A 71,592-nucleotide genomic window follows, 5' to 3' on the forward strand; every position below is an offset into this window, starting at 1 on the left:
AGACAGCATATATTTGGATTATGTTTCCTAATCCACATTGCCAGTCTATGTCTTGTGATTGGTGAGTTAAGTCCTTTGACATTAAGAGATATTATTGAAATATGATTTTTGTTTTCTGCCGTTTTGTGTTTTGTCTACTCTTGGGTGGTTTGATCTTTCTTCTTTACTTAAATGGCCCACTTATTAACTTCCTCTCTTCTCTGATTCTGAAGTCTGCTTCTTTTTTCTTCCTTATGGTTTATTTCTTTAAGAATTTTCTCTAATGTTGGCTTTGAATTCATGAATTTTTTGAGATTCTGTTTATCCTGAAAGACTTTGGTTTCACCATTGATCTTGAATAGTAGTTTTGCTGGATAGATTTGTTTGGGTTGGAAGTTATTTTCTTCCAGGGTCTGAATCACGTCGTACCAGTCTCTTCTAGCATTCATGACCTGAGTTGTATAGTCTGGGGTGATTCTTATTGTTTTGCCTCTATATGTCACCCGTCCTTTTGTTCTCACTGCTTTTAAGATTCCTTCCTTGGCCTCTATATTGGTCATTTTGGCTATTATGTGGCATGGAGTGGTCTTTCTTTTGTCTTGTCTCAGTGGAGTTCTGTATGCCTCCTGGACATGACGGTCCAAGTCTCTTTCCATATTTGGAAAATTCTCTGAGATTATTTCCTTAATGATATTACAGATGCCCTTGGTCTGTACCTCTATCCCTTCCTCACTGCCTATTATCCGTAAATTAGGATCCGTAAATTAGGATCCCATATTTGCTGGATGTTTAAGTACTGTTGCTGTAAAGATTTCTGTATATCGCTGATTGTGTTTTTGATTTGGGATGTACTGTCTTCTAATATTGATATTCTGTTTTCCATTTCATCTAATCTTCCAGAATTTCTTTCTATTGCTGTCTTCATTTCACTTATTGCCTCTTTCATTTCATTCCAGACCTCTTTCTGATTCTTTTTTAGTGTTTCTAATTCACCTTTAACCTCCTCTATACTTGTTTTAAATCCTTTCATCATATTGAACATCAAGATTCTGAACTCCCCTTCTTGCATTTCTAGTAGGTCAGTATTCGTGATTTCTGCTGTCTCTTCATAATTCCTGGTTCTCATATTTATAGCGTTCTCTGTCCTGTTTTTCTGATTTCTACCCATCGTTCGTTACTATTATGCTTAGTCCAATCTTAATATTAGGAGTTTAGCGGTATCAGCAAGTCAGCAGAGCTTTTCCAGTGTTGAGGGTGGGTGATGTGGGAGGAGCTGGGGTGATGGGTAAAGGAATTGGATTAGGTAGAGCATATGTTTAGGTTGAGAAAGACTTTAAGTATGATAAGTTAATATCTTTCTGAGAATGAGAGATAGTTAACTAGTAGGACTCTTGTCGTTAGTAGAGTAAGTAAGGAGATATGAAATACTTTGAGTATTAAATAAGGAGGTATATTATGGGGAAAATTTTGGGGGGAGAAGAGTGTATAGGTTTGTGTGGGGAAGTTTGTAAGAGGGGTAATGGAAGGAGCAGACAAACATAAAAAAAATCCACACAAGATACCAAGACTATTATGTAATCCAAGAAAAAGAAAGGAAAAACCAATCAAAGGAGGAGAACAAAAAAAAGGAAGGAAAGAGGAAGAAAGAGGAAAAAAGGACAAGAATAAAATAAAAGGAACTAGCAGTTGTGTGAAATCAGAAAACAGGGCAAACTATCAAATATATATAAAAAACAAGTTAAAGTAAAAGAAGGATGGGGAAAAAATAAAACAGTAATAACCATAACAAAACAAAAGCACTATAAAAGCAAAACAAAACAAAACATCCACAGTAATAGTAAAAAAAAAAAATACAGTCCTACTTATTTACGAATATGGGGTCAGATCCATATAATATTTCTTTGGTAGTTTTATCTGATTTCTTTGGTAGTTTTCAGAATATAATCCAATGTCTCTTAGTTTTCTTTGTACTCTATTTTTATCTTCTTAGGTCACTCTGGGTGTTTGGACACCTTTCTTTCCTTTAACTGCTTTGGGTTTATGTGTCAGGATGTCTGGTGTCACTGTTAATAAATTCTGTACAATTCCCAGGTTCTGCATAATTCCAACCTGTAGTCAGCACCTCTGCACTCACCACCCTAGACTCCGGCCTGTGCTTCCCTACAGCAGGAGTGGAGGATGTCCAAAGTAGACTCAGAACCTCCCCCTGTGGTCCTGTACAGATATTGTGTCTCGATGGATTTTCCTGTGTCTCTGGAAATTCTAACTGGGCCAGCTGGTGTGGTCCCAAGATGTGCCCTGGGCAAAGGGTTGCTGGTTCCTGGATGCCCACACTTACTGCCAGATCTCTGCCAGTTCCAAGAGTGCAGGCTGGGTGCGCTGCTATTACTGGACCCAGGTGTGAATGGGTGCAGCTGCCTAGTGCCTGCTGCTATGCTCCTCCACGGTGCATTGGGCTGTGTTTTAGACTAGAACTGAATATCAGGCTCCCGGGTGGGCGGGAACTCCCAGTGGTGGGCCAGGAGCGCGGGATAGGTGCACAAGTCTCCGGGGGGCACAGGCACTCGAGGTGTCCAGCAATGATCTCTGCCTCCCACAGGCCGCAGAAGCTGGGGGCCCCAGGAGATCTCATGGGTGCACAGAGCTTTCGCAGCCTGGAAAGCAGGCCTCCGGCAAGGTGGGTATCTGGGCTCCAGTGGGGGGCAGGGGCTAGGCACACAAGGTAGGCTCCAATTTAGGGGTAGGGGTGGCGCAGGCACTGACTACTAGCGGGGGTCCGGGGCGCAGACAGGGTGCGCGAGGACAGTGCTGGGTTCTGAGGCGTGGGACAGATGCCTCGGGCCAGTGCTGGGCCTAGGGCGCACGCTAGTACCCGCACTTTCCCTGGACGCACTCAGGTACCTGGCTTCCTTGGTCAAGGCTTCCGTGCGAGTCTCTGTGCCATTGTGATCCAGTCGCTGGTGAGCACACAGAATTCTGAGGTGGGTGCTGCTCACTGCTTAAGATGAGGTTCTATGTCCGTTTTCAGTCTCGGATTATCTTCCAGTGCAGCTGACTTTGAACCAGCACAATCCTCCTGTCTCCACCTCCCAAGTGTGGGGATTATAATCGTGTGCCACCACGCCCAGCCCAAAATAATTCTTAAAAAAATTAGAAGCTTTTCTGTACATGAACCATAAATCCACTGAAAAAGAAATTCAGAAAACACTTTCACTCAGGATCTCCCACAAAAAAAATAAAATACTTAGGAATAAACTTAACCAAGGAGGTAAAAGATCTCTACAAAGAAAATTATAACACATTGAAAAAAGAAATTGAAGAAGATATTTGAAGATGGAAAGATCTTCAGTGTTCTGTATTGGCAGAATTTATTCTGTATTGGCAGAATAAATATCATTAAAATGGCCATCCTTCCAAAAGTGATCTACAGATTCAATGCAATGCCCCATTAAGCTACCAATATCATTCCTCACAGACATAGAAAAATCAGTCTTAAATTTATTTGGAATAACAAAAAGCCCAGAATAGTCAAATAGTTCTCAGCAACAAAAATCATGGAGGGGGATTCACAATACCTGACTTTAAACTATACTACAAAGTCATTGTAATAAATACAGCATGGTACTGGCACAAAAACAGATAAATAGACCAATGGAGCAGAATAGAAGACCCAGAAACAGGTCCACACACTTTCAGCCAATTGATTTTTGACAAAGAGGCCAAAAACATACACTGGAAAAAAGGTAGCCTGTTCAACAAATGGTGTTGGCAAAACTGGTTAACCACATATAGAAAATTGGAAATTAATCCCACTTTCTCACCCTGCACAAGAGTCAATTCAAGATGGATGAAGGACTTGGAAATTTAACCAGAGACCTTGAAGCTCCTTGAAGAAAGCATAGGTCCAACACTGCAACACATAGGCACAGATAAACACTTTCTCAACAAGACCCCAAAGGCACAACAAATCAAAAGGCAAATCAATACATGGGATTGCATGAAACCAAAGAGCTTCTGTTCAGCAAAGGAAACTGTCAAGAACCTCAACCAAGAGCCAACAGAATGGGAGAAGATTTTTTCCACCTACACCTCCATTAGAGGACTAATATCTAGAATATAAAGAGAACTCAAGAATCTCAACACTAAAAGAACAAATAATCCAATAACAAAATGGGCAAACGAATTAAATAGACATTTCACAAAAAAAGAAATTCAAATGGCCAACAAATGCATGAAAAAATGCTCAACATCATTGGCAGTCAGAAAGATGTCAGTCAAAACTACCTTGAGATTTCACCTAACTCCAACTAGAATGGCAATCATTCAAACCACAAACAACAATAAATGCTGGCGAGGATATGGAGAAGTGGGAGCTCTAAAACATTGTTGGTGGGATTGCAAATTAGTGCAGGCACTTTGGAAAACAGTATGGAGAATCCTCAGAAGAATGGGAACAAATCTACTATTTGATCCAGCTAGAATGACAATCATTGACAACACAAACAATGCCGGGCGTAGTGGCGCAAGCTTGTAATCCCTGAGCTTGGGAGGTGGAGACAGTGTGATCCCACAGATGGGATCTAAAAATGTTTATCTCAAAGAAGAGGAGAATAAGATGATGATTAACATTTGGTTAAATTAGTTTGGATAGAGAAAGTCAGGGAGATATTGGTCCAAATATGCATAGTTACAGTTACACAGGGGAAATGAGTTTTAAAGACACTATTTCTAAATAAAAACTAAAAAGAAAAAAAAAGGACTGGAAGACCCCTAGGTTCCATCCCCAGTACCACACAAACACAAAAAACAAAAAAAGAGGAAAGGTAACTTAATCTGAAGGTATGTCTTCCAATACTAAAGTCATTAGTCATCTCAGAAAATAAGCTTATCCAAGATTGACCAATATTTATCCCAACAGTCAATAATCATGTGCATATGAGCCTTCTAAACCATAAACATAAGAATTAAGTAAGCCTAATCCACCAAGGAAAGCCCATTTGCTGTTGGGCTTCAAATCAACAAGGATACTATTGTCTTCTGACTCCCAAGACAGAACAATGCATTTAATAATAAGCAAACCATGCCTCCAATGTGGATGGGAATTGCATTGTGTCCCAGGAGGAACCTAAAACTTGTTAAAGTTTCTGTCTGACTTCACTATTTCCAAGTTCCCACAAATGGTGCTTCATTACTGTCCAGAGTGCAAAGGGAGAGCAAAGTTAGAAACCCAAGGGTATTTCCACTTGCTCTTCCCCTGAGACCCAAGTGCAGATGCAAATGTCTGTAAATCCTTCTGCTCAATTATAACTTTTAATTGTTATACTGTAGCACTCTTAATGAGTCCCCTGGCATGCTTAACTGGCAGGATCCCTGCCCCTGAAAGCTGCAGAGCAAAGAAAACAAAGCCATCAAGTCCCCAACTCCTTTCCTCTTCCGTGAGAAGTCTTTTACTTTTCTCACAGTCCCTTGCCTTTAGTATGCTCCAATTTAATAAAAAGAACCTCTGGGAGGTCAAGTGATTATCAAGTTAGAGAAACTGCTACCTCCAGGGAACATCACTGTAAGGTGTGTCTGTTGCAAAGCAGAACAAAATCAGCAGGTGATACTAATGCTTTATCTTTGTTTCTCCCTCATGTGTTCTGTGTGGCTGTTCCACATGCACCATGCCTCACTTTTGTAAAACAGAAGGAAGATGAGGGGTCCTCCACGGATAGACAGACCTAGGAGGAAGGGATGCTAACATTAATCAACTGCTTCTAGAAAACCAAATTTGGGTTCATAATCTACTTCAAAGACTGAGACTTGTCATAATCACTTCTCACCCACTCCCTCAAGCAAAGTGTGGTTAGTAGACACAGACTAAGAGAGTTAACTGATGACTAGTCAGATCACAGCACAACTGGGATTGACAGCCAGCCACTCAGGGCACATGAGAAAATGAGCTCTATGTGCATCTGCGCTACAGCCACAGCACAGAGCATTCCTAGTAGCCTCATCCAGGTTTTCTAAGTTTTCATTTACTTTTAATAGCCCCCATCTACATTTGACATATTTTGAGAATTCTAAATGGTTTTAATGATTTGTTTTTCAAGATATGCACTATATATAATCAAAAGTGAAATGTGAAATATTGTATTATATTTTAATTTAGAATTATATAGGATTATATAGGATAGAAAGGAAAATATTCCATGCTACAATATATATTTATACATATGTAAATATATGTAAATTTACTGTCAGACCATCATCTCCAAGGCCTCAAGCAGAACTGCCTTTGTACTTCTTGATAAGCAAAAGAATTGGATTTGATTACAATCTCCAAAAAAGGTTATGCTCATAAAAAGGTTGATCTGGGCCATGGTGGCCTTTGCTTATAATCCCAGTACTTGGGAAGCTGAGACAGGAGGATCGCAGGTTTGTGGTCAGCCTCAGATACTTAGTGAGAACTTGTCTTAAAATATAGAATAAAAAATAGGACTGGTTTGTAGCTTGGAGGTAGAATTGGCCTGGGTTCAATCCCCAATCTTGCGAGAATAAATAAATAATGATACTATGTTCTTGAGTAGTTTAGCACAGATTCAAATGTTCCCCCACGAGGGACCTAAGTTAAGATGTGGAGTTTTTGGTCTTCATCTGAAAGCACAGCATCATTTTTTACTGGCATGTTCTTATAGATTTTCTTAAAGGGTAAAATAACATACATTTCCAGTTCCTTAGAAAGGACAAGTGTGATGCACTGAACCTGGTTTGTGTGGTCCAAGCATGCTTCCTTGAGCATAATGTGATTGGTGCAAACATTATGAAAAATAAAGTTATTTAAATTAATTCATCTTCTCTTGTATTTCCAGAGATACATATTCACAATACCCTAATTTATGAGATTATCCAGCTGTAACCAGTTGCTTTTTTATTTAAAAAAGAAGGCTGACATTTCAAATTTTAGTATTAACAAATGACCATGTTTAGAATGGTGTTTCTTTTCTGCCTTAGTATTTTATACATATTATAAATACTTTTTATTTCAATCTTTTCTTATGTTCTCTGTACTCTCTCTCTCTCTCTCTCTCTCTCTTTCTCTCTCTCTCTCTCTCTCTCTCTCTCTCTCTCTCTCTCTCTGTGTGTGTGTGTGTGTGTGTGTGTGTGTGTGTGTGTGTGTTACTGGGGATGGAACCCAGGGGGCATTCTACCTATGAGCTACACCCCTAGACCCCAGCCCTACTCTTTATTCTTTATTTTGAAAAAGGGTCTGACTGAGTTGCAAAGGGCAGCACTAAGTAACTGAGGCTGTCCGCAATCCGTGATCCTCTTGTCTCAGCCTCCCAAATACTGGGATTATAAGCGTGTGCCACCATGCCTAGCTTAATGTATATTTTATATAAATATAATCTATGTACAGTATATTAATGTAAACATAGAAGTTATATGTATTACATATAGTTTACCTATTTTAGTTTATATATACCTATATATAGTTTACCTATATATGAACTATATGTGTAGTTTGCTCTTCTTAAAAAATACTAGTATCATTCTAACTCATATACCCTATTTTATTTTAAATTAAAATGCATGTATGTGGGTAAAGTTTTTATGTTCTCATTTTTTCTCCATTATGTGGAGGCACAGTTGTTCTAAATGGTCTCCTATTGATGCTGCCTTGAGTGACCATGACATTAATTGAACTATGGAAGACATATTTGTATTAGAAAACTCAAAAGCAGGGGTGGATCATTTTGAGTATCCTATCTTGCATTGAATACTTTTTACATCTGGCTTAACAAATCTTTTCACAGCCAAAGTCATAGTCCTTTGCTGCTTTCTTCTGAAGCTTTTTATTACATAGCTTTTCATATTCAGATCTGCATTCACTCATAGTTTATTTTTATGTGTGGTATGTTGTAATTACATATCATTTGTGAGATTCAGTGTTATACATAAATACATACACGTCACTTAGTATACAGAGAAATTTAATTAATATATAAAGACAAATGAAAAAAGTAACACAGCATACTAAAATTTATATAACATAGGAAAGCAGTTCCAAAAAATTTATAGCAATAATGACTATATCAAAAAGAAAGATAGTAAATTATATTAATTTATGCTCAAGTAAACAAAGCAGAACAAAGTAAGCCAAATATAAAAAAGAAAAAAAAGAAAAATGATCAAAGCAGAAAAAAATAAAACAGAGCCTAGAAAAAGCAAGATAGGATATCAATAAAACAAAGAGTTTTTAAAAAGATAGATGGGATAGACTAGTCTTTAATCTAATCTTTAGCTACATTAACAAAAGAGGAGAAAGAAACCAAACCAATAAAAGTCAGAAATGAGAGCAGAAACATTAAACTGATACAACAGACATCCAAGGGATTATAAGAGACTATTAACAAATATATGCCAAAAACAAGTCACTTAGAAAACATAAATTTCTAGATACAATCTACCAAGACTGCATCATTACTAGAAAAATCCAAAGAAAGCAATGAGTGAGGAGATTGTAACAAAAAAAACTTTCCAAAACTGTCTGTCAATATGCAAAAAAACTGAGATTGGAATAATAACATTTACAAATATCAACCAAAAATGGGTTAAAGACTTTAACCACAAAAACTTTAGCCACAAAAACATAAAAACAGTAGAAAAAAATCATCAGGGAAAATCTGTGAACTACTGATCTGATCGATGGATCTTTAGATTTGATCCCCAAAGAAGGTGCAACAAAAGCAAAACTAGACAAATGGGATTACATCATAAACAAAAAGCTTGCCAGGCGTGGTGGTGCACACTTGGAATCCCAGCATTAGGGAGGCTGAGATAGGAGAATCATGATTCAAGGACAGCCTCAGCTACTTAGTGAGGCCCTTTGCAACTCAGTGAGACCCTGTTTCAAAATAAAGAATAAAAATTAGGGCTGGGGGTGTAGCTCAGAGGTAGAATGCCCCTGGGTTCAATCTCCAGTATCCACCAGAAAAAATAAAAGGTTTTGCACAAAAATGAAGCAATCAACAAGCCTCAAAGACAGCTTCAGATTGGAAGAAATGTTTGTACAGCATATACCTGAAAAGCACATAATATGGACATAAAATGTAAACAATGGTATAGAAAAATAATCCAATTAAAATATAGGCAAGGGGCCTAAATAAATGTATTTTTCCTCCAAAGAGCACATGCCCATGGCCAAGAGGTAAGTAAGTGAAAAAATGCTCAACACCACTAGTCCCTACGGAAGTACAAAATGACAAGGAGGTATCACCTCACACCTGTTTGAATGGCATCTATCAAAAAGAGATCTATACACAGAATTATTTTTCAGTTAAAAAAATAAAGGTAACAACTGTTGTTGAGAATTGCAGAAAGGAAAAATTTGTATATTGCCAGTGGAATTGCAAATTCAAATACACATAATTCTAAAGTGAATTGATGCTTTTTAAAATCTACAAATAGGATTATCACATGATCCAACAGGCTTGCTTTCAGATATTGGCTGAAAATATTTGAAATCAGTACGTCCAACAAATGCCTGCAGTTCTCATATTCATAAGTGCACTATTCACAAGGGTCAAGTGATGGATGGAATCATACTGTGTTCAAGTGGATGGATAAGACAATTTTGTATAAATATTCAATGGAGTATTTTCATCCTTAAAAAAGAGACATTGTCATTTGTGAAAAACTATAGATCATTCTGCTAAGTGAAATAAGCCAAAAACAAAAAGATAAATTAAGCATGTTGTAACTTACATAATGGATCTGAAAAAACTGAGTTCAAAGAAAAAAGAGTAGAACATTGGTAAACCATAGCCTGGGAGGAGGCAGGAAGTGGGAAAATAATGGTTAGAGGATACAAATCCTCTAGAAAGGTGTTTTCTTCTATGAAATACATTGTATAGCATGATAAATATAGTAAATAATAACATATTGTACACTTCAAACTTCAAAGCAAATTTCATGAGTTCTCACCACAAGAATTTGATAGATGTTTGAGGAGAGGGGTATATAAGCTAACTTGATTTAATTATTGCACACTTTATTTATAAACCATACCATCACTTTGTATACCATAAATATTGACAACTATGATTTTTCAACTTAAAATTAATAACAATAAGAAAGAGTATAAAAGAATCTACAGATAGATGGCTAGAAATTGATAAGAAAGAAATAAAACATATATATATATATATATATATGTAGATAGATAGATAGATAGATAGATAGATGTGTATATATATGTGAGTGTAAGTATAAGTACAGATATGCTTACAGGTGAGATGGCCATAAAGACAACATTTCTTAGGCAGGCTATTAAATTTGTTAAATGTCAAAGATGTTTCTTTTTGGATGATAAATTTTAACTTTTAGTGGATAAGATTAGAGATACATAGGTATAACATTAGAGAGACATAGGTATAAAAATAATATTCTGTCCATATATAGGACAGAATATTATTTTTCTATGAATTCATTCTAAGAAGAGTGCTAAGTCCCCCTGTTTAACTTTGTGCCTGCTGTAAATGTGTTCCACCATGCAACACCTTGGGTAGTGCTGTGTTTCTCAGGCTGTATATGAGGGGGTTTAACATCAGGGTGATAACCCCATAGCGCATAGAGGTGAACCTGTCCCTGGCAGGGGAATGTTGGCTGGAGATGGGGCTGATGTAAGTGAAGATGGCTGTGCCGTAGTACAGGCAGATCATGAGGAGGTAGGAGGCGCAGGTGTAGAAGGCTTTGCCCTTCCCTTCTGCCGACTGAATATTCGGGATGGTGGAGAGGGTAGAGACATAAAAGAGCAAGGTAGTCAGGAAGGCACCTCTCCCAAAGAGGCCTCCTACCACTAAAACAAGCATTTCTGCCACATATGTGGATCAGCAAGACAAGGTCTCACTGGTGGAATATCATAGTAGTACTGGTTAACTAGATTAGACTTGGAGAAGGACAGGTGAAAGGTGGGTACTGTGTGGAGGAGGGAATTGAGAATTGCAGCTGACCAGGTACCAGACACCAGCTGCACACAGCAAACCCTGGTCATGATGAGGGTGTAACAAAGTGGGGAGCAAATAGCCATGTACTGGTCATAAGGTTGACAGCGAGCAGAAAGACTTCCATGTCAACTAAGGCCACATGGAAATACAGCTGCAAAGCACACCCCACAGAACAAATGCTATGTTCCTTGGAGACAGTAGCTGAAGGACAGAATATGTCTACGAGGGACAAATTCACCAATAAGTAATACATGGGTTGTGCAGCTTTTTCTCATTCCCAATGGCTAAGAGAATGGCCCCATTTCCCACCAACGTCACCTAGTAGATGATGGCAAAAGCCACGAAGAGAGTGTAGTGCACCTTGGGGAGATCAGAGAGCCCTATGAGGATAAATTGAGTCACTGAGGTAATATTGTCTGCAGGCCATGGCTCACAAGGGTCTTTGTGGAGGAAACAAAACCAACACAGGTGAGAGGGACAAAGCAAGAATTCTAGCGATGAGAGTCAGGGCCAAGATGGTGGTGGCTGCAACCGCGGCCGCAGCAGCAATAGCTGGCAGTGGCCAAATAGGACAAGTCTTCCTCTGAGAAACCCCGGACATCAGATTTTGGTTTAATATCTGATTGGTACAATATATAGAGACATTCATAGCCATGACTTCCTAACTAAAATATAAGAAAGAAGAGATGGGCCAAGATGGCGGAGGCGGCAGCGACAGTGGGGGCCAGTATTCAGTATTCCAACCCACCTTAAACTGTTGGAGAAATCTCCCCCCAAAAAGACTGCTCCTGCCACACATGCTCAGGAATTCTGGACACCATACTATGTAAGAAAAATGCTTGGGAGGAGGACCAAGATGGTGGTGGCAGCAGCAGCCAGTATTGGAGAGAGGCAGGTTGATTTATTCTAATCCACCCTGATTTTTTGAGGAAATCCCCCCGAAAATTGACTGCACCTGCCCCACATGCTCAGGAACTCTGAACAACATACTATGTAAGAAAAATATTCAGGGCACGTCAGATGGAGTCCCACATCCACATAGTCAGGTTAGTCGACGCCATGGGTCCAGGGAGCCAAGGGCGCTCTTGGCCACCACACTCCTCTGCATAGCACTGGGGCTGGGTGCTCACAGAACAACAAAACCTGCTTTCTGTGGTGAAGCTGTGGGCCTCTGCTCTTGGAGGGGAGATAAAACAAATTGCTACTAAATACTTGGGCCCCCAACTCCTGCAAAAGACACATACTGTTTTCTTTTATTAAAAAATATTGAAGAGGGAGGAAGATGGCAGTGGCTGCAGTTGCATCACTGGCGACCACGGCTGCAGCAGTGACAGTTAGCAGTGGCCGAATAGAACATGCATCCCTCTGAGAAAACCTGGACAACAGATTTTGATTTAATAGCTGATTGGGACAGTACACAGAAACATTTCCAGTCATTACTTTCTATCTGAAATATAGGAGAGAGAGTGGAAAATGGCAGAATTAGAGGCAGGATGGCAGCACGGCTCCCACCACTGCAAGAAAAATGATTTTTGGAGGGATATCCCAGAAAAGATCAGAAAGTAGACTGATCCTAGGAGAGACCAAGAAGGTGGTGGCCAGTATTCAGGAGAGGCAGACAGATCCAACCAAATCCACCTTATATTTTTGAAGAAATCTCTCCAAAAGTAGACTGTTCCTACCCCACATGCTCAGAAATTCTGAACAACATACTATGTAAGAAAAAAATAAAAAATTTTGTGGAGACAGACCAAGATGGCAGTAACAGCAGCGGCCAGTATTCAGGAGAGGCAGACAGATCCAATCCAATCCACCTTGAATTTTTGAAAATATCTCCCCAAAAGTAGACTGCTCTTGCCACACATGTGCAGGAATTCTGGACAATGTACTATGTAAGAAAAATGTCCAGGGCAAGTTGGAGGGAGCCCCGTCTGTATTGCTGGGCAGATTCACTGTGTCAGGGATCCCAGAAGACCTCAGCTCCTAGCTGCTGTGCTCCTCTGCCCTGTGCTGGGGGCCAGGGTGTGGTTGGAGCAGCAGATCTCACTCTCCATAGTGAGGCTGTGAGACTCCGCTTTCAGTGGGGAGATAAAATCCATTTCTGCTAGGGAATTGGGCTCTCAGCTTCTGCAAATGACATGTGCTGTTTTCTCCTAATATATATATATATATATATATATATATATATATATATATATATATATATATATGTGTGTGTGTGTGTGTGTGTGTGTGTGTGTGTGTGTGTGTACATATATATATGTGTATATATATACATACATATATATATATATATATATATATATATATATAGAGAGAGAGAGAGAGAGAGAGAGAGAGGGAGAGAGAGAGTGACGGAGAGAAATAGGAACCTCTATAAATGTTCTGCCCACAGTGACAGGAACCAGAGCGAGGCTGGGTCAGAGCCAGCGAGGCCGGGCCCTGAGCCTGTTTCAAGTCAGGCTTGGAACTGGGGCCTGTCCCACAGCAAAGGGCCAGCGGGTTTCTATAGCTGTGTGGCCAGGAAGAACTAGAAGCTGCTGCTGCCACATCTAATCTCTCAGCAGATTTCCAGATCCAAGTGACCTCTATTTTTAAAAAATTGGTTGTGAGTGGATCATCCTGTCAAAGTTACTCACCTTCTAGCTTTCAGGTTTTCAGTAAGTGGGAATAAGTGTGGATAAATAGAAGCTCTAATACATTGTTGGTGGCATTGCAAGTTGGTGCAACCACTTTGGAGGACACTATAGAAGATCCTTAGAAGAAGAAAAATGAACTTACAATATGATTCAGCAGTACCACCTCTGGGTATCTACCACAAAGAATGAAAACCAAAATACCAAACTAATGCATGATCAACCATGTTCATAGCTTCACAGTTTCTCATTGCCAAACTGTGGAACCAGACAAGATGTCCTTCAACGAATGAGTGGATTTCAAAACTATGGGATATGTACACAATGCCCAGCCATAAAGGAGAACAAAATTATGACATTTACACTGAAATGTCACAAAAAAATAAGAAATCAGATGCTTTTCTTAATGTGCAAAATATTAGGGAGAAATGGGTAACAGGAGGGACTCTAGATGAAGAAGGGACCCTATAGAGGAGCAACTAAGGTGACATATCTGAGGGGATAAGAAGAAGGATAAGGGGCCGGACATGGTGGCACATGCTTGTAATCCCCGTGCTTGGGAGGCAAAGACAGGAGGATTGCGCATGTTTGAAGCCAGCCTTGCTGGCTTAAGAGACCCTGTTTCCAAATAAATATAAAATAGGTCTGGGAGTGTAGCACAGAGGTAGAAGGGTTCCATCCCCAGTACCACCACCACCACCACCCCCCAAAAAAGAGGGAGGATAAGGGAAACCCTTTAAAGCACATGATGTACTTAAATATATCAAAGTCAATCAGGAAGCCAAGCATGGGTAGGAGGGAGGGGGAGGGAAGGGGTCAGAGATTGGGTAGGGGCTGACTGGGTGATGTGTGCATGTACATCTCCACAAGTTTTTTATCCTATAGAGATGTATGACTACAATGCACCAATAAAAATTTATAAAAAATATACATATAAAGGAGAACCTGTTTTAGTACTTGGCTTTGTGTGATTGGAAAAGTAAAGAGAGATTTGATGGAAAACATAATATGGCTTAATTCAAGTATGTGCAGGTTAATATTTGATAAATGTATGTGTATGCACTGGTATAATGTATAATGATATATTGTCTGTATCACCACAAATCTTTTCTACTAAGTAGAATTACTTTTGTAAAGAATGGGATTTCTTAATAAAAGCTGTGGAACAAAAAAAAAATTCTAGTGATGAGAATTTTTGAAATACAACTCTACTTTAGAGAATCAGTTATTTGAACTCTTTTAATGTCTGCTGTACTATTATTTCTTGATATATTCATCCACAATTTCTTGTCAAATAGATATATATAACTGAAGAGGCACTTAGTAATTTATCTTTTAAATTAAGTCACAGTTGAGCCTTTACCATTGTGGGAGATTTAAAGATCAGTGAAATCTGAAGAATATTTCTCACTTTTGCTGGGGTGACTTTTATACACTATCTTAGTATTAACTCCTCTGAAGTCAGAGGCTGTTAAATATTTATGTATTTGTATGTTATAGATATTTATGTATTATACATATTACTATTATGGATTATTACATTTGTTTATTTGTTGATATACAAATTTCAGTTAATATTAGAACTGAGCAGACATGGGAAAACACAGGAGCATATTGAAAGAAATTAAATAATTAATGAGATGTGATCTGCTCAAGGTATTTCTACCAGGAGGAAGTAAATATGGGAATGTTTTTATAACTTCAAAATGTCATCATTAAAAAATGAGCATTAGCATTTACCTTAAGAGCCCACTTAATTACAATGTCCAAGACTTTTCACAAAAAGCTTTACAGAATTCTAAACCCCAATTATTCTGTGGGTTTTCCTGTAAATAACTTAGAAATAAATTTTAAATAACTTAGAAAAAATTTTCTCTAATATTACATTTGTGAGATAGAAAATTTAAAGACAGAAAAGCTGATTAGAAAACAAAATTCTGCCAGGCGTAGTGGCACACGCTTGTAACCCCCGTGCTTGGAAGGCGGAGACAGGAGGATCGTGCAGGTTTGAAGCCAGCCATGCTGGCTTAAGAGACCTTGTTTCCAAATAAAAAAGTATAAAATAGGTCTGGGAGTGTAACCTGGTGGTAGAAGGGCTTCCAGGAATCCCAGTACCTCCATAAAGAAAAAGAAAAAAAAAAAAGAAAAAAAATTCCAATGTTTCATTTTTTTGGTCCCAATCCAAATAATTTTGCATGTGGAAACTATGAATCCTTTCTTTTCTAAGTAAAAAAGTGTAAAATTGCTTTCTGCCTCCTTTTTTATTTTGCCTTAGATTTCAATAAGACTTGCTAAGAGTACTTAGAAGAGCTATTTTCTTTGCTCAAGTAACACCAGGTTGCCAATCTTTGGCAAAAACAAGCTTTTATTAGTAATCTGCTCAAATTGTAAAATATGGGAAATAAAAGTATTATAAATAAAAATGTTAATACATTAATATTAGAAATTATCCAGAAATCAAACTTTATTACTATTTCAACTTAACTTTTTCATGTGGTCAAAGCCAAATGCACCATACAGAAAGATTTATTCTTATCTTTTGTATATGTATATATTTATTTATTGATGCATTGTAATCATACATCTTAATGGGGTACAAGATGGTAGAGGCATAAATGCACACATCACTGATTTAGCCCTTTCCTAATTCCCACCCCATTCTCTCCCCCTCCTTCATCATGAATGACTTTGATAAGTTTGTGAATGTACATCATGTGCATTAGGGAGTTTCCCTCTTCCCCCTTGACATCCTCCTTAATTAGGTCACCTTATTTGCTCATCTAATGTTTCTCTTTCTTTGTCTGCATTCCTCCTATAATCCATTTTCTCCCTAGCTTCCACATATTGGGGAGAGCACCCAATTTTTTACTTTTTGTGACTGACTAATCTCATTTAGCATAATGTTCTCCAGTTCCATCTATTTCCCTGCAAATGACATAATTTTGTTCTTTATGGCTAAGTAAAATTCTATTGTGTATATATCCCATAGTTTTATAATCTAGTTATCTGTTGATGGACATTTTGGCTAGTTCCATAGTTTGGCAGCTGTGGATTGTGCAACTATAAACATAGATATGTATGCATTAATCTAGTAGTTTGGTTTCCATTCTTTTGGGTAGATACCCAGAAGTGCTATTTATGGATCATATGGTGGGTTCATTCTCATTTTTCTGATGTTCCTCCATACTATTTTCCAAAGTGCTTGCACTAATTTTCAACAGAAAGATTTACACTTCACAAAAATAGTTACTTCACTTTTCTACTACATAGAAGAAAAGTAAAATCAACTAGTGAAGCAAAAACATAAAATTTAAATTTTAGCATAATTAAAATTGTTCTATTGTATCTATCAGTATTGAGGCAATATCATAATTATATTTATATTTTTAAAATAGAAGGTTATATTACCAATAAAAATATTTAATCAGAAAGATATTCCAGCCAACAAATTGCACAGTTAAAAATAAAAAGGCAAACTCATCACTTACATTTAGGGCCAATACTAGTACTAGAGTTTAACTTGTAATTTATGTTGTGCCCACTTTTTCTCTGGGAAAAATGATAATCATTACTCAAAAAAAATATTTTTTCTTGTTCATAAATCCAAGTCACTACCAACCTAAAAATGTGAATACATAGCTAATCAATGCAATATAAGTTTTAAAATAAATCTAAATTCTATGAGTGAAACTTTTGTTTACTGAAATGGCTAGGGTATGGAAAAACAAAACATTTTCCAGAAATGAAGCTGACAGTCAAAAGTAAAGAATAGGTTGTTTTTAAGATAATTTTCCTGTATTCACTGCAATCATTCTTCCAAAGTATAATTGCACCACCAAAAATTTATTGATATACAATTTTTCGTGGTTTCCAGGGCAATTTTAACATGATTTTTGTTTATTGCAAACTTTATATTGCAAATGCTAAATGGCATGCACATGAAGAAATATGTTGTTAAAAAGTTTAAGCCAGATGTGGTGGTGCATACCTGTAATTCCATTATTTAAGAAGCTGAGACAGGAGGATCACAAGTTTAAGACCAACCTGAGAAACTTAGTGAAACTTATAAAATAAAAAATAAAATAGAGCTAGAGGTGTAACTCAGAGATAGAATGCCCCTAGAGTCAGTCCCCAGTAATACACACACACACACACACACACACACACACAGAGAGAGAGAGAGAGAGAGAGACAGAGAGAGAGAGAGAGAGAGAGAGAGAGAGAGAGAGAGAGAGAGAGAGAGAGAGAGAGTTTAGACCCAAAGTGCATGTAAGTTCAAACCCATTTGAACCGATAACTCCTAAACTTATATGTATATGAGAGGGAGAAAGAGACAGAGACAGAGATGGGGGAGGGGGTGGGGAGAGAGAAAGAGAATGAATGAATGTCTGCAGTGATTCAAACGGGTGAGAAAAAAATAAATGAATACTATTTCAATTTTTTTTAATTTATTTATTTTTATTGGTGCACTGTATTCATACATCATAGTAGGATACATACTTTTGTAGACATACATGCACACTTTTCCCAGTCAGCCCCCACCCAATCCCCACCCCATTCTCTCCCTATCCCTCCCTCCCATGCTTGGCTTAGTAGTTGACATCTAGTATTACGGCAATTTATCTAAAATTAAAAATGATAATCTCACATAACAGTTTCATTTGTCTGATACCAAGCTTTTGATGACTTAAAGATAACATTTCAATATTTCTTTTTGCTTTCTTTCTTACCAGAGAATATTTTTTTTCTATTTTTAGGTGAAACTATCATATATTTATATATTTATTTTTCAGAAAAAAATCTATCCTAATATGGAATATGGACTCTAGGTACCCAAAACGATCTTGAAAAAGAACAAAGCTAGAAGATATATATTTTCTGATTTCAAACCATATAAAGCTACAATAATTGAAACAGTGTAGTACTATTCTAAAGGCAGATATAGAAACCATTGGAGTTAAATAAAAGCCTAGAGCTAAATTCTTCCCTATATTGTCAAGTTATTTTTGACAAGGTTTCCACGAACATTTGGTGGTGGAAATATTAATCTTTTAACTAAATATTGTTAAAAAGTAATAATTACATGGAAAAGAATAAAATTGGACCCTTACCTAATCCCATATACAAATATTAACTCAAAATAGATAATAGACCTAAATATAAATCTTAAGACTATAAACTTTTAGGAGAAAATCTGGGTCATAAAACCTCACAACATTGAAATTGGCAGTGATTTCTTGGTTATGATTTCAAAGGCACAGGCAACAGAGGATTATACAAACTCCCTAAAAAAAAAAATTGTATATCCAAAGACAATGTAAACAGAGTTAACAGTTACTAATAGAATGGGATAAAATATTTCCAAATGCTATATCTGAAGGTGTATTAATATTCCAACTAGGAATCCTAGAAATTAACAACAATAAAGGCAAACAATACCCTTTACAGATAGGTAAAAGACTAACATAAATAATGAATCTCCACAGATAACCAATCTTAGTTGTTTGTTGGATGGAAAATCTTGTTTCTCTAGTTCTGGAGTGTGTTACCTATTTCTTCTTTGTAGTTAATCTCTTTGAGTATTTTCTCTAGTGCTGGTTTTGAAGACATAAATTCCTTCAGTTTCTGTTTGTCATGGAAGCTTCTTATTTCTCCTTCTAATTTGATAGAAAGTTTTGCTGGGTAGGAAATTTTTGGCTGGAAGTTGTTTTCTTTCAGAGTTTGGAATATGTTACTCCAAGCCCTTCTGGCTCTCATAACTTGGTTTGGGAAGTCTGGAGTGATTCTAATTGGTTTGTCTCTGAATGTCACTTGGCCCTTTGCTTTTGTTGCCTTTAAGATTCTCTGCTTGGCTTCCACATTGGTCATTTTGACAATGATGTGGCGTGGGGATCCTCTTCTCCGATCCTGTCTAAAGGGAGTTCTATAAGTTTCCTGGACCTGCGTATCGACCTCTTGCTCTATGTCTGGAAAATTTTCTGCTATTACTTCCTTGAAGAGATTGTTGATCCCTTTGGTTTCACTTTCTTTTCCCTCCTCTATTCCAATTATTCTTAGGTTAGCTCTCTTAAAATGGGCCCATATTTCTTCAATATCAGATTCCTGCTGTCGGATATTTTTTTCTAGATTAGAAACTATGCGTTCATTTTTGGATTGCTCATCTTCTAAGAGTGAGATTCTGTTCTCCATGTGTTCTAATCGGTTGTTTGTGCTTTGAATTGAGGCCTTTACTTCATTAATTGCATCCTTTATCTCTTTTTGGCTCTCTCTGAGTTCTTTTCGAAGCACCTCTATTATTTCTACAGTTATTTTCCTGATTTGATCTTCTAGAAATCTCTGATTTTCTGTTTTATCGGGTTCTGATGTTGTGGGGTTGTGGGCATTCATTGCTCCAGTGTTATTCCTCTTTCCCATGATTTCGGAGGTTTGTGCCTTCTCTGGGTTCTTCCCTGGGTCACTACGGCTTCACTTAAGGTGCTCTGGATCTCGAGTCTGTAGTATCTCAGACCCCACTACTCCTTTACTGGGTTTTATCACAGAGTCTCCGACCCAGAGAGTCAATAGAGGCTGCTTTAGACTGTGGGGGGTGCCAGGTTGCACGTTCTCCTATGGTGTGATATCTCTGCTACCGCCCCTCCCCCACTGGGTCAAGTCCCAGTGAGTACAGTACTGGGATTTCTCCTCTGTGGCCCGCAATTTGACTCACTGTTCTTGAGTACGCAGATGTAGCTGTACTGGCCTCGCTGGATTCGGTGCTGCTGCCGCCGGTGGCAATATGGCGCCGCTGCTACGCCCTCGGCTGTGGGGCTGGTGTTTTTCTTCTTGGTTTTGGTTTCCACTCTGAATCCCTGCAGCTTGTGCTGAGCTCGGCCACTGGGAACTTTAGATGCTCTCTGCGCGGAGAAATCCCGCCTGGCTGTTCCGCAGTGGCTCACCTCGGCTTGCTGTAGCCGTCCCGTGAATTCGCCGGCAGTATGGCGCTGCTGCCGCCGCGTCTGCCGCGTCCTCGGGCGATAGGCCGGTTATCTCCTCTGTGGCTCTGTTCTCAGTCCGCTTTCTCTCTGGAGCCTGGTGATTTTTTGTTTCACTGGTGATGGTGTTTTCTGGCTATGAAAGGCGCTGATTTTGTGGTAATGGAGGTTTGTTGTTAGCGGGGCTCTTAAGCCCCGCTTTTCTCGGTCGCCATCTTCCTGGAAGTCTATTTCAATTTTTTAATAACTGATAATTTTAAAAATGGAATATCAGACATGACCATCAAAAGCAACACAGAAAAAAACCCATTTCTCATATTTCACCCTCACATTCCAACTCTACTTTCATATTATTGTGGAAAGAACAACATCTCAACTCTAAAACACATTTTATGTTCCACCCGGAAGGACCCTGTGGTCCGGGCCTCTGGCCCCGACCCTGGGTGAGTGGGCAGGTGCTGGCGGGACACCCCTAGGCGACCCCCTTTCCACCCAGAGGGACCCTGTGGTCCAGGCCTCTTGCCCTGACCCTGGGCAGGTGTGCAGGCGCAGGTGGGGCACCCTTCGGCGACCCCCTTTCCACCCGGAAGGACCCTGTAAAAAAGGAAAAGAAAAAGAAAAAAGGAAAATATCAGAGAGGGGTCAAGGAGGCCGTGGTGGATGTCAGGATACTGGAGATGCAGACAAAACTTATCCAAATGAACTGGAATTATTGGAAAAATTCCCCACTAAGGAGGACTGCTTCTTCTCTACATTGTTAAGAATCTTGGACATCACCTGTAAGGAGATAGACTTTAGCGGAGACCAAGGAGAAAGGCGGTGCTGAAAGCGGTCTCCGCGTTGGTGGTGGAGACTTATATTCAGGAGAAGCAGAAATCGGAGCCTACCAACCTTATTTCTATTTATTTATTTTTTTGGAGAAATTACACCAAAGGTCGAATGCTACCGTCGCGCATGCTTAGGAACACTGGACAACATTCACAGTGGAAAAAGAGCTTGGGAAAGATTTGAAATGGTGGAGGCAGTGGCAATGGTAGTGGCCAGTATTCAGGGGAGGCAGAGATCTGATGCATTACGCCTGGAACCTTTGAAGTAATGACCTCAGAGGCAGAATGCTACCACCACGCACCCTCAAGAACGTGGGACAAATGGTTGGGCGAAGAGGGTACTCGGATTAGAGCCTGCCGAGGGGTGAGGCTGGCAACGGACACAGCAAAACTGGGATTGAAGCCTGTCATGAGGCAAGGCCGGTGCTGGAGCCTCCGAGGTCGCGATCAGAGCCTGCCAAGTGGTTAGGCTGGTGCTGCGGCCAGTGAAGCCGGGATCAGATCATGCCATGAAGCAAGGCTGGTGCTGGGGCCTTCAAGGCAGGGATCAGAGCCTGCCGAGGGGTTAGGCCAGGGCCAACAAGGCTGGGATTGGAGCCTGCCGTGAGGCAAGGCTGGTACTGGGGCCTCTGAGCCCAGGATCAGCGCCTGCTGAGGGGTTAGGCTGGTGCCGGGGCCAATGGCCAACATTGGGGCCTGCTGTGAGGCAAGGCCACTACTGGGGCCTCCGAGGCTGGGATCGGAGCCTGCCAAGGGGTTAGGCCAGTGCTGGGGCCAGTGAGGCCGGAATTGGAGCCTTCCTTAAGGCAAGGCCGGTGCTGGGGCCTTAGAGGCTGGGATCGAAGCTTACTGTGAGGCAAGGCCAGTGCTGGGGTCTCCGAGGCCGGGATCGGAACCTGCTGAGGGGTCAGGCCTGTGCCAGGGCCAGCGTGGCTGGGATCGGAGCCTGCCGTGAGGCAAGACTGATGCTGGGGCCTCCGAGGCCGGGATCAGAGCCTGCCGAGGGGTTAGGCCGGTGCTGGGGCCAGCAAGGCCAGGATCGGAGCCTGCCACAAGGCAAGGCCAGTGCCAGGGTCTCAGAGGCCGGGATCGGAGCCTGCCGAGGGGTTAGGCCAGTGCCAGGGACAGCGGACGGCATCGGAGCCTTCCGTGAAGCAAGGCTGCTACTGAGACCTCCGAGGCCTGGATCGGAGCCTGCCGATGGGTTAGGCCGATGCTGAGGCCATCAGCTAGCATTGGAGCCTGCCATGAGGAAGGCCAGTGCTGGGGCCTCCAAGGCCGGGATCAGAGCCAGCTGAGGGGTTAGGCCAGTGTCAGGGCCAGCGAGACCAGAATCGGGGCCTCCCATGAAGCAAAGCTGCTGCTTGAGCCAGCGAGGTCTGGATCAGTCCACCGGGTAGCCAGGCCACAACTGGGGCCATCAAGAGTGGGATCAGTATTTGCAACGCAGCATGCACAGAGAAATATTGCATAAAATTAAAACCAGATGCTTCCCCTAATCAGCAATAACTAGGAGGAAAGGGGCAACAGGAAGTGGTTGAGCTATAGAAAGGGCCCTATAGTGAATCAATTAAGGTGACCAATCAGAGGGTATGGGATAGGGGAGGATGGAGCCTCTTTAAAAAGCAGGAGGTACATAAACATACGTATCAAAGTTAACCACCAAACAAGCATGGGATCAAGCGAGGGGGAGGGAATGGGATGGGGACTGGATGAGGGCTAAGTGGATGATGTGTGCTTGTATATCCTCTCAAGTCTTGTATTCCAATGTGATGTATGATTACAATGCACCAATAAAAATAAATTTAAAAAATAAAATAAAACACATTTTCTATTGGAAACATAAAGATTTCTTTTACTAAAAATAATTTTAAGCAGGGATATATAATATTAAAAGCATATCAGACATAAAGTCCCTTTTTCTAGTAATTAATTTTTTTGTGTGGTACTGAGAAGAGTGATCCACTTCTGAGCCACATTCCATACTTTGTTTTATTTTATTTTTTGAAACAGAGTCTCACTAAGTTGCTGAGGTTGGCCTGAAACCTGTAATCCTCCTGTCTTAGCCTCCCAAGTACTGGAATTACTGGCATGCACCACCTTACCCAGCTACCGAGGAAAAATTTAAAGTCTATTTATCTAATGGTCAATTATCAGCTAATTTATAAAACACTCAAACTGAATAATCTGACTTCTTTCTTTCCTGGAGGCATGTTTTCCTATGAATAGACACAACCAGGTTGCTTTCATCTTTTTTTAACTCACAGAAAAAAAAATAAGTGTTCACTGCAAAAGTGGCCCAAAAGATTGAAATCCTTTTCAAGTCATTCCCTCAAAGGAATGAAGGAAGATTATTTTATAACCCAGAGGATTTTATAGTCTGCAATTAAAGAGGATGTCAAAGAGGGAGAAGGTGAAATCCCAACTTGTTAAGTCCCCTAAGCAAAGGAAGCTCAGAATAAAACACACTGAAGACAACACTGATTGCTGGGAAGCCAGTCATTGATAAAACTAGTCAAGAAACACTCAATGTTATAGGTGCCCAAATTCAAGGTGCTTGAAAGTCTGAATTCATTCCAAGTACACAAGTCTGGAGGAAACAAAACAACAACCAAATCAACCAAACAAAAATAAGCAGTATTAAAGGAGTTTTTGGAGAGTAGGCCAAAGAGTCTAGGTGCAGTAAGTTACTATATGCAATGATATTTCCCTCCTTCTACGGCAGTTAGAAGAGTAGCTCAATCCTTCCATCCTCCTGAAATTAGATGAAGAAAAAAACCTTTGTCATCTGATGATAAGGGATTAAGTTGTCATAACCTGGGATTTTGTCTCTTCTGCCCCATGAACAGATTAAAACTGCAGTCACCTGGGAGACTCCAGTGTCTTTGTACTTGACCTATTCTCTTTATCCACTTAAATGACACTAATTTCATTCATCAGTACTCTACCCTGTGACTTAATTACTTCCCAAAGTCTCTGCCTCCAAGTACCACTCCCTGGGGGTATACACTTCATCACATGAATTTCAAGAAGATACACACCTTCAGTCTACAGCATTAGTCTGTGGTTTTGACCTGTATAGCTTAAAACTTGAAAGTACCATAAATTCAGATGGGAAATATTTTAAGCAGCATTTCTTTGAGTGATACATGTTTAGAGAATTGCAATAATCAGAGATGGGGTAAACACTGCTACTCTTTCCTTATTTGTTGAATCAGGCAGGTTTCCGAGGAGGAGATGGTCCAGTAAGGAGCAAGTCTTGCTTAGCTACTGAAAGATAAAAATGTCATTATCAGGAATGATGACATTTCTGTGCAGATATCATCATCAAAGCATTTGAGACACTGCACTTGCATTTACTAAGGAATTGCAATACATTCTGTAAATGAGATTAATTCTTAGCAAACTGGACTGGGAGTTTGAGTCTTCTAAGTATGAGCCCAAGCCAAATCCCAGCTACCTAACATTAATGCATAAAAGTATGATACATGTACCAAATGGATCTAGATTTCTTGATTAGGATTTTTGCCTCCTACTTCTCCTTGTACTAATTTTTTCAGGCATTGCTCAGTCTGTACTCTTCATTGAGAAAAATAGTCATCATCTGTCTTCACGTGCATTCTCTGGCAGGAGCTCCATATTGGTGCCCAAGAAGCAGACCTATTCACAGACTGGAGAGTGAAGTGTTTGACCTCCTGCAGCCTCATAGCTCTGTGAGCATCTCTGAAGGCTCCCTGCTCTGTGTGACAGGGCTGAAGGGAGTCTGTTGTGTGACTATCCCCCAACAGATCCATCATCACAGGACCATCCACTGTGAAGAAGCGCCACCTCAACTGTACACTCTCATTATAGTAGCACTTCCCACTTGCTTTATATAATTGCAGTAGGATAATCTTGTGACATTCTGAAATATTTAGAAACATTTATATGGGCAGCTGACTATGTCTTGGGGAGCTTTAAACCCCATGATATTACTAAAAAGAGTGAAATAGTTATTCTCCTCAATATCAGTCAACTCCCATTACCCCACCAACCCAAAAAGGCTCCCTAGGATTTCCAGATGATAGAACTGATGCACACATTACCTCAGATCCAGTACCAGGAGTAGAACATGCCTGACTACCTGACTACACTTTAGCATGATGGCAGCTCGGCACCCACACCTGCCTGGGAACTGCCATGTGGAGTCAGGTGGAGCCACAGTGGCCCCTGAAACTATAGCCTCTTTTGAGTTAGAGTTAACTCTATCATATTTCTCACATTTGTCATTGATTGCTCCTTACTTTCCTGCCACAATTCTCTTTATCTTCTGACACTTTCTTTGACCTTCCTGGCCATTTCTTTCATATATGTGACTGCTGTTTTAAAACATTATACGATGTCTAGTTATTTACATGTAACCAGCTAGTTAGCCCTGATGAATTTGTTGAAGACTCTAGTATCTCTGGAAGATTTAAGAGGCTTAGTTGAAGCCTGACTATATGTTTATATGTTCACACTGCTTCCAAAGCCTCAGCCACATCCACTAAGGAGTTACTAAGGCAGCTGCCATGTGATTTAGCAGGTGGTCTGTGACTCAGGATGATTGAAAGAATGAGGCAAAAACACCTGTAGTTTTCTTAAAGTCATCAAACCATGATGTCTTCAAGAGAGAAATATGTCATTATTGAAGCATATTTAGCCATAGATCCAGCCAGCCTCATATTCCCAAGAAAAGAGGAGCCTGTCACCTGCCAATCTACCAGCTTGGAAATGTCATGACTTTAGGGTCTTGCATTCTACACTGTTATCCCAAAACATTACAACATATAAGCAGAGAGAAATTCCAATGTATTGTTTATCCTGAATGGTAACTTTCTTCACTTAAGACGTAGAAACTAGAATTACCATGATTTCATGTTAAATACATAAGCATAAAAATTTTAGAATTTAAAAAATATTTTCTAGCAGTCTTTTCTTTTTTTGTTGTTGTTCTTATTCTTTTTCTTTTATCTTCTGATTCATTTTATTTATTTATTTATTTATTTATTTATTTATTTATTTTATTGGTGCACTGTATTCATACATCACAGTGGGATACAAACTTTTGTAGACATACATGCACACATTGCCCAGTCAGCCCCCACCCGATCCCCACCCCATTCTCTCCCCATCCTTCCCTCCCATGCTTGGCTTAGTGGTTGACATCTAGTATTATAGCAATTTATCCAAAATTAAAAATGATAATCTCACATAACAGTTTCATTTGTCTGATACCAAGCTTTTGATGATGTAAAGATAACATTTCAATATTTTTTTTACTTTCTTTCTTACCAGAGAATATTTTTTTTCTATTTTTTAGGTGAAACTATCATATATTTATATATTTATTTTTCAGAAAAAAACTCTATCCTAATATGGAATATGGACTCTAGATACCCAAAATGATCTTGAAAAAGAATAAAGCTAGAAGATATATATTTTCTGATTTCAAACCATATAAAGCTACAATAATTGAAACAGTGTACTACTATTCTAAAGGCAGATATATAAACCATTGGAGTTAAATAAAAGCCTAGAGATACATTCTTCCCTATATTGTCAAGTTATTTTTGACAAGGTTTCCACGAACATTTGGTGGTAGAAACAATAATATTTTAACTAAATATTGTTGAAACATAATAATTACATGGAAGAGAATAAAGTTGGACCCTTACCTAATCCCATATACAAATATTAACTCAAAATACATAAAAGACCTAAATATAAATCTTAAGACTATAAACTTTTAGGAGAAAATCTGGGTCATAAAACCTCACAACATTGAAATTGGCAGTGATTTCTTGGATATGATTTCAATGGTACAGGCAACAGAAGAGTATACAAACTCCCTAAAAAATTTAAAAAAAATGTATATCCAAAGACAATGTAAACAGAGTTAATAGTTACTAATAGAATGGGATAAAATATTTCCAAATGCTATATCTGAAGGTATATTAATATTCCAACTAGAAATCCTAAAAATTAGCAACAATAAAGGCAAACAATACCATTTAGAGATAGGTAAAAGACTAACATAAATAATGAATCTCCACAGATAACCAATCTTAGTTGACTGTTGGATGGAAACTCTTGTTTCTCTGGTTCTGGAGTGTGTTACCTATTTCTTCTTTGTAGTTAATCTCTTTGAGTATTTTCTCTAGTGCTGGTTTTGAAGACAAAAATTCCTTCAGTTTCTGTTTGTCATGGAAGCTTCTTATTTCTCCATCTAATTTGATAGAAAGTTTTGCTGGGTAGGAAATTTTTGGCTGGAAGTTGTTTTCTTTCAGAGTTTGGAATATGTTACTCCAAGCCCTTCTGGCTCTCATGACTTGGTTTGGGAAGTCTGGAGTGATTCTAATTGGCTTGCCTCTGAATGTCACTTGGCCCTTTGTTTTTGTTGCCTTTAAGATTCTCTGCTTGGCTTCCACATTGGTCATTTTGACAATTATGTGGCATGGGGATCCTCTTCTCCGATCCTGTCTAAAGGGAGTTCTATAAGTTTCCTGGACCTGTGTATCAACCTCTTGCTCTATGTCTGGAAAAATTTCTGCTATTACTTCCTTGAAGAGATTGTTGATCCCTTTGGTTTCACTTTCTTTTCCCTCCTCTATTCCAATTATTCTTAGGTTAGCTCTCTTAAAATGGGCCCATATTTCTTCAATATCAAATTCCTGCTGTCGGATATTTTTTCCTAGATTAGAAACTATGCGTTTATTTTTGGAATGATCATCTTCTAAGAGCGAGATTCTGTTCTCTATGTGGTCTAATCGGCTGTTTGTGCTTTGAATTGAGGCCTTTACTTCATTAATTGCATCCTTTATCTCTTTTTGGCTCTCTCTGAGTTCTTTCCGAAGCACCTCTATTATTTCTACAGTTATTTTCCTGATTTGATCTTCTAGAAATCTCTGATTTTCTGTTTTATCGGGTTCTGATGTTGTGGGGTTGTGGGCATTCATTGCTCCAGTGTTATTCCTCTTTCCCATGATTTTGGAAGTTTGTGCCTTCTCTGGGTTCTTCCCTTGGGTCACTATGACTTTACTTAAGGTGTTCTGGATCTCGAGTCAGTAGTATCTCAGACCCCACTACTCCTTTACTGGGTTGTATCACAGAGTCTCCGACCCAGAGAGTCGATAGAGGCTGCTTTAGACTGTGGGGGGTGCCAGGTTGCACATTCTCCTATGGTGTGATATCTCTGCCACCGCCCCTCCCCCACTGGGTCAAGTCCCAGGGAGTACAGTACTGGGATTTCTCCTCTGTGACCCGCAATTTGACTCACTGTTCTTTTTTTTTTTTTTTTTTTGGTGGTACTGGGGTTCCTGGAAGCCCTTCTACCTCCAGGATACACTTCCATGGGCTACACTCCCAGACCTATTTTTTTAAACATTTTTATGTGGAAACAGAGTCTCTTAAGCCAGCGAGGTTGGCTCCGAACCAGCGCGATCCTCCTGTCTCCGCCTCCCAAGCGCAGGGATTACAAGCGTGCGCCACCACGCCCGGCTGACTCACTGTTCTTTAGTACGCAGATGTAGCTGTACTGGATTTGGTGAATTCTCTGCTGCTGCTGCCGTTGGCAATATGGCGCCGCTGCCACGCCCTCGGTCATGAGGCTGGCGTATTTATTCTTGGTTTTGATTTCCACTCTGAATCCCTGTGGCATGTGCTGAGCTCAGCCACTGGGAGCTTTAGATTTTACCTGCGGTGAGAAATCCCGCCTGGCTGTTCCGCAGCGGCTCACCTCGGCTTGCTATAGCCGTCCGGTGAATTTGCCGCTACCGCCGGCAGTATGGCGGTGCTGCCGCGTCCTCGGGCGTGAGGCCAGTTATCTCCTCTGTGGCTCTGAGCTCTGTTCTCAGTCCGCTTTCTCTCTGGAGCCTGGTGTTTTTTTTGTTTCTCTGGTGATGGTGTTTTCTGGCTATGAAAGGCGCTGATTTTGTGGTAATTGAGATTGGTTGTTAGCAGGGCTCTTAAGCCCCGCTTTTCTCGATCGCCATCTTCCCAGAAGTCTGTTGTTCTTATCTCTAGCAGTCTTTTCTAATCTTGACTAAGGCCAAATTTATGGCAGACTTGATGAGAGCCACATTGTTTCTGGATAGGACAGATTTAGATTAAATAGTGGTTTGCATATTGCAGATATAATACCAGTGCAATCAACATTTGATTCAAGTAAGTGGAGAAACATTAAATACTTAAATATCTAATATCTAAAATGATGCCGGGCGTGGTGGCACACGCTTGCAATCCCCACGCTTGGGAGGTGGAGACAGGAGGATTGCATAGTTTGGAAGCCAGCCTTGCTGGCTTAAGAGACCCTGTTTTCAAATAAAAATATAAAAATAGGTCTGGGAGTGTAGCCCAAAGGTAGAAGGGTTTCCAGGAATCACAGTACCACCAAATAAATAAATAAATAATAAAATGAACAACTGGTTTAGGGTGTAAAATTTTATTCAATTTTACATCATATTATGTTTAACAAATTCCATGAATTACTTTTTGCAATAAGGATTTGATTCTTTCCTACCATATGTAAGCTCTGCTACTAAGAATAAATGAATAACAGAAATTGTCAAACTAGTGGTAACAGTGTAGCATTATTACTTCATTATATTCTTTGGGTTTGTATAGATTTTTTTTTACTCCATCTGAAATTAAATAACAGATGGTAAATCCACCTCTACTATAACTAGCTCTGGAATGCTTTCGAAAACACATACTGGGGCATAGCTGAGTTTTGGGAAATTATATTGCTCCCAAAGCATGATATCTCAAAGTGCTTCCAGGGTAGCTCCAGAACCACAGATACACTGATAGAGCTGTCACTTGGTACATATGGGAAGTGAATGAGATTGGTGACAGTTCAGAGGAGAAAACAAAACCAAAAAAAGGCACTACCGAATAATATGCAAACACTTCACTAGTGGTGTTATCAGTTCACCCGGGGCAATCGAAAGACAACACAAAGAAGAGAGGAGACACCAAATGCCTCAGAGTGAATGATGGCAGTTCAGTGACGCAGACAGCAGGCACATATGTACCAAATGTGATCACCAACCCGGGGACTATATTTTGAAAGTAACTGGGATGCCTTGGGTTAGGGAAAAACATAGAGAATAATAAATTATTACAAAACAAAAATGATATATAAGCCATAGTTGAAATAAAACATTACTATTTCTACAGGTGGCAAAGGAGGGAGTACAATCAGAAATAACAGCTGTCTAGTCCCATTCAGTGAAAGCCCTGAGCTTTAAGAAAAAGAAGCCTAGTTTTAGGGATTTTAGTCTGAGAAAACCTAGTAACAAACATACCATACCACATAGGTGTTAAGGCATGTAGTAGAAGGTGATGACACTTTCAGTTCTGAACACTCTGAATCTAAGATGACAGCAACATAGTTAGCTAAGTTTCATATCTAAATCACAGGTAAGTGAAAGTAAATGTTCTCCTTGGTGGGACTGGCAGTACTGAGAATGGATGTGGTTATATGTACAAAGAAAGAAATCAAAAGAGGGAGATGATGAGTTAAGGAAACATACAAGGATGAGCTTTTGAGCAAAGAAAGGAAAGTGAAAGAAAGATGCATAGAAAGATGGTTGGATGCAGAGTTAGCAAGAGATTAAAAAACACAGATAATGCAGAAAGAGGGAAGTGGGTAGCCAAATGGCATGGATATGGGTAAAGTGACCATAGCTCCAAGTGAACTGAAGGTAGGCCCAGGTGATACCTCTTTATCATGTGATCACTAACAGGCCTCTTTTACTATCAAAAATGTTTTTTTGGGAGGATACCAAATTTTAAGTTCCTAATGGTTAGTAATAGAGATATACATGAATAGATAATATAAATGTATATGTTTGTCTATGAATGCCTAAGTATGCGTAAGTATGTATTCTATGTATGGAATTTTTTTCTATGAATTCTTCTTATGGATTCACTCTAAAAAGAGTGCTGAGTCTGCCTGTTTAACATCATTCCTGCTGTGAACGTGTTCTACCACACAGCACCCTTGTGAGTGCTCCTTTGACCTCTGTGTTTCTCAGGCTGTAGATGAGTGGGTTTAACATTGGGGTGATAACTCCATAGAGCATAGAGATGAGTCTGTCTCTGGCGAGGGAGCTTTGACTGGAGGAACGTCTCATGTAGGTGAAGATGGCTGTGCCATAGAAAAGGCAGACCACAAGGAGGTGGGAGGCGCAGGTGGAGAAGGCTTTGCGTTTCCCTTCTGCCGATTGGATCTTCAGGATGGTGGAAATGATGGAGACATAAGAGATCAAGGTGGTCAGGAAGGCACCTGTCCCAAAGATGCCTCCTATCACTAGAGCAAGCATTTCTGCCATGTATGTGGATGAACAAGACAGGGCCACAATTTGTGGGATATCACAGTAGTACTGGTTAACCAGATTTGACTTGCAGAAGGACAGGCTGAAGGTGGACATGGTATGGATGAGAGAATTGAGAAACCCAGCTGCCCAGGTTCCAGATACCAGCTGCACACAGCGAATCCTGGTTATGATGAGGGTGTAACGAAGTGGGAAGCATATAGCCACGTACCGGTCATAAGCCATGACAGCAAGCAGGAAGACCTCTGTCCCCATCAGAGCCACTAGGAAATACAGCTGCAAAGCACACCCCACAAAAGAAATGCGGTGCTCCTCGGTCAGGAGAGTGTCCAGCATCTTAGGAACAGTGGTTGATGCACAGAATATGTCTAAGAGGGACAAATTTGCCAAAAAATAATACATGGGAGTATGCAACTTTTTTTCAGTCCCAATAGCCAAGAGAATGGCCCCATTTCCCACCAAGGTGACCTGGTAGATGATGGCAAAGACCACAAAGAGAGGGTAGCGCACCTTGGGGAGGTCAGAGAGCCCTATGAGGATAAACTGAGTCACTGAGGTAAGATTGTCCGTAGCCATGGCTCTCTAAAAGAGTCTTTCTGGAGGGAACAAAACCAACCGGTGAGGGACAAACCAAAGATTCTAGTGAAGAAAATTTCTTGCAATATAGCTGGTACGTGGTTGATGATGAATTATAACAGACCTATTTCAATGAGAGAATCCAGTTATTTGAATTAATATAAAAGACATATGTAAGTTATTTCTAACAATATTCACCCTAGTTCTTTGACAGGAAGAAATCTGAGTACCTAAAGAAAAAAGAGTGTGTGTGTGTGTGTGTGTGTGTGTGTGTGTGTGTGTGTGTGTGTTTTACTAGGGATTGAACCCTGGAGGCTTTCTACCTTCAAGCTACACCCCAAGTCTTTTTAATTTTTATTTTGAAACAGGGTCTTACTAGAGTTTCTGAGGCTGGCTTGAAACCTGCAATCTCACTATCTCAGTCTTTCAAATACTAAAATTACAGGTGAGTGCCACCATGATGGATTACTAAAGAGTCACTTTTGACCCTTCAGCTCCTTGGGGTACTTTACATCCCAGGGAAGATGAACTTGCCTTTCTCTCACTGGTTTTCTTCATCTTTGTGTTATTTTAGTGTGTTCATTTTAAGAACTGTTTCAGTGTTGATACCTCCAATGTACAGCACCAACATTGTGCTTTGTTTCTTTTTATATGCACTTCAATAAGCATTAGAAATTAACAAATGCACAAAAAGGTGGATAAACAACAGCTAAGGAATGAGTAGTGTTCCATCTGCTCTGAACAAATGCTTCCATTGTGAAGGGATCAGATTAAGAATGCTTCTGTAACTTCAGATCACAGATCACAATTATTTAAGCATAAACATTAACATGGTATTTTCACAGAGCTTAACGTAATGAAGTTCCATTCCACCTGAAAATATAAATAAATGGACCTCTTTGATATTGTCTGAATGTCACCTATACAAGAAAAAAACATATTCCTGTATCCAATTTTATTTTCTAATAAAATGTGCACATCTACTAAATTTAATGACATATAGGTATTGAAATTATATATACTATAACATATTGTCTTTATTTTTCTCATTTAATTTTCTAATTTTTATTTGTGTGTATATTAATAGCTCACATGAACACAATACTTAGAACTCTTCACAGCTGAATTAACTGAAGGTCTACATGTCAATTCTATGGATTTTTTCTGTCCTCTGAAAATTGATTTCTTTTTTAAAATATCACACATACTTGATTGAAAATTCAGAGAGAAACATACCTGAAAAATAAAATGTAAAAGTCACTTTCTATGATTCCTCTTCTTTTTTTTTTTTTTTTTGCCTGATGGAAGCTATTAATGGCTTCTTTGCTCAGAAAAAAGCATAAATAATAAAATTATTTATAATAATCTATTTTCACAAATGGAATAAAGTAATCTTCTATAACCATTTTTGTTACCGTGCAAGATTTGGATAAGAATCACTGAAACTACTTAGCATATGTTACTACTAAAACAAGATGAATATGTTACTACTCTTTCTACCAAGCTTAAATGAACATCAAATTCTTATTGTTGATCTCTTAAAATCATAAAGCATAGGGATGAAAATGGCTATAACAGTCACAGACAGCTTTGATACCACTTTTCTATCATGAAAAATAATTTTAGTGAGTGAATGAAATATTCAAAATTAGCTACCATGTCATTCTCAAATCCTCTAATGTCCAAGAGTCTACATAGTTATTCAATTTCATTTTGTCCACAATTTATATAGTAACACTTGAAAATAAAATAGCAACATTAGGAAATTAAAATGTAGTTTTCATGGGATATGTTTACAATAGAACTATACTCAGTCATAAAGAAGAACAAAATTATGCCATTTTCAGGAAAATGGATGGAATTGGAGAACATTATGCTAAGTGAGATTAGTTAGTCACAAATAGTAAAAAATCGGATACTCTTCCTAATATATAAAAACTAGGGAGAAAATGGGTCATAGGAAAAACTCCAGAAAAAGAAGAAGAAATCTTGGATAAGTAAAGAAGGCGCTCTAACTAAGGGAGATGGATGAGGGGAAGAGGGAAACGACCTAATGCACATGATGTGCTTTCACAAACATATCAAAGTCAATCACTGAGCAGAACATAAGGAGAGAGGGGGAGGAAATGGGGGAGGAATTGGGGAAGCACATAGGGGATGTGTGCATGTATGCCTCTATCATCTTGTACCTCATTAAGATGTATAATTACAATGTACCAATAAAGTAAAAATAAATAATCTAGCTCTATCAAAATAAAGTAGTCTATTTAGAATATATGTCCTGTTTCAAAATAAAAATAAAGAATAGGGCTGGGGGTGTAGCTTAGAGGTAGAATGCCCCTGGCTTCCATCCCCAGTACCACAAAAAAGAATATCTATTTCTATATTAAACACTCATTTTCTTTATGTATACACTGAATAATTGGACTAGTTTTTTTTTAAAAAAAATAAGAATTCTGAGACACCAAATCAATAACATTCACCTTAAAATGCATAACCTGAGCCAGGCCTGGTGCTGCACACCTGTAATCCTAGTACTTGGAAGGCTGAGACAAGAGGATTGTAGGTTTGAGTCCAGTCTTAGCAACTTGGCAAGACCCTCAACAACCTTGCAAGACTCTCCTTCAAAAAAATATTATAATAAAATAGAACTGGTGTTTTAGTGCAGAGGTAGAATTTCCCTGGGTTCCATTTCCAGTAACAAAAATAAAAAATTAAAAACAAAGCATAACCTCATCTTCATTCTATTTAAAGTTTCATTCTCAGCTTATGCCCTTCAAAAAATGATAACACAATTTCCTTAAATTTTTTACTTGCATGTTAAAATATGTTAAATCAAACTTAGGGCCTTGACATAGAAAAAACAGAATTTGTTTGTGGGAGAAAGAAATTTATATTAGCCTTCTCCTACTACTAAACAGAATTAAATCATAGGTACTTGCCATCTAGTTAGAATAATAAGAGTTATATTTAAAAATATATGTTGAAGGTAGAGTTTCATAAACTTTCTTATTTACTTAAGGATTTCATTGGTTATATATTACAGAACCAGAAAAAATCCTCATGGAATGCAGTCTATTTGTTCTTTGTGGCTACTTGGGGTAAATAGAAGCACATGGGTGCATAAACAATGCAGAAATCAGCATTGTCAAGGTTATACACGGCCAAATACAGAGTGGCAATCCACACCAGGTGTCTATGGTTAGGATAAGTGTATTAATAATGATCCAGAAATCAACTTTTCTCAGTATTTCTATGACTTACCCTTTGGTATAAATGTTTCATATATACAGCTTTTTTCTCACTAGAAGTCACCTTAATTTTCTAGTATATATAGAAAAAGAAGTAGTTAACTAAACAAAAGTATTACTGATTTTAGATGTTAAGAGAAAGCAAAACTTATAATGCATTTAGTATAATAAAATCAAGGAAAAAATACATTTACATTTTCTTTAAAAGCAGAGCTACTTTCCTTAAAGCTTTATTGCTAAAGAGGAAGTTATATGCCATTTCCTTTTGACTTATGGGTTGATACCTAATATACTAGAGTATTCACAAAGTCCTTCTAAAGCTTAATCTCCAGTCACTGGGTGACATCTTACTGCCTGTTAGTCTCATGGATCCAGTTTTGTGAGGAACAAAAATTCAGGTCCCAAAGTCAGAAACATTATTTAGATATTGCAATAATTTAATATAGATATGGTGGATATGCACCTATATGGGCATATTTTATTGGACTGAGTTTTTAAAAATTTAATTCAAAATTTAATGCTCCATTTTAACCAGTTCCTTAAGTATGCACATTTTCATACCATATTATCTTTATAAATATCCAGTTACCTTTTTAAAAGTCTAGAATTTAGTAGACACTTCTCTTGCCTTTTCAGTTCCTGTGGCTTCATCACCAATAACAAGTTTCAACAAGAAAAAAGCAAAATGCTCTAGCACATCAGTCAGTCAAACTCCTCCCGTATATATTATGCTTTGGTTGAGACATATTCTATGGCTTATGTATTCCCACCTCCCCTGTGGAAAAATAGCACAGCCTCTAGAGGGATTATCATTCTCTTCCTCCTAACTCTGACTACTGACCCAATAATAGGCACCCATAGCTAATCAATTTAATGCAAGCTTTAAAAGAACTCCAAATTGTAGAACATGGCAATTAATTATAATGGCTTAGGGAAAGATAAAGTAAATTTATTCTCCAATAAATGCATTGCCAGTCAAAAATAAAGAATAAATTGATATTTTCAAGATATTTTTCTGTAACCCGAATAATGATTTCTGTAAAATTTTACAATATCAGAAGTTGGTATAAATTTTCATTCTTCATATTAGGTTAAGCTTTAATACAATTTTTATGCAAAAGTGTGCACTTTTATATTGTTAAAATTATTTGCCATAAACATGAAAAACTGTGTTGTTAGATACAAAATGAATAAAATTTTATATATAGAGAAATTTGCAGCTTGTTTATACTCCCACCAGAAGACTATGAAAGATTTTACATTTCATAAATTGTTGTTAATATTTAGTGATATTAGACTTTCATTAACTTATTGGGAATAATATATCAAATACTAACAACAAGGGTTAAAATATTTAAATACTTGTTGGCTATTTTGATTTCAAGTACTATGAATTGCATATTAATAAATTTGTGTCTATTTTTGCTTTTGACATATAAGTAATGGATTTTTGTCTAGTATTATTTTTCTTATTTATTTATGGATCTTTTTCAGTTCAGAATATTGCAAGATATATGTGTTGGAACTGGGCATGATGGAGCATGCTTGTAATCCCAGTGCTTGGGAGGCTAAGACAGGAGGATCATAGGTTCAAAGCCATCCTCAGCAACTTAGTGAGGCTCTCAGCAACTTAGTGAGACCCTGTTTCCAAATAAAATATAAAACCCAGAGGAAGAAGGACCCTGGGTTCCATCCCTAGTATCACAAAAATAAACAAATAAATAAGTAAATAAATGTGTTGGTTATATTTTACATGTATCTTTTTTTTTTTTTTTGAGGTACTGGGGATAGAACCCACGGGTGTTCTACCTGCAAGCTACACCCCCACCCCAGCCCTATTTTTTAGTTAGTTAGTTAGTTAGTTAGTTAGTTGGTTTATTTATTTATTTATTTATTTATTTATTTATTTATTTTGTGAGTCTGGGGGATGGAACCCAGGGGTATTCGACCTCTGAGCTACACCTCCTGCCCTATTTTTTATTCTTTATTTTGAAAAAGGGTATCACTGAGTTGTGAAGGGCCTCGCTAAGTAGCTGAGGCTGTCTGTGAACCACAATCCTTCGGAATCAGCCTCCCAAATGCTGGGATTACAAGCATGCACCACCATTCCCAGCTACATGTATCTTTTAAATAATGTAAAACTTAATTTTATATTTACTTATTAATAATGTAATAAATTATATGATGTAATATGGTATATAAATGTAATAACTGCATTATTAATTTATTAGTTATTAATTTGTATTAAATTAATAGTCAATCATTTGTAAACTAGTCCATTTTAAATTATCATTGATACATGCTTGTGTTTTACAGAAACCCTTCTTGCAAGAAATTCATAAATATTTTATTATTTTCTCACACTGAATATTTCTTTTATATTTAGCATTGAATGTAGCTGAAACTTCACACACATTGTTTAAAGTACAGACTTAAGTTATCCTCTTTCATAAAGCCAGAATGATGTAGCACTATTCTGGATGTCAGCCATGATTCTTCTGCTTATTTATAATGCTTCTTCATTCCTGTCTTATGCTATATTGTACTTAATAATAAACCGTCTGTTCATATTCAAACAGCAACATTATTCTTCACTGATTACTAGTTTTCTTCAAAGCTGTTTTAAATAACCATGGTTATTTCATTTGGCTTATTTTAAGATCAGCTTATCAAGATTTCCTGATAGTTGATACCTTTAGACTTGCAGCACAATTTCATAAGAAATAGGTAATTAGATATTGCCTTCCCGTGTTTTCCTTTAAGCTGATGACTGATACAGCCATGGAACAATGCCCTGAACTAAGATATTGACCTGCTACAGTGGTTATCAATTGAACTACAGGCTATTTAGATTTTATTTTACTCTTCTTCTGACATTACTTTTGTATTTATTGTTGCATTGTAGTAATACATCTTAATAGGGTACAAGATGGTAGAAGCATATATGCCCACATCACTCATTTAGCCCTTCCTCACTTCCCACCCCATTCCCTCCCCTCTCCCTCCTTCTCATGATTGGCTTAGTGATTGACTTTGAAGCAAGATCCCAATTAGGATCTCAGGTGAGTTTTCTGTGTGCCCTACATCAACTCTGGTCCATGGCTGTTTGGGGTTTTTCTGGTATTGCACGGACACTTTTGGAAGAGTGCCCATCAGTCTGTCCAGTGTTTCTCAGTCCAAGTGTGCCTGATGTTTCCTCATGATTAAATTGAGAGTGTGCGTTCCTGGAAGGACTCTGTAGAGACAATGTGCTCTTCTCATGTGTCACTTGAAGGTCCCTAATACCAGTGTGATTTAGTAAGAGTGATTTCAACCTTGTTGGCTTAATGGAGATGATAATTGCCAGTGAAAGTTTACTATTTTTTCTTTTCTAATTACTAAATATAAAGCTATTTGAATGCTCTGTTTTGTCTTGAACTTTCAATTTTTTCTCTTTTTTTTTTTTTTTGGTGCTAAAATTTGACCCCCGGGGTGTTCTATCTCCAAGCTACACCTCCAGCTCTAGTCTATTTATTTATTTGTTTGTTTGTTTGTGTGTTTGTTTGTTTATACACAGAGGGCCTTGCTAAGTTTCTGAGGCTAGCCTTGAAACTGTGATCCTCATGTCTTAGCCTCCCAAGTACTGAGATTACAGGCATGAGCCATCACATCTGGATCTATTTATTTATTTTAAAACAAAGTCTCATGAGCCGGGCGTGGTGGCGCACGCTTGTAATCCCCGCGCTTGGGAGGCTGAGACAGGAGGATCGCACAGATTCGAAGCCAGCCTCAGCTACTTAGTGAGGCTTTCAGCAACTTAGTGAGACCCTGTTTCAAAATAAAATATAAAGGCCGGGCGTGGTGGCGCACACTTGTAATCCCCACGCTTGGGAGGCAGAGACAGGAGGATCGCATAGGTTTGAAGCCAGCTGTGCATGCTGGCTTAGGAGACCCTGTTTCCAAATAAAAATGTAAAAATAGATCTGGGAGTGTAGCCCGGAGGTAGAAGGGCTTCCTGGAACCCCAGTAATAAAATATAAAACAGGGCTGGGAGTATAGCTCGGAGGTAGAAAGCCCCTGGGTTCCACCCCCAGTACCACCAAAAATAAAAATAAATAAAAATAAAACAAAGTCTCACTAAGTTGCTGAGGCTGGCTTTGAGCCTGAAATCCTCCTGTCTCAGCTTCCCAAGTGCTGGAATTACAGGTGTGCATCACCACAGCCGGCTGCTCATTATTTTTTTTTGTACCCACTGGTGTATATTATTTATTGCAATTGGTGTGAGATGTTCCCCCATTATTTCTACATTTACTCGTTGAAATCCCTCAATAAGAAAGATTTTTGTGGTTCTCTACTTATTCACTTGCTCAGTTCTTTATTCATGTAATTATCAACTCCTGAACACTTATTTTATTCAGTGGGTTGTAATTCAATTCCTGGTTGCTGCTCAAGTTCTCATGTTGGCCACAGAGAACTCTTTCCCATGGACAATTTCCTTTTCAGACACTCCTTGCCTTATTGTTTCTTTTCTTTTCTTATATGACTTATATTTCCTACATCCAGCATCACAAGAGGCCCTAGGTTTGTCTCATATTTATCTTGCCTCAGCCTTGGCATCAGTCAATTTTCTATGGGTTTCTGTTTTCTTTTAATGGAGATAACAGAAATCAAGACTGGGGAGCCCATAGAATTTTGGATAAACTGAACTTCTTTGAACTCAGAGATTTTTTTAATCTTCCCATTCTTAGTGATACAATTATATAAGTACATGACATTATATAGTCACATGCATAAACTATTTTTAAACTCTTTTAGAATTTAATTAATTTCAGTAGTTTGGCCAAAGAATCCCTAATTAGAAGCTGGAGGAGGTTGTCCCCTTGGAGGTTGAGAGCATCGGGTCCACAGAGGTCATCAGAAGTGTGGCCAACCTTTTAAAAGAATCACTGCGTTCAGACCTGTGTGCATGCTCCGTAAGGGTAAATCTCACTGAAAGCCGGGCGTGGTGGCGCACGCTTGTAATCCCCGCGCTTGGGAGGCGGAGACAGGAGGATCGCGCAGGTTCGAAGCCAGCCGCGCTGGCGTAAGAGACCCTGTTTCAAAAATATAAAATAGGTCTGGGAGTGTAGCCCGGAGGAAGAAGGGCTTCCAGGAACCCCAGTACCACCAAAAAAAAAAAAAAAAAAAAATCTCACTTAAACATGACATTATGCATCTTACTGAAGAAAAAAGGAGAATCAAGGATTTTGTCAAGCCTCTATATTTTTCAATAGCTATATTTCTATTAATGAAGTTAGATGCATTGCCTCATTTCTCAGGTAATTTTATATGTGTCAATTTATATATTTCTCTTAACATTACTAATAAATAAATTATAGAAATGCTTGAGATAGGCTACAAAATCTTAAGTATACTTAAATATTTCTTTTTTGTGTGTGATACTGGGATGGAACCCAGGGGCCTTCTAACTCCGGGTTACACTCCCAAACCTATTTTATATTTTATTTGGAAACAGGGTCTCTTAAGCCAGCTGAGGCTGGCTTCGAACCTGTGCGATCCTCCTGTCTCAGCCTCCCAAGTGCGGGGATTACAAACGTGTACCACCACACCCAGCTCTTAAGTATACTTAATTCAGCTCCATATGATGTATGTGTGTTTACGGGGTAGATTATTTCAGATTCTAATGGTTATTTTAGGTAATTGGTTCTTCATTTTTTATTTATTTGTTTGTTTGTTTTGGTTATTAGTTTTTAAAATGCTCTCTGAAGATCTGCATTTCCCATATGGCCAAGGTCAAAAGATAAAAACATAATTTTTAAAAATCTCTTGAAATTAAGCAGCAGTTCTCATGATTTAAATATTTCTTGAGCTGGATTTAAGGGGTAACAAATCTACAAGCAGAAGAAAGTTATAGTGGCATTTCATAGAAATTAGACCATCCTAAGCAAAAATAATCTTCAAAATAGAAAAAAAATGTTGAGATATTCAGGATTTTATTTATTTTTTATAATAAGTAGATTTAATGAGTCATTAAAATGATAATGCTAATTATTTTTTAAAATTTTTTATTGGTGCATTGTAGTCATATATCTTAATAGAGTACAAGATATTTATCCTGACAGCCGGGCATGGTGATGCACACCTGTAATTCCAGGACTTGAGAGGACAAAACAGGAGGATTCCAGGTTTGAGACCAGACTCAGCAAATTAGCAAGACTCAGCATGCCAATAAGATCCTTTTCCAAAACAAAAAAAAATAAAAATAAAAAGGGCTTGAGATGTTGCTCAGAAATATGATGCTCCTGATCCCCCCCCTCACACACACACAAGCAAAAGAACAATTTACCATCCTGGGCTGGGACTGTGAGGTTATAACTGGGTGGTGGTGGAGTGCTTGCCCTACCATGCTGGAGGCCCTGGGGTCTCACAAAGTTGCAGAGGGCAGAGGCTGGCCTCAAACTTGTGAAAACAAGAAAAACAAGGCTAAAATAAGAAATCACATATAATTCAAAGCATTATCAGAGAAAGCAATTCGCATGAAATATTTCACTAAAATACTGGAAAATTATATAAACATCAGTGTAAGCAAATTATCATTACTATTCACATAAAAGGCAGAAAATCATAATTGCTTTTGTAATGATAAATAAATTACCATACTTATCAATTACAAACAAAAATGGAAATGCTAGCATTTTAATAATATATATAATATAAATTATGGTTATGTTAATATAATTCCTAAATTCTAAATTTTTCTTTGATGAAAATAAAGTAGTGTTGAGACTAGATCTTACTGTGCAAACTAATCTTAGTATTGAAAAGATAGAATCTAAACATATTGTTTATGATTTTCAATGCTTCAAAACAAGCATAGGTAAATAAATTGAAATTTAAAATAGTTATTTTAGGAAAAAGCAATTTTAGCAAAAGCTGTGAAAGCAAGTAAGCTTAGAAAAGTACCAGCTAGGATTTTGACAATTCATTAAATATTGAAATTTGTAGCTGGTTATGGTGGAGTGCTACTGTAATCCCAGTACTTAGAAGGCTAAGACAGAAAGATCATGAGTTTGAAGCCAGTCTCAACAATTTAGGCTCTCAGCTACTTAGTAAGACTTCTTACCAAATGAAAAATAAAAATAGTAATGGACTTGTAGCTCATAGGTAGAATACCCCTGGGTTCAATACACAGCACCACCACCAAAAAAAAAAAAAAGGAAAAACCATAATTTGTGCCTAGCAGATGATGCTTTTTAGGGAAGATTCAGACAGATACTTTTTACAAAAACAATAAAGTATGTGGATGAGGATGTACAGCGAGGAAACTGGTTATATGCAGCCAAAAGGAAAATGGAAATTTTTTGTCTTGAATCAGATCACATCTTTTATGGATGAGGATGTGTGGGAAAAGGAAAGGGCTCACAACTATGCTCTAAAGACCAACTGAAATAAAATAATGATGCAGGATAATTTATTTGGTCTCAGATTAAATCATGATCAAAAGCTCAGATCCATTCATTAAAATCGTTATGGAAACATTTTCCAGAGCCACCATTGACTGATATCACATTCATTCTGGGTTCCTGGTACCTAGAGAATGAGTGGAATTTTCAGACACAAAGGGCTGATACAGGCTTTCCTAGAGATTCTCTTAGATTCTGTATAGTATAACTATTAAAAAATGTAATGCCCAGGTAGAATTAGAAAAAATATTTTACACAACAGTGTAAATGTAACCAATAAATTGAAGATTGATGGACCTAATTTTATTTCAAATGCTTTATGTGCTTATTTCTCTTCTTCTCTGAGGGTTTAAAATAATAGGATATCAATAGTTTGGGAAAACAAAGTCCAAATAGAAATATATGCATTTAGAGCCAGGCATGGTGGCGCACGCTTGTTATCCCAGCATTCAGGAAGCTGAGACCAGAGGATCGTTGTTCTCGGACAGCCTCAGCTAATTAGTGAGGTCCTCCGCAACTGAGTGAGACCCTGTTTCAAAATAGAGAATAAAAAATAGGGCAGGGAGTGTAGCGCGAAGGTTGAATGCCCCTGGGTTCCATCCCCAAACCTGCAAAAAAAAAAAAAAAAAAAATATATATATATATATATATATATATATATATATATATATGCATTTATTTGATTTCAAGATACTTTATTTTATCCATTTCCTCAGCACTGAGTTCCTGATTAGAAAAGCCAGTACCATATTGTGTAATTCATACATGTGTCTTGAAACACAAGGAGCCTGGTCTGCATTATCAAAATGATCAAATATATTTTGGGAGATTTTGAGCTAAAGATAAAAAAGACATGTGGAGATGGTCTTGCCTTGTGTATGCCTACCTGGGCCCAACATGTGCTTCTTTTTTTTTTTTTTTCCTTTGATGTGTTGGAGATTGAACCCAGAGTCATTCTACCTCTGAGCTACATCTCTGACCATTCATTCATTCATTTATTGAAACAAAGTCTCCCTAAGTTGCTGAAGTTGGCCTCACACCTGCAATCCTTGAAGATCATGAGTAGTGTGTGAGGAAATCCTCTACATTGTGTGCTGTGCATTTACTTGCTCTTTTGCAAAGGCTGGACAGAATGGTAAAGTAGTCAGGGCAGGGGATGGCTAAGAATGGAGGATGAGGGAGGAGACTGGCGCCCAGGCCCCTGCCACCTGCCCTGGGGGTTGGGCTCCTACAACCCCCATTGCTTAGCTTGGTGAAAAGCCACACAAAACAAGCCACATCCTGTGCTCTGGTGCAAAGTCGTGTGCCATCCTCGAGCCATTCAAACTTTGTGAGTCATGAAGAAAAAGGAATCTATTAGAGACAGATGGAACAAGAACTAGAACCGGCATTGCCCTGGAGGGCACCAGGCCATGGACGCTTGCACCCTGGGACATAGTTTCATCACATATGACAGACAAAGGGATTCTCTCAAAGTGGAAATCGTTTTCTTTTTCTGATTCCCAAGGGCCAAGCCGGCATCCTGGTGGCTAAAAGGCATATTAGCAGTTGAACAGAACCCCATTTTGTCAGTTTGGAAACCCACTAATTAATAAACAAAATTAATAAAAATTATGTGCTAGTCTCCCTAGAACATCATATTACTTTCTGCCTTAGAAAGACTCAGCATTCGGGAACTTGTGTTCATTTAATGTCAGCCCTTCGGGGACATGATACCCCAGTACTTACTTCTCAATATAGAATCAAATAGTGTATGGGAGTCACGAACCTTGTGTCTGCAGAACAAATGATCCCAGTGAGAGGCTGAGCTTGGTCCAAGCATCTTTAGCATCTAAAATGCCCTCCAATTTTCAATATCTTGATCACTGAGGATTCCACATTTGTTTTTTTCCAGCTTCATTCAGGTATAGTTGACGATTTGAAATTGTTTTCAAGGTGCACAACTTGATTATATACATATACATATACACATTGTGAAATTTTGCAATGATCAAGCTAATTAATATATTCACATTTTAAAAGTATACTTGTGCCGGGTGTGGTGGCGCACGATTGTAATCCCCGCACTTGGGAGGAGGAGAAAGGAGGATCACTCAGGTTCGAAGCCAGCCTCACTGGCTTAAGAGACCCTGTTTCCTAATAAAAATATAAAAATGGGTCTGGGAGTGTAGCCCAGAGGTAGAAGGGTTTCCAGGAATCCCAGTACTAACAACAACAAAAAATGTATATTTGTACCTACATAGGTATTTTCAAAAAAAAGATGTCAGTGTCTAATTTTATATTCAAATAATAGTCTGAGGAAGATCTTATGTTTCTGAATCTTTGCATGTGTAAATATGCATTTATTTGATCCTATTTATTAATTTCTCTTTAAATGCATATGTAGATTTTCTGTACAGGTTTAGTCTTCTTCAAATATATGAATATAAAGGTTGATTGATTTCTGATGTCCAGGATTAATGAAAAACTAATGTCATTCTGTTTTATTTCCTTTTGACTTTCTCTAGGAGATAATATTATTTTGTTAATTGATTTATAAAAATTTTATGTTAGTGTTTCTCTTTGTGTTTCAATTAATATACCATCATGGGTTAGATTTTTTTCAGTCATGGAACTCATGGGAATTTTTTTCTAGAATTTTTTTTTCTTTTTGGTAATTTTGTTTGTTGACAAGTAAGAACTGGATATATTTATGAGATGAGATTTTCTGCTTTGATATGTTTCCAAAGTGGAATGTTTAGATAAGGCTAATTAATAAATCCATCTCCTTGTTACCATTTGGGGGTGTGAAACATTTGAGACCTACTTCTTTAGCAATTTGAAAATAAGTCTAAGTATACTTATTATCTTCCACAAATTGTTACCACCACCACCACCACCACCCATAAATCTTTTGGTGACATTCATAAAATTATTATCTAGACCAGAGATCCATTTCTCCTGCCATTCCTTCATAAATGATTTATCTAAAAATGTAGAAAAGCATTTTTTTCTTATCATTTCTTCAGACTGCATTCTTTTATGAAGATCCCCCATACATGTAAAATTAATACAGTTTATATGCTTTTCTCTTGCTAATTAGCCTTATAATAATTGGGGTCCTACATTACAGCAAAGATCACACACAAAACACAGAGATGAGGATCAACTTGTTCCCCTGCACACCTTTCTCACCGGGCCTGTGTTTTTTGGGTGCTTGTTCTTGGGATAGAGGACATTAGGATGTCTTATTCCTGGATGTGTAATAAAGCCCTCATTTCATTTTTTTTTGTGTGAAGCAGGATTGATCTTCTTCTATTTGGTCTGTGGCATCATCTTATCGTCATCCATCAATTGACTGCAGACGGCCACAGCACTTTGGCGGCATGGGCAACTTCACCATCATCACAGAATTCCTCCTTGAGGGGATCTCAAGCTCCCGGGAGCTCCAGATCTTGCAGGGTCTGCTCTTCTTCATGGTTTATGTGGGAGCTGTGACAGGGAACCTTCTAACCATTGCGGTCATTGTGACAGATCCTCGACTTCATTCTCCCATGTATTTCTTTATAGGCAATTTATCCCTCATAGATTTTGGTTACATTTCTGTTACTGTCCCCAGATCGGTCATTGACTCTCTGACAGGGAGGAGATGGATTTCTCTCCCAGCATGTGCCTCTCAGACTTTCCTCTTTATCTTCTTTGGGTCCACAGAGTTCTTTTTCCTCGTGGTCATGTCCTGTGACCGCTATGCTGCCATCTGCCACCCTCTTCACTATGGGCTCACAGTGACCCCGCGGCTGTGTGTGCAGGCAGCAGGGGGCTCGTGGGCCAGTGGGTTGGTCTACGCTGCCATCCACACAGGGACCATATTTAGACTCCCTTTCACAGAGTCCAACGTGATCCACCAGTACTTCTGTGACGTGCCTCAGGTCCTGAGCATCGCGGCTCAGGCCACACGGTCCTCAGAGGTGGTGGCCCTGGCTGTGAGTGCCGGCCTTGTTTTACTCTGCTTTGTTATCCTGCTCGTCTCCTATGTTAACATCTTCTCCACTGTGCTCCAGATGTGTTCCTCAGAGGCCCGAAATAAGGCCCTGTCCACTTGCTCCCCCCAGATCGCGGTTGTTATCCTATTTGTCATTTCCTCCCTGTTTGATTGCTTCAACCCCATTTCTCAAGTGCCCACACTCCAGAACCTTCTCACAGCCATGTTTTACTCCATGGTGTCCCCCTTCCTCAACCCTGTCATCTTTAGTCTGAGGAACAAGGAAATTAAGCGTGCTATGGTAAGGATGCTTAAGAGAGTCTTGTGGTTCCTGTGAAGAGCCTTTGTTAGTTTGAGTTGAAAATAGTGTTTTCATAATCAAAATGGAAAACAATTGTATATAACATGTTACCACAAAATTGAAAAAAGTGTTAATATTCCCCACTCTCTAGGTTGAATTTATCAGAAAAACCCAAGTGCCTACTGATGGAGAAGTAGATAAAGAATAATATGCATAGATATGTACCAGGCACAGAAAGATGACTAGTATATAATAAACCTAAGTTTTTATGTGTGGAATCTTAAAAAGTCAAATAACTAGAAGAAGAAATCCAGGTTTCCAGAACCTGGGATGAGAGAGAAATGGGGAATGTTAACAAACTTTCAGTTACAACATGAATAAATTCTGGAGACCTAACATAGACCTGGTGACTATAGTTAACATTATTGCATTCCGATTTAAAATTGTTCTCACTTCTATGCACACACAAATAATAGCTATAGGTGATGATGGATGTGTTAATTAATCTTATTTTACTAATAGTTACACTATATATACATGTCAAACTATTGCTTTTACACCTTGAATCTATACAACTATTATTTCTTTTCTTTTTTTTATGGTACTGGGGATGGAACCCAGTGGCGACCTCCAAGCTACACCTCTAGCCCTATTTTTTTATTCATTATTTAAAAGAGTCTCACTGAGTTGCAAAGGGCCTCACTAAGTAGCTCAGGCTGTCTGTTAACTGTGATCCTCCTGTTTCAGCCTCCCAAATGCTGGGATTATAAGCAATTATTATTTCTCAATTAAATTTTTTCTAAAGATAAAACCTAGGACACAAATATAATTTAATCGTTAATTTAGAAGACCATAGAAGTAGCCGGGCCTGGTGGTGCACATTTGTAATATCATTACTTGGGAGGCTGAAGTGGGAGGATCACAGGTTCGTGGCTAACCTCGCTACTTAATGAGGCCCTTCACAACTTGGGGGGGGTCTTGTTTCAAAATAAAGAATAAAAATAGAGCTGGGGAACATGGCTTAGAAGAAAAAAGCATAGGAAGCTAATTAATCTCAAAGAAAAGGGAAAAAAATAGGAAGAAAGTATTAGTGAAAAGTAAAGTTGAAAACACAATACTTTTTATACCTTTGTTGTTGTATTATCGTCTTATAGTCTCTCATCATAATGTAATAAGTAGTGATAGTCACACACACACACACTTATACACACACACACACACACACACACACACACACACACAGAGCAGTTGGTGAGTCCCCCCACTCCTTCTTTCTATATACGTGATTGAATCACCCTTTATATTCTCACATATGTACATAATGTCAGTAGAAATGTTTCCTTTGAAAATTCTCCCTCTTCCCCACCCTTCCCTAGACCAACCAACCTTGCTCCACTGGAGTTTCTCCTTCCTAAAGTTTCTCTTGTACCCCATTACTCCCTAACTTCTGCACATGAGAGAGAAACACATGACCCTTCACTTTCTGTGACTGGATAATTTTACTTAACATAATGTTTTCCAGAGCCATCTATTTTCTTGAAAATTACTTGATTTTTTCTTCTTTATTGCTGAGTAGATAAAATTCTATTGTGTGCATATCCCATAATTTTGTAGTCCATTCATCTGTTAATGGACACCTAGGTTGATTCCATGATTTGTTTATTGTGCACTGCTCTAAACATGGATATCCAAGTATCAATATAATATTCTGATTTCAATTCTTTGGAACTATGCTCAGGAGTAGTATAGCTATATCATATAGTAGCTCTGTTCCCAATTCTCTGAGGAACCTCCACACTGATCTCCATAGTCATTTGCAATCCCACCAACAGTGCAGAAGAGTTTCTGTTTCCTCACATCCTCGACAGCATTTATTGTTGTTTGACTTCTTGATGATTGCCATTCTTATTGAGGTCGGAGGGAGTCTCCGTGTAACTTTGACTTGCATCCTCCTGATTTCTAATGATATTGAATACTTTTTCAATATCATTTGTTGGCCATTTGAATTTCTTCTTTAGTAAAGTATCTATTTAGTTCAATTGATCATCTTTTGATTGAGTTGTTTTGTTAATTTTTTTAGTGTTAAATCTTTAACATTTTTGTATATTCTACATATTAGTCTTGTATCAGAAGAGTATCTGGCAAAGATCTCCCATTTTGTAGGCTTTCTGAAGACCTTTAATGGTTTCCTTTGAGGAACATAAACATTTTAGTTTAATGCCAACCCATCCATTAATTATTTCTTTAATTTCCTGAGTTTTGGGGGAAGTCTAGTTGAAAAAAAATTTAAGTATATTGTGTCTATATGTTGCAATGTTGAACCTCTAGTAACTTCAAAGTCTCTGGTCTATCTTCCAGGTCTTGTCTTTGAGCCATCTTGAGTTGATTCTTGTGCAGAATGAGAGGTAATGATTTGATTTCATTTTTCTACAAATGCATGACCAGTTTTCCCATCACTATTTGTTAAAAGGGTTATCTTTTCTACAGTGTATGTTTTTGGCACCTTTGTCAAAACATCAGTTGTTCTGTAGTTCATTGTTTTCTGCTCTGATTTTAATTATCCTGCCGTCTAATCTACTCTTGTTTTTTGAAGGCCTTGAGGTATGTCATTAAGTTGTTTACTTTGTGACTTTCTGTTTTTCTTATGTGGGCACTTGGTGTTATAAATTGTCCTCTTAAAACTGCCTTCAAAGTGTTCTATAGATTTGAGTATATTGTATCTGTATTTTGTTTAATTCTAGGAACTTTTTTTCTTTCTTTTAACAATTTTTTAATTGAACATAAATAGTATACATTTAAACTATATTTGGTGCCCTCTCCCCCCTGCCCCGTTTTCCCTTCCCCCCTCCCACCAATGGTTGTCCAGGTTAACCATGTCATATTTATAATTTTACACATGTTCAGATGTAGACCCTCATTAATCAAGATCAGCCTTCCTCCTCTCCTATCTTTCCATTCAAACTTTGCTGATATTTCCCCTCCATTATCTGGAGTCCCACTGGTATCCTCTGTGTTTCCTAGTTTGGGCATATTAGAGGAAACATATGTACCTTCTCTTTCTGTGCTTGGCTGATCTCACTTAACATAATGTTCTCTAGGGCTTTCCATCTTCTTGCAAATGATATAATTTTGTTCTTCTTTATGGCTGAATAGAATTCCATTGTGTGTATTTCCCAAAGTTTTGCTATCCATTCATCTGTTGATGGAGATCTGGGTTGGTTCCATATTATGGCTATTACAAATTGTGCTGCTATGAACATAGGTATGCATATGTTGCTGTATTTCTCTGAATTCAACCCCTTTGGAAAGATACCCAGGAGTGGTATAGCTGGATCTACTTTTATTTATATGATCTAGTCCTCATTCAAAAGTGCATCATTTAATCTCCTTGTATTATGTAATTCCTTTGGGTCTTCCTGTTGTTGATTTTTACTTTCATTTTATTATGATCTGAAAAGATGCACAGATTTATATTATATATTCTAGTACTTGCTTTGTAGCCCAGAATATTGTCTGTTATGGAGAAGGTTCCATGAGCAGCTGAGAAGAATGTGTATTCAGCTGTTGTTGTTTGGAATGTTCTGTATATATCTGTTAAGGCTATTTGATTTATAGTGTTCTTTAGGTCAGAAGAGTCTTTATTGGTCTTTTGTCTGGAAGATTGATCTAGTAGTATAAAAGGTGTGTTGAAATTTCCCAGTTTTATTGTATTGGGATCTGAGTCAATGTCCTGAAGAGTTTGTTTTATAAAAGTGCACCCACATTTGGGGCATAAATGTTTATTCTCATTATATTGTCTTCTTAGATTGTTTTTGATCAGTAAGAAGTGACCCACTTTTTCTCTTTTGATAACTTTAGCTTAAAGTTGGCTTGGTCTAATATGAGAATTGTTACTCCTGCTTGTTTTTGGTCTCCAGTTGCATGGAATATCTTTTTCCATTTTTTTTCATCTTTAGCCTATGAATATCTTTGCCTGTAAGGTGAATTTCTTACAAGCAACATATAGTTAAATTATTCTATAATCCATATACCAGTCTACATCTTTTAATTGGGGAGTTCAGATGTTTGATATTCAATGTTATAATTGAAAGATAATTTTTGTTTTCTGTCATTTTTGTTTTCTATTTTTTTATTGGTGCACTGTATTCATACATCATAGTGGGATACAAACTTTTGTAGACATACATGCACACATTGCCCAGTCAGCCCCGACCCGATCCCCACCCCATTCTCTCCCCATCCCTCCCTCCCATGCTTGGCTTAGTGGTTGACATCTAGTATTATAGCAATTTATCCAAAATTAAAAATGATAATCTCACATAACAGTTTCATTTGTCTGATACCAAGCTTTTGATGACTTAAAGATATCATTTCAATATTTCTTTTTACTTTCTTTCTTACCAGAGAATATTTTTTCTATTTTTTTAGGTGAAACTATCATATATTTATATATTTATTTTTCAGAAAAAAAAATCTATCCTAATATGGAATATGGACTCTAGATACCCAAAACGATCTTGAAAAAGAACAAAGCTAGAAGATATATATTTTCTGATTTCAAACCAAATAAAGCTACAATAATTGAAACAGTGTACTACTATTCTAAAGGCAGATATATAAACCATTGGAGTTAAATAAAAGCCTAGAGCTAAATTCTTCCCTATATTGTCAAGTTATTTTTGAAAAGGTTTCCACGAACATTTGGTGGAGGAAATAATAATCTTTTAACTAAATATTGTTGAAACATATAATTACATGGAAAAGAATAAAGTTGGACCCTTACCTAATCCCATATACAAATATTAACTCAAAATAGATAAAAGACCTAAATATAAATCTTAAGACTATAAACTTTTAGGAGAAAATCTGGGTCATAAAACCACACAACACTGAAATTGGCAGTGATTTCTTGGGTATGATTTCAATGGCACAGGCAACAGAAGAGTATACAAACTCCCTAAAAATAAAAAAAATATTGTATATCCAAAGACAATGTAAACAGAGTTAACAGTTACTAATAGAATGGGATAAAATATTTCCAAATGCTATATCTGAAGGTGTATTAATATTCCAACTAGAAATCCTAAAAATTAACAATAAAGGCAAACAATACCATTTAGAGATAGGTAAAAGACTAACATAAGTAATGAATCTCCACAGATAACCAATCTTAGTTGACTGTTGGATGGAAACTCTTGTTTCTCTGGTTCTGGTGTGTGTTACTATTTCTTCTTTGTAGGTAATCTCTTTGAGTATTTTCTCTAGTGCTGGTTTTGAAGACAAAAATTCCTTCAGTTTCTGTTTGTCATGGAAGCTTCTTATTTCTCCATCTAATTTGATAGAAAGTTTTGCTGGGTAGGAAATTTTTGGCTGGAAGTTGTTTTCTTTCAGAGTTTGGAATATGTTACTCCAAGCCCTTCTGGCTCTCATGACTTGGTTTGGGAAGTCTGGATTTATTCTAATTGGCTTGCCTCTGAATGTCACTTGGCCCTTTGCTTTTGTTGCCTTTAAGATTCTCTGCTTGGCTTCCACATTGGTCATTTTGACAATTATGTGGCGTGGGTATCCTCTTCTCTGATCCTGTCTAAAGGGAGTTCTATAAGTTTCCTGGATCTGTGTATCAACCTCTTGCTCTATGTTTGGAAAATTTTCTGCTATTACTTCCTTGAAGAGATTGTTGATCCCTTTGGTTTCACTTTCTTTTCCCTCCTCTATTCCAATTATTCTTAGGTTAGCTCTCTTAAAATGGGCCCTCATTTCTTCAATATCAGATTCCTGCTCTCGGATATTTTTTCCTAGATTAGAAACTATGCGTTCATTTTTTGAATGATCATCTTCTAAGAGCGAGATTCTGTTCTCTATGTGTTCTAATCGGTTGTTTGTGCTTTGAATTGAGGCCTTTACTTCATTAATTGCGTCCTTTATCTCTTTTTGGCTCTCTCTGAGTTCTTTTCGAAGCACCTCTATTATTTCTACAGTTATTTTCCTGATTTGATCTTCTAGAAATCTCTGATTTTCTGTTTTATCGGGTTCTGATGTTGTGGGGTTGTGGGCATTCATTGCTCCAGTATTATTCCTCTTTCCCATGATTTTGGAAGTTTGTGCCTTCTCTGGGTTCTTCCCTTGGGTCACTATGACTTCACTTAAGGTGTTCTGGATCTCGAGTCAGTAGTATCTCAGACCCCACTACTCCTTTACTGGGTTGTATCACAGAGTCTCCGACCCAGAGAGTTGATAGAGGCTGCTTTAGACTGTGGGGGGTGCCAGGTTGCACATTCTCCTATGGTGTGATATCTCTGCCACTGCCCCTCCCCCACTGGGTCAAGTCCCAGGGAGTACAGTACTGGGATTTCTCCCCTGTGACCCGCAATTTGACTCACTGTTCTTGAGTACGCAGATGTAGCTGTACTGGATTCGGTGAATTCTCTGCTGCTGCCGCCGGTGGCAATATGGCGCCGCTGCTACGCCCTCGGCCATGAGGCTGGCATATTTCTTCTTGGTTTTGATTTCCACTCTGAATCCCTGTGGCGTGTGCTGAGCTCAGCCACTGGGAGCTTTAGATTTTACCTGCGGCGAGAAATCCCGCCTGGCTGTTCAGCAGCGGCTCACCTCAGCTTGCTGTAGCCATCCGGTGAAGTCGCCGCTGCCGCCGGCAGTATGGCGCTTCTGCCGCAGCCTTGGGTGTGAGGCCAGTGTATCTCCTCTGTGGCTCTGAGCTCTGTTCTCAGTCTGCTTTCTCTCTGGAGCCTGGTGATTTTTTTGTTTCTCTGGTGATGGTGTTTTCTGGCTATGAAAGGCACTAATTTTGTGGTAATGGAGACTGGTTGTTAGCGGGGCTCTTAAGCCCCGCTTTTCTCGGTCACCATGTTCCCGGAAGTCCTGTTTTCTGTCATTTTGAGTTATATTTTCTGTTTCATATAGTGCTATTTCTCCTCTGCTTATTTGTTTCTCTGTTAGAATTTTCTCCTTTATTTATTGTTTTTGTGGTACTGGGGATGGAACCCAATTATTCTACCTCTGAACTACACCTCCAGTTCTATTTTTTTATTCTTTATTTTGAAACAGGGTCTCACTGAGTCTCACTGAGTTGCAAAGGGCTTGGCTGAGTAGCTAAGGCTGTCCTCAAACCATGATCCTCTTATCTCAGCTTCCCAAATGCTGGGATTATAAGTATGGGGCATTATGCCTGGCCATAATTTGCTCCTTCTCTAGTTCTAGTTTTTATTTCTTTTTTCTTCTTTGAATTTTATTTCTTTAAGTATTTTCTCTATTGCCAGCTGGGTAGTCATGAATTCTTTTACTTTCTGCTTGTCTTGGAAGGTTTTTATTTACCCGAAAATGCAACATGTTACAAATGTCAAACAATGGGAAAGCTTGAGGCTTTTGAGTCTTTATAGACTAAATATTTATTAAAAGAAAACTGATAGCTTTTCCATTAATTAACTTCAGCCTTCTTCTCCCCTACCCTTTCTTTCTGGCTTTGCTGAGGTTTCCCCTCCATTATCTGGAGTACATCTGGTATCCCTAATACTCCCTAGCTTGAGCATATTAGAGAAAACATATGTATACATGTGAATATAACATTGTTAACCTGAACACCCAGTATTGAAAAGGAAGAAAAAGGGAAGTGGGGGAAGGGGAGGGCGCCAAATATTGTGTGAATATATGGTCCACATGATCCACATTGTCAACATGATCCACATTATGATGTGAGACTATAGTGCACTAATAAAATAAAAAATAAAGTAAAAAAATAAAACTGGTGAGACTGCTCAGTGGATGTAGGGAAATCACTAACTGCTACACAGTAACTGTCTCTGGAAGCTCCATACATCTTTCTGTGCAGGACACTACCATTCCTGCTTCCTCTGAAAGATGTCCCCATGACAGCCCAATCCAATGTAACTTTTCTTTTCAGTCACTATCCCAACAGTCCATAGCAAAGCAGGATATGCTATTAATCTAACTTATTTATGACAGTTCCTCAATTATGAGATTGCTTAGGGCCTACAGCACTGACTCCAGCCAGGCATTGAAAACCCTGAACATTTCTTTCTCTTTGCAGTCCAATGACCTTGATGACCTTTGTATTTCCAAGTTCCAACATGTTGGTTACCAAGATAACCATTCAGTTTTAATTTTCCAAGTCCTTTCCATCACAAGGCAAGTTATTCTAGGTTGTTTTACATTGCATACCATGGATTATTAGTATATGACTTTTTTAGAGATGGAATTATTCTTAGCTTAGAAATAAGCAGAAAATATAAAGTCTCTAAAATGGTCTGTTGTTTGCATCAGTTAAAAGAGTAACTACTCACCCAGGCAGAATTCAGTATAAAAGGAGCCCTACTAGGCATAAAATTTTAATCAAAGAGAGTTAACATGAATTATCCTACAGTTAGTGGAAAGATGGAGGAAACGGCATAATGGTGCCCACAGAACCATTAGGAACATATACACAAGGAAACCCTTCCCTTTAAGGCCACTTTTAGTAATTATTTTTTAAGAGCTCACACCTATAGACCAATTCTGATACCAGGAAGCTCTGGCAAAGAAATCACTATCATCAGTGCTAAAACCATAATGTCACTTCAGGCCCAGAAAGTTGGAGGATGGGCACAGAAAAAATTGTTGTAGTACTGTCAGTGTCTAGTGCACTGGAGACCCAAGGGTAGAGCCGTGCTGAACACAGGACACAGGCAATGCAGTTTCATGTACTGCATGTTTTATTGAGAGAGCAATCAGACTTTTATAGAGAAAGCTTCTATTGGTTACACTGACGAATTAGCTATTTCAGACATTACAAGGTTATCTTAAAGCAACAATGGATGTGTATAAGTAAAGCCAAATGACTAATCTCAAACTTAAAGCAACTCTTTGTTTTACAAATAGAAGCAAGGAACACCTGTGATCGCTCGTAACATTTCATGCTGTATATCATACCAATAAGTTTTCTGAGATGTCTGGACTGGGAAGGACATGCAAAGAGGCCTGGAGCTGCTTCCTGACCTTCAAGGGAACTTGGTAAAACCCCTAGCTCACTGATTTAGGAAGTATGCTTGCCTCCCAGCCTGTCATTCCAAGCTGCTTCTCAGGAGCCAGAGTTGCTTCGTTAACCCTTTAAGCAGGAGCCTGCATCTCAGTACTCTCACATAGTACAGAAACACAATTTCTGATATAGCTGTCAAAACAGAAAGCCAGCTAAAGATACTGGATGGGTGCTAGCCACATTGTCACTTCAAAATCCAGCATGAGTGCACATACTATTCATATTCTCAGGCCCAAAGAGAACCTATAAATTGAAAATTGGTAACCTTTGGTTAGTTTTGTTCAATACAAAAGAATAATATGGAGAATAGACCAAAAATACATTATTTTTTTAAATGAGTAGTACTTTTTCTATTTCAGTATTTTACCTCAAAGAATGAGATTCTCAATTCAATTATCATCTTCAATTCAATTCTTATAATTTATGAAATCTATTTATCTAATTTTTTAAAGCCTTGCTAAGTTACCACTATTACTGAATTTTGCAAATGTTACAGCAATATAACGCCTCCCAGACCATGAAAGAAAACATCATCATCTCCCAGCACCATTCTTTCCCTTCTTCCTGGCAATAAACCTTCAACACTGAGCTCTCTCCTGATGTCTATACAGGGATCTGTGTCTGTTTTGAACGTCATAAAGAAATCTCATTTTACCTCTTTGGATAGCTAATAATTTCCACTCTTTGAAATTCATCCTGTTAATACATGTAAGTGCATTACTAGTCCAAGTCCTCCAAGAAAAATATACCAATATAGAAATAAATATGCAAACATTTTGCCTGATGGATAAAATGAGCAGGAATCTAGGAAAGCCAGCACTCTATAATGCATGATTCAATTTGACACCAAGTAAAGAAAAAGTCCTAAAACATGAGCCACATCCAGCCTAAAGCTGATTCAGAAAGGTGTCAGGGAACCCTTGGAGCAAAGTTGGCCTTGAAGAGATGTCCCATAGCCAGACATGATGGCACACATTTGTAATCTCAGTACTTGGGAAGCTGAAACAAGAACATCACACGTTTGCAGCCACCCTCAGCAACTTAGTGTGGCCCTCCACAACTTAGTGGAGCCCTGTTTCTAAATAAAAATAAAATAGGACTGGGGTATAGCTCAGAGGTAGAATGTCCCTGAGTTCAATTCATAGTACCAAAGAGAGAGAGTGATGCCCCACATCTCCTGAGATGTCTAACTAGTTTTCACACAGTTGTGGTGAGAGTGGTCCAAAGAAAGCAGGGATTTGGTATAAATTTAGTGAGGCAAATCTTGGACTTCATTGGTTCCTCATATATGAAAATTGCTGGGTTTATGTATATATGACGTGTGTGATTTCTGAGTCACAGATATGAAATGTATATTTACTTGCTTGAAATAAAACACACTGCACAAGGGTGTCAAGACCACACAATGGGGAAAAAACAATCTTTCAATAAATGGTAAGATTTGAAATCTTACTCTATACTATAGATAGTATTTGTATATATATGCTATATATAGATATAGTATCTATAGTATATATCTATATATACTATATATAGATTTAGTATCTATACTATAGATAAAAATCAGATCAAAATGCATAAAAGATCTAAAAATAAGATCTAATACTATAAATCTCTTATGAGAAAACACAGAGGAAAAATAATGAGAGTGCTAAATTCTGTCAAGATTTGAACTCCATTTTGCCCTCTTCACACAACCCTCTGTGAGCAAGACATGAAAGAGACATTTCTCCTGTCTGTACAGAGGTGGTAGGATGAAGGGCAGAAAAGTTAATGTGATTTTTCTCCTCAGCCCTTTTCAGGTTCACAATAAAAATGCAAACTGACTGAGATGGCACTGAGGATCACTCCCCATTTCATCTTTAAGTGGCAGATAAAGCTGGAAGGAGGGCAGGCATGAAAATGGCCACAGTGGACAAAAGACATTCCACGGCAGAGACAGACAAATCTCTTGCCTCTTAATCTCTTGCCTTATGAATGGACAGTCTGACGCATTGGCAGAAGGGCAGGCGGCACAGCACAGCCACGTGTGAGCCCTGTGCAGGGGAGTACGCTCAATACAGGAAAGAGCGTTTACTTGACAGAGCAAAGAGCTTTTTCAGAGCAGTCTGCATGTCTGTGTTTCTCAGACAGTAGATGAGGGGGTTTAGGCTGGGCGTGAGGATGGAGTAAGACATGGACAGCAGCCGACCTTCAGTGGAAGAGTACTGGGATGTGGGGGTCAGGTAGGCAAAGCTCCCGGTGACATAAAACAGAGTGACAGTGGCCAGGTGAGAGGAGCAGGTGGACAAGGCCTTTCGACGACCTCCAGCAGAGCGTAGCTGAGATATGGTGGCCAGGATGAGCGCATAGGAGATCATAGTGAGGGCGAAGGCCCCCAGGATGACACAGCCTCCCACCACAAACCCAACGCGCTCATGGGTGTGGGAGTCGCTGCAGGAGAGACGCATTATAGGAGGGCTGTCACAGAAGAAGTGGTCAATGACGTTGGGCCCACAGAACAGCAGGGAGAAGGTGTTGATCGTGTGGAAGACAGCATAGAGAGCTCCACCCAGCCAGGCTGCAAGGACCAGCTCCTGGCACAGTGTCTTGCTCATGAGGACTCTGTAGAGAAGAGGCCTGTAGATGGCCAGGCAGCGGTCGTAGGCCATGGATGTGAGCAAAAAGCATTCGGAAGCACACATTGTCACAAACAGAAAGAGCTGAGCCACACATTCCCCAAAGGAAATGGTCTCAGAACCTGTCAGCGCATTGGCCAATGCCTTAGGGACGGTGACTGAGGTGTAGCACATATCCAAGAAAGACAGGTGTTTCAGGAAGAAGTACATGGGTGTGTGAAGGTGGCTGTCTCTGATCACAGCTGCAATGATGGAGGTGTTCCCCAGGAGGGCAAACAGATATATGAAAAGGAAAAACAGTATGCTAATGAGCCTCATCGCAGGCATGTCTGAAAAGCCCTTAAGAACAAATTCAGTCACAGTGGTCTCGTTTACCATTTCTTTTCCAAGTCATAGAAGAAAAGCATCAAAGGATATGAAAAACAGTTGGAATCTTTGTGATATTTGTTGCAAACGACAAATATAAAGTGGTCCAGAAAGGTAGGTGAAAATTAATCTGGTTCCCATTACAGTCCGTGATTACCATCTTCTTTATCTCTTGCTACTTTTTTGTTAGGTCTAGTTCTCTTTTAATAACAGGATCTAAATAAATGAAGGAGAATGAGCATGTGTTCATTAGGTAACTGCTTATTTACATACAAAATAATCTCATGATTTGAAAAAACGGACAGTACTTAATGAATCACCTTATACATTAATACCCCCTCACATAACTGCAGGTTTCATGGCATTATATAGATGTTTAGGGAAAGAGCAGGGAAGTAGTTATAATTCAAATGCTTGCAGAAGCCCAGGAGATACCAGTTTCAGCTACTTAATAAAGCCCTCCATGATTTAGTGAGACCCTGTTTCAAAACAAAAATAAAATAAAAAATAGGGCTGGGGGTATACCTTGGAGGTAGAATGCCCCTGGGTTCAATCTCCAATACCACAAAAAAAATAGTGTAAAAGTAAGCAAAGGCTCTGTCAGATTTGCCTTCAAGTGTCAATTTAAATTTTCTCTTCAGTCTTTTACCTCCACCACTTTCAATGTTCATGGTATATCTTATCAGCCATTATGAATAAGTAGGTTTAAAAATAATTTATCACTTGATAAGAGGTTTGAGTTATACCAACATTTATAAGGAAAGTAATAATGGTTACCTTTAAAAATGTAACAATCATATTTTAAACACAGAATGAATGCAAATTGGCTTTGTAACCACATCTAAAAAAAATACTATATAAACCAGTTGTAATGGGCACATTCCTGTAATCCCAATACTTGGGAGGCTGAGACAGGAGGCTCACAGGTTCACAGCCAGCCTCAGCAATTTAGTGAGGTCCTCTGCAACTTAGGCCATATTTCCAAATAAAATAGGGCTGGAGGTATAGCTCAGAGGTAGGATTGCCCTTGGGTTCAATCCCCAGCATCACACATATACAAAACAAATACTATATGGTAAAAACTAATTTAAAAAAAAACTAAGAGTTCCACTCTTTTAGAATCTTTAGGAACACATACAGTACAAGCAAGTATGACTTTTGAAGAGTGTCTTTATCTGTGTATGAGCTGGCCAGGATTGCCATAATCAATCCTGGAGTGGGCGGGTCAGACCACAGGATTCAACTCTGGAGGTTCTGGACACCAGGTACCCACAGGAGATGGTCAGGCAGGACTTGCTCCATCTGGGGCTGTGAGAGGAGTCTACCCCAAGGTCCATTCTTGGCTTTTGGTGGGTTGTCCTCCCTTTGTTTCTTCTCAGAGCTTCTTCTGTACTGTTGGTATCCCTCTGAAAAAACATGGTGGGCACTGAATTAGGGAGCATACCCCAGTACCTCCTTAAAGACCCATCTCTAAATATCATAACATACTGGGGGTTTTAAACACTGTCACCATACACCCTTAGTGGGGAGGGACACAATTCAACCTGTAAAAGTTAATCATGAAGCACATAACAGCTTTCTATCTTCTGGGAAAGAAGAGTGAGTCCTGGGGCTCAGAGGGGCAGGAAAGATTGAGGATTCCTTGACTGCCTGACCATGGTGCCTGGTGAGGAGGCTGGGCAGTCTCAAATTTAATGCATCTGCCCTCAGCACCAACTGAGGGCTGCTCTAACAGAACAGTTAACTTGCCGGGCATGGTGGCACACACTTGTTTTCCCAGCATTTGAGAGGCTGAGTCAGAAAGATCACAGTTTGCGGACAGCCTCAGCTACTTAGTGAGGCCCTTTGCAACTCAGTAAGACCCTGTTTCAAAATAAAGAATAAAAATAGGGCTGGAGGCTGTAGCTGGGAGGTAGAATGCCCCTGGGTTCCATCCCCAGTAACAAATAAATAAATAAATAAATAAATAAATAAATAAATAAATAAAGTTAACTGTTCCTTATTCATCTACTGTCCACCAAAGTGAACACTTGGAACAACATGCTTCAAGATCCACAGAACATAACCATGGAGGGGCCTGCATGTTTGGGTCAAGGTTTCTCACCTAGGAAAGGAGTTTGAGCACACTGATGCTGGGGTTCCAGTCTGCCATAGTCTCAGATGGAGAAGGGAGTAGAATGCCCAAGAGCAGCCACAGGAAAGTGAGACACTTGTGTCTCCCTTGGGCTCACCATGCCATGCTCCCGCAAGGAGCCCTCAGTAGAAGATAGCCAGGGCTTCCAATCGGCTTGTCACACTTCCTTGTCACTCACTGCTTGCTTGGCAGATATAACGCTGATGTCACCACTCATACTTCAATACAACAGCATTATCGGTGCCAGTGATAGCTGAATTTAAAACAGAACCTCTCCCTACCAGTGAAATATGTTCCCAACCATTTCAGATGTCAATGTGTGGGTGAAAATTTTGGCTCAAAAATAGGATGAGGAAGCTGGGCAGGGCCACACGCACCCGTAACCACAGCACTTGGGAGGTTGAGACAGGAAGATGGCAGAATTGAAGACAGTGTCAGCAATATAGGAAGACTCTCGGCAGCCTAGTGAAGCCCTGTTTCAAAACAAAAATTAAAATAGAGATGAGGTGTAGCTTGGAGACATACTTCCCCTGGGTTCAATCCCCAGGTACACACACACACACACACACACACACACACACACACACACACACGAATAGGATGAGAATTATGATGTCTAGTAGAACGTATTATTTGTTAAGACAGTGAATCTCTGGTTTTATGATGCTGAAGGACGTTTTTACTATATACAAATATCACACTTGTTACCTGACTCTAATATCTGTTTAGAATTAGACCTTTGCAGTGAAAATTTAAACAAATTATTTTTAAGACCATAGAGCATACAGCTGGACCCAGTGTGCTTTAATCCAAAGAAACAAGCTGGTGAAATGTGCAAACTTTGAGAATTAAAGAAGAGTTCACCACACACTGAGAACAGAATTAGCCTTGCTCTAGGGTGAAGTATAATGGGGTGGGGGTGGGTCAGAGTTTAGATCAACCTATGAAAACCTCTAAACCTTAATTTCTTTTAATATGAGGCAGAAGTAAGAGTGTTATTCCTTCTCTTGATTATTTTATTATGACAAATCAATTTATTAATGAAGATAAAATAAAGCATTTGTAATATTACTGTTTCCTTTAAATGATTACAAAAAACAGGTTAAGACTGAATATTGAGAAGATATACAACAGTCTGCCTCATTGTCATAAAAAATAACTTCTAGTCTTGTGTGCAGAATAATATATTATTTCTTAACTCGTTGTTTTGTGTCACTTACTGTGCATCCACTCTTCAAGCACAGCGTTTGGGTAGCTGAGATGGTCATCGTCTTCCTACCTGTCATCTAACAGAGGTCACTGAGGGTCACAAGTCCTATACAATTTCAAAGACAGTGAAAGTACTTTAATGAAGTCTATTTGTAACTTGCATATAAAAAATAGGATTTTCAATAAATGAAATGTTACATTCTGATGCCAATGATCTGCCATTTCCATCTGTGACAGAATCCAAGTTGCCTACACTTGTTCTATATTTTTTCACACAGTTTTTAATTTAGTCTATTTTGTGATATTTCATATGTTTTCTAAATCAGCATCACTATATATTGTCTCTTCTGTAAAGAAAAATAAGTAAATAAGACATTTCTGTCCATAACTTAATGAAAAAAATTCTAAATTTATCTTTTGAGTTAACCATTCCTATTATAGGATCTCTCTCTCTCTCTCTCTCTCTCTCTCTCACTCACTCACACACACACACACACACACACACACACACACACATGCTGAGAACATAAAATTGGTTTGGTTAAACAAAATTCACAAAATCATTTTGAAAAATGCCAATAAAAATAGATATGTGAATAAGAAATTATCATATGAACAGTACCTAAATGGATTCTAGGTATTTTGAAATATATTTTCTATATTCATTACAACAACCTGTAAATAAATATAGATACGATTAAATTGATGAATAAATTTAAAGTTTGTGCCTAACACAATGTCAGCCACTTCTATCGAGATTTAAAAAATTGTACTTTATAAATAAATAAAGAAGTACTACCTGTTTGGTTTATTCTAGTTATTTTGCTGATCTATATGTAGAAATTCCCAGAAAATGGAATCCAGAGAATGAAATAATCAGAGATGAAGCAAAAAGAACAGAAATTCATTTAGGATGGAGCAGAGGTGGGGACTGGAGTCAGGTGAAGTCCTATGCTGGGATGAAAGTTAACCACGAACAGAGTGGCGCATGGACCGATCTGGAAGCACAGCCCTGTTTGTGGTCGTGGAGGGTCTGTGCTGAGGTTGGCTCACAGGCCCACCTCAGCTGGGGGGAACCTACAAGATGAAGAGTTTCTTCCCATCTAGCACTGGGTGCCTTAGGAAGTGCTCCAAGAATCTCTCCCACACAACAGCACTGCATGTGATAAGATGACCCATCATTCACCTACATTAGGAGATTTTATCATTAAACTCTACTCTTTAAATCAGCTAAGGATACATACAGAAATGTATGATCCCAGAAGGCACACTACAGCATAATCCCCAAGCCATAGACCAGCCTGGGAAGTGACTGAGGTAGTTCTCCCTGGGGCTAAACTGCTGACAGAATTCCTAACACCTTCTCTAATTGCATGATCCCAAATATCCAGTGGTGAGTCATTTGCCCATGCGTACATAAAAATCTACTTTAAATGGCCACTTGGTTTCAGAGGAGTCAAACCTGTTAACCTATAAGCTAAACTCAGGCTGCCTGCGTGATTGTTTAAAGTATTTGTGTCATTGGAGAAGAGTCTCAACCCTGGCTTACTTAAGGAGAAGAATTTTAGCACACACCAGTCAGGGACATAGAGAGATTTATTTAGTAAGTAAGAAATACCCATTCAAAAGAGAATACAAGCCACCCCACAAGTGAGAAAGAACCATGCTTTGGGAGTGCAGGGCTCTTGTTTTGGAGGGACTTTCTTGAGGGTGGGCAAATGGTGAGCATGTAAGGGAGGTGAGCTTGCTTCCCGTGATTTACTGAACCTTTTAAGAATTTAGGCCTAGACTTTGTCAGTCTAAAATGCATTCTGTAGAATAAAAAATATATGCACCAATCAAATAGACATATAGTGCTGTAATATTAATTGACCTTTATTTATTGGAACTTTTAAGAATGTAGGCCTGGAGGAACTATGTAAGCCTAGTCTCTAGTACTTATTATGGCTGTACCAGCAAATAAGTTATGCTTCAAAGCACATTATCAAGATACTGGAGGCAAGGGGTTAAAAAATGGAAGATAACATTTGCAAATCATGCGTCTGATAGTGTTTTATTATTCAGAATATTATAATAAGTTGGGCATGGTGGCACGTGCTTCTAATCCCAGTATTTGAGAAGCTGAGCCAGGAGGATGGCAGGTTTATGGCCAGCCTCAGCAACTCAGTGAGATCCTCTTCAACTTAGTGAGACCCCTTTTTCAAAATAAAAAAATAAAATAAAATAAAATTGGAGGTGTAGCTCAGAGGTAGATTGTCCCTGGGCTCAATCTCCAACCACACACACACACACACACACACACACACACACACACACGCGTGCGTATATTATAATATCTCCTAAAAAATAACAACAAAATACAAAGTGATACCCGAAATAAAAATGGGGCAATGTACATAACATTTCTCTAAAAAATATATACACATGAGCTGGGTGCAGTGGTACATGCCTACTTTAGTCCCAGTACTTGGGATGCTGAAACAGAAGGATTGCAGGTTCAAGGGTAGACTCAGCAACTTAGCAAGACCCTGTTTCATAATTTCAAAAAATATGTAAAATGGCTGGGGTTAAAGCTCAGAGGTAGAATTACCCTGGGTTCAATCCTTGTAACCCTCCCCACCCACAGACATAGACATGAGCAACAATATAAGATGAGGTCTATGTAACCACTGAAGAAATAAAAATTGGATGTCCGGGAAGATGGCAACTGAGTAAAACAGCATTCACGAGTCCTTCTAAAACTTGATCTCTATTGCCACAAAATCAGTGCTTTTTATAGCCAGAAAATACTATCAGCAGAGAAATAAAAAATGTAAACATAGGGACAGGGAAAAAAAAGACTAGAAGAACAACCAGTGACCAGAAAAGAAATCAAGCCCACAATGCGGCAGTGGAGCCCTGCCAGCTCCATCTTCCCTCACAGTACCAGGCTCCAGAGAGGAAAGGTTAACAAGGAGCTGAAGTGAGCAGCTGCAGATCATTTGGGTGTAGTTCAGCAGTTCTTTCAGCGCAAAGAACGCCTAAAACTCCCAGTTGCCAAACTCATCACACCTTCCAGGGACTCAGAACGGAGCTCAAAACCAGAAAATAAATATGCAAGCCACACGGCCGAGGGCACAACAGCAGTGCCATAATGCCAACAGTGACAGCAAGTTCACTGCGCCCCGCGACAGCTCAAGATCAGCACGTGCAATAACCGTGAGTAAAATTGCAGCCCCTAAAGGAGAAATCCCTGTACTGCACTCCCAGGGACTTGTGCAGCTTTGATAATCTCCTTAGGTCTGAGATTTTGCAGTACAACCCAGTGAAGGAGTAGCGGTGGCAGAGATACCACACCCTAGTCGCAGCTCCCCATGGGAAAACGCCCAGTCCAACAACCCCACGGTCTAACCAGCCTTGATTAACTCCCTGGGTCTGAAACTTTGCGATACAACCCAGTAAAGGAGTAGTGGCAGCTGAGATTACAACAGACTCGAGATCCAGAACACCCTAAGTGAAGTCGTAGTGACCCAGGGAAGGCACAAAATTCTGAAATCATGGGACAAAGGAAAACAATAGAGCAATGAATGCCCACAACCCCATATTATCAGAACCTGATAACACAGAAATTCAGAGATCTCCAGAAGATCAAATCAGGAATATAACTGTAGAAATAATACAGGACCTTCTAAAAGAATTTAGAGAGAGGCTAAAAGAAATAAAGGATGCAATCATTGAGGTAAAGGCATCAATTCAAAGTATAAACAATCAATTAGACCACATGGAGAATAGAATCTAGCTCCTAGAAGATGATCACTCTAAAAACGAATGCATAATTTCTAACTTAAAAAAAAATCAGACAGCAGGAATCTGACATTGAAGAAATATGGGCCCATTTTAAGAGAGCTAACCTAGGGATAATTGGAATAGAGGAGGAAAAAGAAGGTGAAACCAAAGGGATCGATAATCTCTTCAAAGAAATAATAACATAGAGCAAGAGGTCGATACACAGGTCCAGGAAACTTATAGAACTCCCTTTAGACAGGATCAGAGAAGAGATTCCCCACACCACATAAATATCAAAATGACCAATGTGGAAGCCAAGCAGAGAAACCTAAAGGCAACAAAAACAAAAGGCCAACTGACATTCAGAGGCAAACCAATTAGAATCACTCCAGACTTCCCAAACCAAGTCATGAAAGCCAGAAGGGTGTGGAGTAACATATTCCAAACTCTGAAAGAAAACAACTTCCAGCCAAAAATTTCATACAGAGTAAAACTATCTATCAAATTAGATGGGGAAATAAGAAGCTTCCATGACAAGCAGAAACTGAAGGAATTTATGTCTTCAAAATCAGTGCTAGAGAAAAACTCAAGGAGATTAACTACAAAGAAGAAATAGGTAATACACACCAGAAACAGAGAAACAAGATTTTCCATCCAGCAGACAACTAAGCAAAGAAGAATAAACAGTATTTCAAATAAAAGTAGAATCTTAACTTTTTAGGAATTAAAAGTTATCTCTCAATAATCACACTGAATGTAAATGGCCTCATTTCCCCAATAAAAAGACATAAAGTGGCAAAATGGATTAAAAACTAGAATCCATCCACTTGCTGCTTACAAGAATCATACAAGTAAAGAGAGTAACAAACTTAAGGTAAAGGGCTGGAGCAAGGTAATTCATGTTAAACAGCCATTCTAACAAATGTGAAGTAGTAATTCACTATAGTGTTTATTTGTATTTCCTTAATGATTAGTTATATTATGATGATGAGTGATATTCATGGTTTATTGTTTATATAAAAATATTTGGAGATTCATTATTTATTTCAGTCTTTTACCTATTTCTAAATTGTATTGTTTCCTTATATTGTTGCTAATTTTTAGGATTTCTATTTGGAATAATATTAATATACCTTCAGATATAGCATTTGGAAATATTTTATCCCATTCTATCAGTAACTTTTAATTCTGTTTACATTGTCTTTGGATATACAATATTATTTATTTTTTAAAAAGTTTGTTTCTTTATTCTTTTGTTGTCTTTGCCTTTGAAATCATATCCAAGAAATCACTGCCAATTTCAATGTTGTGAAGTTTTATGACCCAGTTTTTCTTCTAAAAGCTTATAGTTAAGATTTACATTTAGTTTTTTATCTATTTTGAGCTGATATTTGTATATGGTGTTAGGTAAGGGTCCAATTTTACTCTTTTTCATGTAATTATTATTTTTCAACAATATTTAGTGAAAAGATTATTATTTCCTTCACCAAATGTTCTTGGAAACCTTGTCAAAAATAACTTGACCATATATGGAAGAATTTATTTCTAGGCTTTTTATTTTACTCCACTGGTTTATATATCTGCTATTAAAGCAGTACAACACTGTTTCAATTATTGTAGCTTTATAAGTTTTGAAATCAGAAAATATACATCTTCTAGTTTTGTTCTTTTTTGAGATTGCTTTGGTTATTTAGAGTTCATATTTCATGTTAGGATATATCTTTTCTGAAAAATAAATAAATGACAAACAGAAACTGAAGGAATTTATATCTTCAAAACCACACTAGAGAAAATACTCAGAGATTAACTACAAAGAAGAAATAGGTAATATACACCAGAACCACAAGATTTTCCATCCAGCAGAAAACCAAGCAAAGAAGAATAAACAGTATTTCAAATAAAAGTAAAATCTTAACTTGTTAGAAATTAAAAGTTATCTCTCAATAATCACACTGAATGTAAATGGCCACAATGTACCATAGTTTTACCTTTAAAAAGAAAGAAAAAATATTCTTTGGTAAGAAACAAAGCAAAAAGAAATATTGAAATCTTATCTCTGAGTGATCAAAAGCTTGATATCAGACAAATGAATCTGTTATCTGAGATTATCATTGTTAATTTTGGATAAATTTCTATAATATTAGATGTCAACCACTAAGCCAAGCATGGGAAGGAGGAATGGGAAGGGAATGGAGTAGCAATTGGGTAAGGGCTTACTGGGCGATATGTGCATGTATATCTACACAAGTTTTTTTTTTTTATCCCATTATGATGTATAAATACAGTGCACCAATAAAAATATTTTAAAAATTAATAAAAGGAAAAAAAGGAAAAGACACCAGACAGCAAAAAAAACAACAAAATATGCCTTACAGATGTATTAATTCTAGAAAAAAATTTTAAGAGGTAGAATGTAGCCAAAAAAGAAAGTATAAAATGCTTGTCAAAGCCAAAAGTAGAGAGAGCAAAAATGTAAACTAAAGAGAGCAGCTTCACTCTGCATTGCATCTGTGTGCTGTTTCTCTGCCGCACTTCACTGACTCTTCACCCCACCGTTCCCTAGGGCTGAACACCTGCAAATCATCCGTGTATAATCTAATCAAGTGTGCATAATCTAATCAAATGTGCATAATGTAATTAAGTGTGCAAAATCTAATCAACGGTGTATAATCTAATCAATGGTGCATAATATAATCAAATGTGTATAATCTAATCAAGTGGGCATAATCTAATCAAGTATGCATAATCTAATCAACTGTATAATCTAATCAAGAATGTATAATCTAATATATGGTATATAAAATAATCAAATGTGTATAATCTAATCAAGTATACATAATCTAATCAAATGTGTATAATTTATTCAAGGGTGCATAATCTAATCAAGTGTGTATAATCTACTCAACTATGTATAATCTAATAAAGTGTGCATAATCTAACCAAGTATGCATGATCTAATCAAATGCGCATAATCTAATCAACTGTGTATACTTTAATCAAGAATGCATAATCTAATCAAGTGCATATAATCTAATTAACTGTGTATAATCTAATCAAGTGTGCATAATCTAATCAAGTGTGCATAATCTAATCAAGTGTGAATAATCTAAACAAGTGTGTATAATCTAATCAAGTGTGCATAATCTAATCAACGATGTATAATCGAATTAATGTGTATATTCTAATCATTAGAAGTCCTTTAAGTATATTCCAGGCACAAAATATTTTAAATGAATTTTCTAAGGTATATTTGAAAATGGTTGAATGGAACAAACACACATTAATTAGATTATACACATTTGATTAGATTATACACATTTGATTAGATTATACACCTTTCATTAGATTATGCATACTTGATTAGATTATGCACACTTGATTAGATTATATATACTTGATTATTTTATACACAGTTATTAGATTATACACACTTGATTAGATTACACATACTTGGTTAGATTATGCACCCTTGATTAGATTATGCACATTTGATTAGATTATGTATACTTGATTAGATTATACACAGTTGATTCGATTTTGCATAGTTGATTAGATTATACACATTTTATTAGATTATACCCCCATTGATTAGATGATGCATTCTTGATTAGATTATGCACACTTGATTATATTATGCACACTAGATTAGATTATGCACACTCGATTAGATTATACGCGGTTGATTTGCCAGTTTCCAGCCCTAGAAAGAATTGGGGATCCGTGAGTGTTGTATTGAGGAGTTTGCAAAATTTGGCGGAGAAACAGCACAGAGATGCAATACAGAGTGAAGCTGCTCTCTTTAGTTGACATTTTTGCTCTCTGTACTTTCGGCTCTGGCAAGCATTTTATCTTTCTTTTTTGAATACATTCTACCTCATACAATTTTTCTAGAATTAATACATCAGTACGTATACACAGAACTAATACATCAAGGCAAGGTGACAAATGGCCAGTTTCTTTTTTAAGTGAACATTTCCTCTTACCAGCAATCATGGAAAAGATCAGAAGTTCATTAGTAACTGCTAATATAATATCAAAATAATATCCTTTGCTAAGCATTATACTCTGTGATTAATATATATCATTTGTTTTTAATCCATTGGCACTACTAAGGAGAGGAACATTTCATACTTTCCCATGTACCAAGGCTGTGTTTGGGTACCCATCTATTCTGTGGCTTTCCATGCACCCATTTTACAACCAAAAAGGTGGTAGGGTTACTGCATGATTTGGCAAATGCAAATTATAGTAAATGGTGGCATGTGTTATACTCAATATAGTGTGGGCCTTATAGTATCAGTGACTGTGACCTTCTGTGCCATTATTATTACCATTATTTGCTATTATTATAGTCTTGGTTGTCATATAAAAAAATGCTTCTGATAATATACTAAAGACAACTCATAGCTATAAAGATCTTCAAGAATGTAGATTTATGAAAAAACATAAAACTCACTATCCTTGGAAACATTGTGAAGATTTGAAATATCAAATTTATTGATCCTAAATATAGTATAACAGTGAACATTTTATATATCAAAAAGCAGTTTTAGCAATTTCACTCCTAAAAGTTCATTCCATAAGAGGTGAAAACTGATGATTGGGCTGGGGGTATAGCTCAGTAATACAACACTTGCCTGGCATGCAAATGGCCCTGGGTTTGATCCCCAAACAAACAAATTATCCTTTCCCACTACCCTAAATTCCTTTAAATTACATAAAAAACACTCCCTCCAAGTGATCAATGATATTAAGGCTGTCTCAAAAACCATTCTAGACTTACAAACCCAATTAGATGGACGGGGATTGGATTTATTAACAACCAAAAAGAGAGGCATCTGCTTATTTTTAGAGGAAAGATGCTGTTTTTATCGGGCTTAATCCAGGACAAGATGAAGCAATTCCAAAAGGACAACGCCAACAAAATCTATGAAAACTATGGACAAGATCTCTCTGATTGTTTGTACCCTGGGCCCCTATATCCTCAATAGATTAGTTCAGTTTATAGGCAATTAAGTAGAGAACCAATATGACTGGCATTCTGACCATAAACATCCCTCCTCTGCCCCCATTCACCCAATTATGGGTAAGATCCTCAGAGGAGGACAACCTAAGACAGGGGCTGGGATGGCTTATGAGAAGCTATCAAGCATGAGTACAC

At 38.2% G+C, this 71,592-nt stretch overlaps 1 protein-coding gene across 1 annotated transcript; it reads right to left on the reverse strand.

The window, feature by feature from the left end:
- Nucleotides 1–31,387: 31,387 nt before the first annotated feature.
- On the reverse strand, nt 31,388–59,335 carry LOC308265025 (uncharacterized protein; the record flags this gene model as incomplete). Its single annotated transcript, XM_080698655.1, has 3 exons — nt 31,388–32,341; nt 46,607–46,853; nt 58,401–59,335. 3 exons carry the CDS (start codon nt 59,333–59,335, stop codon nt 31,388–31,390), a joined length of 2,136 nt encoding a protein of 711 aa, XP_080554781.1.
- Between the last annotated feature and the right edge of the window lie 12,257 nt (nt 59,336–71,592).

This window comes from Muscardinus avellanarius, assembly GCF_963383645.1.
Source record: "Muscardinus avellanarius genome assembly, chromosome: 7".
Taxonomy (NCBI): domain Eukaryota; kingdom Metazoa; phylum Chordata; class Mammalia; order Rodentia; family Gliridae; genus Muscardinus; species Muscardinus avellanarius.